Genomic DNA, 72,089 nt, shown 5'->3' with positions numbered 1-72,089 from the left:
TATCCCAGTTGCTGTCACTCTGGGGCCTCGGGTTCCGGACATAGACATGTCCAAACAACTTGTAGATACAATCTAATCAATAATTATAGAGCTCAAATCTAAGATCATGCCACTCGTGCACTAGTGACAAGCATTAAACACAACAAGGTTGCAGCAACAATAACTTCACAAACTTATATAGATAGACTATCATAATGTAACAATTCATCGGATCCCAACAAACACAACACCGATTACATCAGATGGATCTCAATCATGTAAGGCAACTCATGAGATCATTGTATTGAAGTACATGGGAGAGAGAGTACCAACTAGCTACTGCTAGAACCCGTAGTCCATGGGGGAACTACTCACAGAGCATGATGGAGGCGGTGCCGTCGATGGAGAATGCTTCCGGGGGTCAATCCCCGTCCCTCGGAAAAATAGGAGGTTTGGCTTTTGTTTCGTCAAATTCCGAGAATATTGCCCGAACAGCTTTTCTGGAACCAAAAACAGCAGAAAACAGGAACTGGCACTTCGGCATCTTGTTAATAGGTTAGTCCCAGAAAATGCATAAAAACATTATAAAGTGTGAGCAAAACATGTAGGTATTGTCATAAAACTAGCATGGAACATCAGAAATTATAGATACGTTGGAGACGTATCAGGTCTCTTATGAACCATTCATATGCTTGCAAGCTAATTAGACGACATTCCACCGAGAGGGCCCAGAGTATATCTATCCGTCATCGGGATGGAAAAATCCCACTCTTGATCCATATGCCTCAACTCATACTTTCCGAATACTTAATCCCACCTTTATAACCACCCATTTACGCAGTGGCGTTTGATGTAATCAAAGTACCCTTCCGGCATAAGTGATTTACATGATCTCATGGTCGAAGGACTAGGTAATTATGTATCTAAAGCTTATAGCAAATGAACTTAATGATGTGATCTTATGCTACGCTTAGATGGGTGTGTCCATTACATCATTCATCAATGACATAACCTTGTTATTAATAACATCCAATGTTCATGATCATGAAACTATGATCATCTATTAATCAACAAGCTAGTTATACAAGAGGCTTACTAGGGACTCCTTGTTGTTCACATAACACACATGTATCAATGTTTCGGTTAATACAATTATAGCATGGTATGTAAACATTATCATAAACACAAAGATATATTATAATAATCATTTTATTATTGCCTCTTGGGCATATCTCCAACAGTCTTCCACTTGCACTAGAGTCAATAATCTAGTTTACATTTGTAAAGATCTAACACCTTGGCCTTCCAGTGCTTTATCATGTTTTGCTCACGGGAGAGGTTTAAATCAACGGATCTGACACTCTCAGAAACGTATGTATTTTGCAATTCATTTGCGTCTCAACGCATTACTCATTTTCCAAATGAGTCGGCATTAATCATATATGTTCAGTCTTCTGGTGGAACCTTAATTCCGCGGTCTGAAATATGTCACTAATATTGTCATACACAATATAGCTTCAAAGTTCTGACACTATCGGAACTGCACCAATTTTTCAGAGAACTTTTCAACTTAACATCCTTAGTCATTGTCAAAACAATGACATACTCTGCCTTCATTTGTAGAATCCGTCATAATATTTAGAACTCAACTAAATCTAGCGTAGACAACTTCTAGCTCATTGTGCTACCTTTTAAACAACACTTAGTCTAATTTGAGATTGAAACTTTATTTTTATATGTGACAAAACTAATATCGGTGCAACACCTTACAGCGATTTTGTTTGTCATCTCTCCATACAAAACTATATATATATATCCTTGGTTCTTCTAAAGTACAGAAGGATATTCTTACTGTCATCCAATGATCATCACATGAATCATTCTGGTACATGCTCATAACACTTTAGAGCACATGACATCTGATTGTGTACATATCATTCGTGATCTATAATCACTCATGTGTTTTTACTCATTGAGTGTCAGATACACTCAAGTCTTGTTAAACCTTCACATGAAAGAACACATTCTTAATATTTATATATTGAACTACTTCAATATCCATTCTATGCACTTTGACTTAAACTTATTATATGTTTCAATCTATCTTCATAGATCTTGACACTAAATATGTTTCAGTCCATATCCTTTCGTTGAAGTTAATTCTCAATGAAACCTTTTAATCAAGTATATAATTACATCATTTATAACCAACTACATGTCATCTACATAAAGTATTATAGATATGTCTCAGCGCTCCCACTTAATTTCTTGCAAATGCAAGCATCTTCATCGTTTCTGTTGAAATCAAAAACTCTTTGACTATTTCATCCGGTGAAGATTCCAACTCCGTGATACTTACTTCATCCAATTGAAGTTCGTATACCTATCTAGTATTCCACGGACTAGCAAAACAATTGGTTGTATCTTGTATACACCTTTAATACGCACTTCTGTTAAGTAATGTATTTTGCCATCCTACTAGCATATCTCATAAAAGAAATATGTAGTGATTACTAGAATAATCCACATAGACTATAAGCATTGCTACGGAAGATCTAATCTTATCGTAGTCAACTCTTTGAACTTTGTCGTAAACAACTTTTCGACAAGTCGAGCTTCTTCAAGGATATTTCATCCAAGTCCATCAGTTTTTATAGATACATTTACTTTCAAAAAGTATTCATCTATCTTGGATTTCATGGCGTATAGCCATTTTAACGGAGCCAGGGCCCATCATAACTTCTTTGTTTGTAGTTGGTTTATCATTGTTCAAAATCAATCCTTTGTCCACAAATCATTTATTTGATCACAAAATAAACCACATTTACAAGTTTCAATATGTACTTGGATCTCCATGGCTAAAACACTTTGTAGTCATGGGAGCCATGATCGTCGTGGCCGCTTCCGGAACCATTTTCGATGCTGCGCTACTCTGATCATTATGCTCAGGTTCATAAACCTTATCAAGTTCTATTGTCCTCCCACTCAAATACTTCGCTAGAAAACAATTTCTTGGAAATAAGCAAGTAACATTAACAAACACTTTTGTCTTTTACTTCATAGTGGAAAGAATTCCCAATTATGGGATAACAACAAAGACATTCATCCGGTTTTGGTTGTAAACTCATTTACTTATACCAAAATTTTAAGAAAGGGCTATTAGGGTTTATACCCATGCCATTACTTGTATGGTGTCATTTCAACGGATCATGATGATGCTCTATTTAGTTTAAAAGCGGTAGTCTCTAAAGCATAATCCACAAAATATAATGGCGTCATTTTATTTTATCTCATCATTAATCCAACAAGGTTTGGATACATCTCTCGGATACTCCATCATCACTATGATACTCCATGAAACGTGAGTTGTAGAACAATTTCATAACTCTCTTAGATGTTCGCTAAAACTCGTAATTAAAATATTTCCACTATGATCTAGTCATAGATATTTGAATTTTCTATTACGATGATTTCCACTTCATGCTGAAATTTATTTGAATCCATTCAAATGTTTCAAACTTCTTCCTTATCGAATATATCCACATATATATACTCAATTCATTGTTGGAAGTTTTCATGAAGTAAAAGAATCTTCCGCACACAACTATGCCCAGTGAACCACATATATCATCATGTATGTTTCCACTAAGTTAGTTGCCTGTTCAACTCTTGGCCTATGAACGGTATTTCAGTCATTCTCTTTAGAAAAGATTTGCAAGCGCCAAACGATTCAAAAATCAAATGACTCCAAAAATCCATTTGCATGGAGTTCCTTCATGCGTTCCTCTCTAACATGACCTAAATGGCGGTTCCACAAATAAGTGGAATTCAAATCATTTGCCTTATGGCATTTTAGCGTCAGTGTTATGTATGTGTGTTTTACCATTAAGATTTATAATAACTTATCCATCGTACATGGAGTAATGTCATAATTTGAACAACTCGTTGTTTTCATTTGACCAGAGCAAAATAGCAATTTATTAAGTTCTTTATTATAAATTCTAAGGGCTAGGTAGAATGCCAACGACAAACACAATAACACTTTATTATGTTCCAGACGTGCATTATTACCATATTCCTTATTAGTCACTTAGGCCATCGTATTCTTGTATTGCGTTGTATTGTATGACATCTCATACCAACCAATATGGTACAAATACCCAAGATTTTTATTATGTGACCAAACAAAGAATACATCCATAACATGTATATCATCTATATACACCTGAGCTAGACTTTCTAGTATTTTTCTTTCTTTCTGCCAAAATATCTTTTGTAGTTTCCCTTTTAGCTTTTCTCATTCTCAGAAAACACTTCACCTTCAATAACTTCTAGGTTTCTTGGTCAAATACCAATAACCTTGAGGTTCTTACTTTGAAGTTGATCATCATATGACAAGTGTTCCAGATTTCACTATTAGTAACTTTGTAATAAATATGATGAAAAATTTCACTCATAATTTTATCCATCATATCATGACGACTTCCCGAGACCATGTCTGTACATAGGCTCGTAAAGTTTAACCTCAGTATTCGCATGTGAAAATCTGGCTTGCACCCGTTGTATGCACACGTAGAATCTATAACACCCGATCATCACGTGATGCTTCGAAACGACGAGTCTTAGCAACGGTGCATACTAAGGACGATCAATTCATGGATATGCGAATATCGTTAGTGCCCCAATAGTTGGAGGATTGGGACGCCTGGCGTCTTCAACCTTCGTACATTCCCATAAAACTTATGAGTTTATGTAGTCTCACCAAATTATATTCTATCACCTTGCAATAAGGTCTTAGATATCACATATATCTTATACCTTGCTTATTTATGAAAAAAATTCAGCTCCTTACTTTTCAAACAAATTTGAACTTCAAGTTTCACGGAGACAAGATGACTTTAGGTACTAATTGAAACCATAGCTCTTTGAATCAACAATGTGAGGTTTACTAAAAGTTTGCAATATGACTTAATCATTTCTTGATTCTTTAACAATACGGTACCAGTCCGTAAAGTTTCTTGTCAGACTTAACAGTATTTCTATCTCAATTACAAGACTAGCGCATGGTAGAAAACGGACGCCAATACTACAAAATTAATTCAAAATACTACTCAGACTATGTTCATGATAATTAGTTCATGTTTTAATCTAATTACTAATGAACTCCCACTTAATACAACATCCCTCATAGTTCTTAAGTGGTACACGATCCAAATCCACTACACCAAAACCGATCATCACGTGAGATGATGTAGCTTCAATGGTGAACATCAACATGTTGATCATATCATCCATATGATTCGTGTTCAACCTTTCAGTTTCCTGTGTTCCGAGGCCATGTTTGTACATGCTAGGCTCGTCAAGCAAACCCAAGTATTCCGCGTGTGCAAATATGGCTTACACCCGTTGTATGTGAACGTAGAGTCTATCACATCCGATCATCACGAGATGCTTCGAAACGACGAACTGTAGCAATGGTGCATACGAGGGGAGAACACTTTATTATCTTGATATTAATGTGAGGGATCATCTTATAATGCTACCGTCGCGATCTAAGCAAGATAAGATGCACAAAGGATTAACATCACATGCAATTCATAATGTGATATGATATGGCCCTTTAGTCTTTGCGCCTTTGATCTTCATCTCCAAAGCACGGACATGATCTCCATCATTAACGGGCATGATCTCCATCATCATCGGCGTAGCATCAAGGTCCATGGCGCCGTCTTCATGGTTGTTCACCGTGTGTAGCAACTATTACAACTACTTTGAAATAATACTACAACATGAAATATAAAGACAACCATAAGGCTCCTGTCGGTTGCCACAATACAATAATGATCATCTCATACATATTCATCATCACATCATGGCCATATCACATCACCAAACCCTGCAAAAACAAGTTAGACGCCTCTAATATGGTTTGCATATTTTACGTGGTTTAGGGTTTTCGAGTAAGATCCAATCTACCTACGAACATGAACCACAATGGTGATACTAATGTTGTCAATAGAAAGAGTAAATTGAATCTTCACTATGGTGGGAGAGACAGACACCCGCAAAGCCACTTATGCAATACAAGTTGCATGTCGAGCGTGGAGCAAATCTCATGAACGCGGTCATGTAAAGTTAGCCCGAGCCGCTTCATCCCACCATGCCGCAAGATGCAAAGTACACGAACTAAAGACAACAAAGCATCAACGCCCACAAAACAATTGTGTTCTACTCGTGCAACCAATATATGCATAAACCTGGCTCTGATACCACTGATGGGATTCGTAGCATAGAAAACAAAAAATTTCCTACCGCAAGAACGAAAACCAAGCCAAGATGCAATCTAGAAGATGGTAGCAACGAGGGGATCACGAGACTAACCCTTGAAGATTTCCAAAGCCTACGAGATTAGATCTCGTTGTTGCAGAAGATGATCACTTGTTGGTTGCAAAAGCGCGTAGAAGATCTTGATGGTGCCACAATCGGGCAGCACCTCCGTACTCGGTCACACGTACGGTGTTGATGAAGACGACGTCCTTCTCCCCGTTCCAGCGGGCAGCGGAAGTAGTAGATCCTCCTCGGAATCCCGGCAGCACGACGGCATGGTGGCGGTGGTGGTGGAGAACTCCGGCAGGGCTTCGCCTATGCGCTGCGGGAGTATTATGTGGAGGAGGAGAGGCTAGGGTTTGGGGAGAGGGGGTGTTGGGCGCCGGCCAACTAGGGGGTGCGGCCAACTAGGGCTTGGTCTGGTCGGCTCCCTCCCCTTGCTCCTCATTATATAGGTGGAAATCCCCAAGAGTTGGTATCTAAGTCTTCGAATAAGACCCGAAACCAAAACCTGCCAAAGGGACGAAACCTACCCAAGGTGGGACTCCTACTCAAGGTGGGACTCCTACTCAAGGTGGGACTCCCACCCTTCCTTGGGGGGGTGTGGCCGGCCACCTTGGTGGAGTCCACCTGGGACTCCTCCCCCTTAGGGTTGGCCGGCCATGCAAGGTGGAGTCCCTCCGGGACTCCACTTTCCATGGTGATTTCTTCCGGACTTTTCTAGAACCTTCTAGAACCTTCCATAAATGCACCGGATCATTTCCAAACTTGGAAAGTGACTTCCTATATATGGATCTTATTCTCCGGACCATTCCGGACCTCCTCGTGATGTCCTGGATCCCATCCGAGACTCCGAACAAAACTTCGAACTCCATTCCATATTCCATATCTACTTAAACGACATCAAACCTTAAGTGTGTCACCCTACGGTTCGCGAACTATGCAGACATGGTTGAGACCTCTCTCCGACCAATAACCAATAGCGGGATCTGGAGATCCATAATGGCTCCCACATATTCAACGATGACTTAATGATCGACTGAACCATTTACATATGATACCGATTCCCTTTGTCACGCGATATTTTACTTGTCCGAGGTTTGATCATCGATATCTCTATACCTCGTTCAACCTCGTCTCCTGACAAGTACTCTTTACTCGTACCGTGGTATGTGGTCTCTTATGAACCATTCATATGCTTGCAAGCTAATTAGACGACATTCCACCGAGAGGGCCCAGAGTATATCTATCTGTCATCGGGATGGACAAATCCCACTCTTGATCCATATGCCTCAACTCATACTTTCCGAATACTTAATCCCACCTCTATAACCACCCACTTACGCAATGGCATTTGATGTAATCAAAGTACCCTTCCGGCATAAGTGATTTACATGATCTTATGGTCGAAGGACTAGGTAATTATGTATCGAAAGCTTATAGCAAATGAACTTAATGACGTGATCTTATGCTATGCTTAGATGGGTGTGTCCATTACATCATTCATCAATGACATAACCTTGTTATTAATAACATCCAATGTTCATGATCATGAAACTATGATCATCTATTAATCAACAAGCTAGTTATACAAGAGGCTTACTAGGGACTCCTTGTTGTTCACATAACACACATGTATCAATGTTTCGGTTAATACAATTATAGAATGGTATGTAAACATTATCATAAACACAAAGATATATTATAATAATCATTTTATTATTGCCTCTTGGGCATATCTCCAACAGTCTCCCACTTGCATTAGAGTCAATAATCTAGTTTACATTTTAAAAGATATAACACCTTGGCCTTCCGGTGCTTTATCATGTTTTGCTCACGGGAGAGGTTTTAGTCAACGGATCTGACACGCTCAGAAACGTATGTATTTTGCAATTCATTTGTGTCTCAACGCATTACTCATTTTCCAAATGAGTCGGCATTAATCATATATGTCCAGTCTTCTGGTGGAATCTTAATTCCGCGGTCTGAAATATGTCACTAATATTGTCATACACAATATAGCTTCAAAGTTCTGACACTATCGGAACTACACCAATTTTTCAAAGAACTTTTCAACTTAACATCCTCAGTCATTGTCAAAACAATGACATACTCTGCCTTTGTTTGTAGAATCCGTCACAATATTTAGAACTCATCTAAATCTAGCATAGACAACTTCTAGCTCATTGTGCTACCTTTTAAACAACACTTAGTCTAATTTGAGATTGAAATTTTATTTTTATATGTGACAAAACTAATACCGGTGCAACACCTTATAGTGATTTTGTTTGTCATTTCTCCATACAAAACTATATATATATATATGTATCCTTGGTTCTTCTAAAGTACACAAAGATATTCTTACTGTCGTCCAATGATCATCACATGAATCATTTTGGTACATTCTCATAAAACTTTAGAGCACATGACATCTGATTGTGTACATATTATTCGTGATCTATAATCACTCATGTGTTTTTATTCATTGAGTGTCAGATACATTCAAGTCTTGTTAAACCTTCACATGACAAGAACATTTTCTTAATATTTCTATATTGAACTACTTCAATATCCATTCTATATACTTTGAGTTAAACTTATTATGTGTTTCAATCTATCTTCATAGATCTTGACACTAAATATGTTTCAATCCATATCCTTTCATTGAAATTAATTCTCAATTAAACCTTTTTAATCAAGTATATAATTACGTCATTTATAACCAACTATATGTCATCTACATAAAGTATTATAAATATGTCTCAGCGCTCCCACTTAATTTCTTGCAAATGCAAGCATCTTCATCGTTTCTGATGAAATCAAAAACTCTTTGACTATTTCATCCGGTAAAGATTCCAACTCCGTGATGCTTACTTCATCCAATTGAAGTTCGTATACCTATCTAGTATTCCACGGACTAGCAAAATAATTGGTTTTATCTTGTATACACCTTTAATACACACTTCTGTTAAGTAATGTATTTTGCCATCCTACTAGCATATCTCATAAAAGAAATATGTAGTGATTACTAGAATAATCCACATAGACTATAAGCATTGCTACGGAAGATCTAATCTTATCGTAGTCAACTCTTTGAACTTTGTCGTAAACAACTTTTCGATAAGTCAAGCTTCTTTAAGGATATTTCATCCAAGTCCATCAATTTTTATAGATCCATTTACTTTCTAAAAGTATTCATCTATCTTGGATTTCATGGTGTATAGCCATTTTAACGGAATCAGAGCCTGATACGTCGCAAACGTATCTATAATTTTTGATGTTCAATGCTTGTTTTACACCAATTAGTATATGTTTTAAGGGACTAACCTATTAATAGTTGCAAAAGTGCACAAGTTCTTGGTTTCAACTTTGTTGTGCAGGAAATAGGCAAATATGGAAGGAAATAGCTCATTATGGTGAAATATGGAATTTCCCGGAATCTGTCCCTGCTGAACACTTTTCAAAGATCGCCTCAAAACTCCATCAAAACGACGTCCAATGGAAAAGTAGTACACTACAAAGTTGTAGAGAATTTCAAACCGAACAATTTGGACATCTTATTCGTCCATAACGGACAACGGATGCATCCAAGAAAGCAGAATTACTGCGGAGGTTCGTGCAGTCTCGGGACTCCGAAAGTTGGTGACGTATTTGACACAAACTCTTTTCATACCTGGATATTTCGGCCCAGCCACGAGTTGTGAGGCTCATGAAGGACAGAGGGGAGTCCTAGGAAGGTTTTAGAGGTGCCCAAGAGCCCTTGGATCAAAGGAGCATCCATCCCATGGCCTAGATTGCATCTGCAACACTATATTTTGATGGGAAACCCTATTTTTGGAGGCACCCAAACATTGTCACGAAAATCCTCCTCCTTGGCAGCAGCCAAGGAGGGGGAAACACTCATCTACACCAGCACCAACTCAAGGAAGAAGAAGGCTAAGGGGCGGCGCTCCCCCATGATGCCGGCGGCGGGGAAGGAGTCCCCCGCGCCGTCGCCGGCGCCGCCCACGCCTCTGCCTCCCGGCGCTCCTCGCTGAGCCCTCCAACGTCTTCACCGCCATCTCCATCACCAACTCCTCATTTTATTCAGCGGTCCATCCTCTCACAAACCTATGTACCACCCTATGTAAACATGGTGTTTAATGCTATAAGTTATAATCCTATGATCTATGTCATGTTGCCATAGTTTATTTGTTCTTTGATTGATTGGTTGTTTCTCTTTGGTTCATTAGAGTTGTATGTTGATATGTTACCGTCCTTTGTGCCCATTATATTTGTGCGCATGGATCAAGCACCATAGGGTTGGTAGTACTTGTATACTAGAAGGGGGAAGTTCTGCCGGAGTGACAGAAACCTAAGGACGTGAACCAGATAGTTGCATGTATGGGAGTAAGAGGACCATTTACTTAAGGCTATGGTTGGGGAAACCTTAATGCTTGCTAGTATTTACGGATGTTTGCTAGCAAGCCAATCATATAGTACTTGTAATCCCGGAGGGAGAGCATGTATATTTAGCCTCTTTTACATAGAAAGCTGCATCGAAGACATTGAACCCAAGATCTTCACTAATTGATCTTGGACAAAGCCACCACTATTACCACCGCCTTTCCACACTCATGGTACTGTTAGTTTAGTTTGTTTTATTGCTGCAGCACTAACATTTATTCCGTGTATTTTATTGTTCTGCAAAGTCACCTCTCATACCCGTTATCGCTCTAGTTTTATTTCCTAGATATTGCAAACGCTTAGTGTGCGTAGAGTTGTATTAGTGGTTGATAGAACTTGAGAGAATGTTTACCCTAACTTTAGCTCCTCGTTGGGTTCGACACTCCTACTTATCGAAAAGGCTACACGCGATCCCCTATACTTGTGGGTTATCAAGACCTTTTCTGGCGCCGTTGCCGGGGAGCCATAGCGTAGGTGAATATTTTCGTGTACACTTATTTGCTTTATCTCTAAGTAGTTTTACTTCATGTACCTAGTTGTTCTCTATCTCTTGTACGGATAGGGAATGCGAATTACGAAAAAAAATAGTTGTACTTCTTATATAAAAAAATAAAAAATGTTTTCAGAAAAGAAAAGTGATTGGAAAGATGAGTAATGGTGAAGTGGGGGTCGACCTTGAACACTTGTGTTCATGCCTGCGAAACCAAAACAATTCTTTCCATGGAAGCTTTTCATTAAAAACTTGTAAATAGTGTAAATAGTGTATATAGTGTACATATCCCGCTGTAAATAGAATGTATAGATAACCCCTAGTTTGTTATGCAAGTTTGTCACTATGCTGCCTAGAAAACAGATTTCCTGTGCTCCACTCTAGAAATTTTTAAAAATCACCAGAACGTGATCTTGATCTGAAATTTCTTGAGTGCATAGTAGTGCTTGCTATCTAACTTTCTTTAGTTCTGACTTTTCTGATTTGAGGTACGTAGACAGATCTAATAATTCAATCTTTACGGACTGATTCTGTTGAGACAGATTTCCTGTGCTGTGCTGCAAAAATTTGTGAAAAATCTCAGTATGGCATTTTGATCTGAAATTTTTTGTGCATAGACCTGAGGTTATGATATGTCTTTCATTAATCATGAGTTTTTCGATTTGAGCTACGTAACTATCTCATTGAGTGGCATCTTTACAGAGTGTTCAGTTTTGACAGATTTCTGTTCTCTTTGTTTAAATATTGTACTTAGGATTCAAAAGTTTCCTTCGTTTTCGACGTACGATTGAAATAATAAGAAATCTCAGTATTACAGTGGCTAAATATTTGATATATTTTATAGAAATTAGGTATACTTGAACACTTGTGGATTTTATTTAATGAGTACTAACCTACTAATGAGTTTTGTGAAGCTTTATGTGGATGCAGTTTTTAAGTTCCAATCAATATGGTGATATGAGATGAGCAAGAGGATACAAGAGCTCAAGCTTGGGGATGTGTAGATGTATCCCAAGAGAATATTCAAGAAGATGCAAATATCTAAGCTTGGGGATGCCCAAGGCATCCCCCTATTCATCAACCAACATGAGGTTGTCTCCTTCAAACTCAATATTACCCATCCACATGTAAGCATTGTATATAGTTGCTTTTATTATCTTTGGTTTTATCCTATTTAGTTTTATTAGGTTCTTTATTTGGTTCTTGTTTCTTTGTCAGTTTCACTTATAATTGGAAAATAACAAAAAAGAAAAAGGGGGGTTTGAGAGCTCCATCAAATAATCATGCCCATCTTAAATGACTATAAAGAAAGAGCTTTATGGGAGACAACCCAATATGTTTATAGTTCTGTTATTTACTGCTTTGTTGAGTCTTGGAAGTCATTACTACTGTAATGACCTCTCCTTATCTGTTTGTTTTGTTTTTGTGCCAAGAATTACCTCGAATGGTAAGAAAGTGGTATTTGGGAGATTTGCAATTTTGTTTACTGTTTCTGGTTCATCACGAGAAAAATCGCCAAACATCACCAGAACGTAAGTTTGAGCTGCCAATTTACGAGCATCTTCCCCAGGTATTTATCTAACTTTCATTAGTTCAGAGTTTTTCGAGTTACGCAGCGTAACTATTTTTCAAAAATTAATTTTTACGAACTGTTCTATTTTGACAAATTCTTGCACTGTTTTGCATTTGCATCTTTTTGCCCACCTTTTTGAGTTCTCTTGATCAAAGAACCTTATTGAAGTTGTGCTACAGTAGCTAATGCTTATTAAAATGTTTTTCATATGTCATATTGAACTTTGTAGATTTGATTAATATTATCATTGCACTAACGCTGCTAATGAGATTTGTGATGAGTTTTGTATGAAGGAAGTTTTCAAGTGTAGGAAAGAAGAATGATGAGATGAGATGAAGAATGGACAAAAGCTCAAGCTTGGGGATGCCCATGTCACCCCAAGATATATTCAAGAAGTACAAGCGTCAAAGCTTGAGGATGCCCAAGGCATCCCCTTCTTCATCAATAAAAATATCAGGTCCTGTTTCTGTTCACTATATTTTTATTGCTTCATATACTATGTGTTATTCTTGGAGCGTGTTTATTTTCTGTTGTGTATTTTATTTTCAATAAAGTGGGCACCATCATACCATGTTTGTTTGGGAGAGAGACACGCTCCGTTTTAATTGTATGAACGCTCTAGTTTTCACTCTTATTGTTCAACGAGCGTTTTATTTTTGCTAGTACTGCGTTTAGCTCTGGTTTTTCACTCCTAATTTGTTCAGAGCTTGTTAGTATGCTTCAATTATATATGATTAGCTCTCTGATCTTTAATGAATATTATAAATGAGAGTTGTTTCAAATAAGTTGATTGGTGTTGGATACGAGTAAAAATGTTTCATATTAATAGTGATGCAAATGGAAGATCTCCTCTGATGTTTCAATTGGGTTGAATTGATCATTTAGTTTAGACTTTTAATATCACCATATGCTTTAATTAATAAGTTTTGTCGCTATGCATGATTATGACCATTATTGCTCTCTTAGTTGGTCGCTATCTTTCTTTTTGCTAGCCTTCATTCTCAGACCTTGAGTATGATCTCTACTCGTGCATCCAACCACCAAAAACCAAAATATGCCAAAAGTGTCCACCATACCTACCTATATGTGGTATTTCACCACCACTCCAAGTAAATTTACATGTGCTACCTTTAAAACCTTCAAAATAATTCCTTGTTTTTGCAATACATAGCTCATGGGAAAGTAGCCTGAAAAAATATTGTGGTGAGGAATATGTCACTTATGTATCTTAGTTCTTATAAGCTGCTTGTTGTGTGGCAACCATGCTGACATGGGGACACCATCATCATATTTTTGATAAATATCATGTGAGTTACTATGCATGTCCATCTTGTCTGAAGTAAGGAGATAACCATGATAAAAGGTTAGAGTATGCATATTGTTAGAGAAGAACATTGGGCCGCTAACCAAAGCCATGTTTACATGGTGGAAGTTTCAGCATGGACATTAAAACCTCAAAAATCTCTTATGAGAAATTTATGTTGCCAAAAGCTTTAAGCTTAAAGAGGAGTCCATTTGTCTGTTGTCCATGTTGTCCCGGTATGGATGTCTAAGTTGAGAATAATCAAAAGCGAGAAATCCAATGCGGACTTTCTCCCTAGACCTTTGTACAGGTGGCATGGAGGTACCCCTTTGTGAAACTTGGTTGAAACATATGTAATGCGATGATAATCCATGGAAATCCGAGCTAATTAGGACAAGGTGCGGGCACTATTAGTATTCGATGCATGAGGCTTGCAACTTATAGGAAGTTTTATACATAACCTATATTACTTATTGCTACCGTTGACACAATTGCCTCTCTTAAAATTTTATATCTCTATGTTTTCAAAATAAAAAAGCTCTAGCAAATGTTTAATCTCTGCTTCCCTCTGCGAAGGGCCATTCTTTTACTTTTATGTTGAGTCTTCATCTTCTAAGTTATATGAACCGTCTTATGAGAGCATAGTTGTCATTCTTAGTTCTATGTGCATGGTCCCAAAATTATTATTGATTGAATCATGAATGTGTTATTAATTGTTCTTAAATTATTTGTATCTAGTCATCCTTTGAACTTTGAAGGTGCATGTCACCTCAAAAATTATTCTTTTTATCACTCCCTACTCGAGGACGAGCATGAGTTAAGCTAGGGGATGTTGATACGTCGCAAACGTATCTATAATTTTTGATGTTCCATGCTTGTTTTACACCAATTACTATATGTTTTAAGGGACTAACCTATTAATAGTTGCAAAAGTGCACAAGTTCTTGGTGTCAACTTTGTTGTGCAGGAAATAGGCAAATATGGAAGGAAATAGCTCATTATGGTGAAATCTGGAATTTCCCGGAATCTGTCCCTGCTGAACACTTTTCAAAGATCGCTTCGAAACTCCATCAAAACGACGTTGTCAACACCCGGATTTTTAAGTCCAGATGCCTGTTATGCCATACATCGCAATCCCAGGAATATTGTTGTTGCGAGACATAACAGTTGAATATCATAAGTCATCATTCATTACATACCATAGTCGTCTTACAAATGGATCACATGATCCAATATTACAATAATAGTTGAACTATTGTTTCAACACACATCACAGATACATAGCGGAAGCGTAGATAGAAGGGGACTCTATAGTCCACAGGCCAACGCTTGACGTCAGGAGTAGTCCTAGTTGTCGTAGACGTCCTGCTGTCCATCCTCTTCATACTGCTGCTCCTCTTCATAGTCTGGCCATTTGAATAGCCAGGGACAAAGCCATGAGTACTTTAAAGTACTCGCATACTAATACTAATGTAAGTACTAGCAATTCTAGTAAGGGGGATGCTAAGCTCTAGTTTCTTTTGCATAAAGCCAATTTTAGTTCACAAGTATTTGAAATAAAGACTCTTCATGTGCTAACTAACTCAAGTGGGAACATTAGTGTCATTCCCACAACTCTGTTGTGATTTGAATCAAAATCACCATTTCAAGTTCAAATCACAAGTCACCCTTCACATGTCACATTTTTGAAAATGGTCTGATGACGGAACAGTATGGCCTTTCCAACCGTCCATAACCGTGGACGCGGCTATTCGAATAGTTCTACACTCTGCAGAGGTCGTACACTTGTGCCACAACATTTGCAATAATCCTTCAGGGTTAACTGGCCCTGATTTATCACACTCCGTGTGCGGACTACCAACTATAACCTTTCACTTACATACCCTAGTATAGACATCTCTCCCCATGAGCTTGGCCTCCCAGTGAAGACAAACTGCCAGCCTGGGAACTGCACAGGGCTTGGGCCGGACATTCACCTCATATTCACGTCATATCACATCATTTCGTATTTCTTTGGAGGCAGCCCTTGGCATAACCCCGATGACGCTTGTTTTAGAGGGAACCCATACTAAGATACATAAACTTCCAGTTAAGCCCTACCCATATCAGGTATTGTGGGGGTACTTGTAAAATTGGAATGGTATCGCATCCGAACCCAACCATCAGTTTTTGTAAAGTTCACCATGTCTTTCACAAGTCACATTCACCTTCAAAATCTTTCAATAGAATGACTCATCATTCCAAGGTTTTCAAAGTCATTTCAGAATTACAAGTTCCCATCTAGAGTAGTCAATTTTAATTTAGCACTAGCATCTAAGTATGAGGGGTGCTAAGTAATTTGCTTTGCTTCTAGGCTAACATTGATACTCTTGTACTAATCCAATACTCACCCAATGAATCATGAATCAAAAAGTACTTTGATAAAACAAAGGTAAGTAAAGCTTGTAAAGTAAAACTGGGAAATAGGATCAGGAACATAAAAAAATGGGTAATGCCTTGCTCATGGTGAGCTTGGCACTTTGCAAGAGTATTATCTTGCAACAATAGAACTTGCAATGGTGTTAGCTTGCAAGAGTATAGCTTGCCTTGGTGGTTGAGGTGATCAAAGTGCTCTTCTTCTTCTGGGTAGAATCCTTCCTCTTCCTGGTATTCTCCGGTACTAGCGTCTATACACGAATACGAGGATACAATCACCCAGCAATTCATTGGCTATCCTAAACATCACATGTATTCACACAAACTATTCTATTCACATAATTAATACAATTAGGGTGCATTGGTGGTGTGGCTTGAGGAAAAATAATTTCCTCTCATTACATATGTAAATGATAGTTTCCATATGGTTCTCGAGGAATAATTTCCTCTCATTGAATCTTCTTTAAGATTTAATTTCTCAAACAATCACACATGAATTCATGTTGACCTAAGTCAACCATTCATCATCATCATTTGATAAAATGATTTAAATGAGGTAGAGATACCTCATACTATTTAACCAAGCCTATTATGATTTAAAATCTCCAAGTATTTCATGTGAGAGTAATTGACCGGGGGTTCATCCTCATATGAAGGTACTTGGGACAAGATTTAAATGAGGTGAAACACCTCATATAATTTACACAAATTAAACTAGCATCACACATTACTATTAAGTGGGTAGATGTGTTGTTTTCTTATTTAAGAAAAATAATTTCCTCTCATACTAATCAAGGTGTTACTTTTAATTACTTAGAGAAATAATTTGCTTTTATTATATTATTAAGATTTAATTTCTCTCATGAATAATATATGACCTAGGTTGACTAAGTCCACCTTTTCATACTCATCATTTAAGAAAATGATTTAAATGAGGTGAAGCACCTCATACAATTTAATCCTAATATGGTAAAGATTTAATATCATCAACAATTCATATGAGACCTAAATGACCAGAGTCTCTACCTCATTTTAAATTGTTCATGACAAGATTTAAGTGAGAGAAAAACTCCCATGTGATTTATTAACAGTTTTAGACAATATCTTTGACTAGAAATAGCCATATAGTCCTTTAATTAAGCTAGGCCATGATCATTCAAAGTGACCACACCATTTTCTTGCAGAAACAATTAGTGTAAGTCAAATGTGAGCCATGAGAGTTGTAATTACTTAAATACCTATTTTGGTTGATTTTTACTAATTATTTGAATATGAAAAAGTCTCTGCCTTCTTCTTTTTATCATTCTATTTCTACAACAGATCTTGGGGTGGGACCAGTGGCATGTTGTAGATATTTTTACTAGCTTTCTAACACTATGCAATTTGTTAAATTTGGCCAAGCCAAACAGATTCTATGAATTTTCAAAGTTGGGTTCAGTATTGAATTTGTTTGAATTGAATTAAATCAAATTTGACTAAACGGGCTGGCGGGAAAGAAATTGGGCCGAATCAGTTTGAAACGCAGCAAAGAAGAGTTGGGCCGGCCCAGCTAACGTTGCGGGCCAGCTGACAGCAGGCCCCACCTATCAGCGAGCCAGGCTTACCGAATCGGTACGCGTGAGTGGTGGCCGTTAGATTAGAAGCTCGATCTACGGCTGAGGTTCGTCGTCTCCTTCGAGGGGAGGAGCTTGCTGGAGCGGCGGAGGTAGGGGGTCGGCGGCGAGCAGGGACTCCGGCGAGCGGTGGCGTTGACGCGAGGCGAGGTTGTCGTCGACGGTGAGTGCGCTGGTACCAGTGGCGTCGCCGATGGTGCTCCAATTCGTCGACGATGATCTCAGGTCCGCTGCGGGCTCCGGCGATCGATTGGACGGCTCCGGTGAGTAATCGGGTGAGAGGAGTGGATGAGGAGGCTCAGAGATGGGAGGAGAAGGTGGTGGCGTGCTTGGTTTGGCTCGGGGAGCTCCCTATTTATAGATGCCAGGGGTGTTGTGAGGCACGGGCGAGGTCAACGGCGAGGTCGTCGGTCCACAGCGGCGAAGGAGCGAGGAAGGTGCGCAGGAGGTAGGCGACGTCATGGCTGTACGGTGAGCATTAATGACGCGGTACGGCGAGGTGTACTATGGTCGGGCAAGGGCGCGTACTGGTGCGGATGCGGCGGGATTGTGTCGTCGTCTCCGGCGGCGGCGGGCAAGGGCAGTGGTCGCGCGCGTGTCTGGCGCGTCTGAGGTGGCGTGCTGAGGCTCGACGAGCAGCGAGAGGGCCAGGGCAGGCGCGAGGTGGCCGTGCTGCGCGTGTCCAGGGCGTGTCCGCGCGTGTACTGCTGTGACGCCAGCGGCATGGTCTGGCCGTCCTGGGCGCGCGTCGTGCGGCGGCTGTCGACGTCTTCCTCGACAAGTGGCGATGCTAGGTGGTGTAGGGAGGTTTGGTGGCGTTGTTTGACAAGGTGGCCAGGGTGATCGACGGTGGAGAGGAGGGGAGGTGCGGCATGGCCGGCATGGTCATGCACATGCATGCTAGCCCTCCTCTCTTAGGGTTACTGTGGGGCATTGAGTGAGAGAGGGGACAAGGGGACAGGGTAGAGTGGTTTAGGGCATTAGGGTTGAGTGTAGGACACTATTTCAAATAGTGTTGTTTGTCCCCTTTTTGTATTTCATCAATTTTTGCCCAAATTTGATTGAGTTCAAATGGCTACCAATTTTGAAAATGGGGTGTTTAGTTGAGTTGCAAATGATCAGAGAGAATGAGAGGTGGTGGTGGAATTTTCAAATTCAAAGATTGGCAAAAATGCTAAGTGTGAGATTGTTCCAAATATTAAAAAGTCCTAACTTTGCATGAGCATAGATTTTTATCCAAAGTGAATTTGGCATGGTAGTCTTTACAAAAGTTGTTCATCTTGATGTCCTCTTGGATGACATGCAAAAAGTTAAGAAAGTTTAGTTTGAAAATATTGAATTGCAGGGGCTCAAAGTGGTGACCAGAATATAATTGGCAGATTTGACCATCATCATATGTGAGCACAATTTGAGTTGGATTTTGATTTGAATTGTGTTTCTTTGGTTCCAATAGTTGTAATAAGTGTTTAGTAACATACTCCAATTAATGGTGAAGACCAAAATGGTCTAGGGTCAAGATTTATAAAAATGGCATAAACCATATGTGAGGGTTTGTGAATTTCTAACTTTTATTCTTTTACTTTTCTTTGCTTCTCTTTGACAAGGGTGAGGTTTATTTGGTGTTATTTTGAGTTGGGTAAAAGGTTCAAGCCATTTTGGGGCAATGGGGATGCCTAGGGTAAGATTTGATATTTTGGCTAAGTGCCACATATACCTCTATGCATATGTTTGATTTTATTTTGTTTCTCACTTGAATTGGTTGGTAAGTACTTTGTTAAGTGTATTGATGTATTTCAAAACATCTACCACGGTTAACACTCAAGGTTGGAGCATTTGCAAAAAGTAGTCATAGGCTTGCAAATGCCTTTTTCTTATTTAAGATCACCTCTTTTTATTTTGGGTTTTCAAAGATTTGTGACAAGAGAGATGAGGTTTAGGGTTTAGTGGGGTTCACAATGGTTCACCACCATTTAGCAAAAATAATAAAGGTAGGGTTCAAGATCTACATATTAGGGCTACATGCCCACATATGTCTTTTCCTTTTATTTTGGTTTCTCAAAATAGATCCAAATGATTTTTTAGAAGGTTAGGGTTTAGGTTTTTTTCTTATTTGATTTATTTCTCTTTTATTTTATTTGGTTGGTGATCTTCACTTGATCACTTTAGGGTTTTAGGGTTTATCACATAAGCAACATAACACACATCATGGCAAAACACAAATATTATGTATGAGCACTAGACATAGCACCCTATGTAAGAAAAGTTTTTTGTTGGTTCTCATTTTTGGAAAAAGGAAATTCAATTTCTCTTTGTTTTGAAATTTGGGGTGTTACAAACCCTTCCCCCTCAAACAAATCTCGTCCCGAGATTTTAAGAAAAGTTAGGTTCCTAAGAGAGATTGGGCGATATGATTTAACCGGAAAACATACTCTGCATGTTCTGGGGTGCTTCCTGGGCTTCTGCGGCATTCATGTGGTAGAGGCGGCCGTTGCGGTTGTTCTGGTTCCTTTGGGCTGCTAAGCGGCGCTGTTGCTGAGCAGGTGCAGCGGTATTGGCGGCAATCTTGGCAAGCTTCTTGGGGCACTCATTGGAGTAGTGACCCACAACTCCACATTCATAGCAGTTGATGGTGGACTTGTCCTTGGGGTTGACGGGAACAGTGTTGCTTCCAGTCATTGGGGCCGTATTGGGGTTGTTGTTGTTGCCGCGGTTGCCGTTGTTATTGTTGCTGTTGGTGTTGTTGTTGTTGTTGTTGCGGTTGTTGTTGTTTGGGCGGTATGTCTGAGCAGGGGGCTTGTTGTATCTTGGGGCAAATCCTCCAGATGAGTTGCCGCGGTACTTCTGAGCATTGTTGGGTCCATTCTGGGGCATCATACGGCGCTTGCGGTTCTCGTTGGCTTGGTGCAATTTTCCTTCCATCTGGATGGCTGAGTCCACCAGGGCTTCTAGGTCAGCGAACGGAATGTTCACTAACACAGTTTGCATCTCGTCATGCAGTCCGTTCAGAAATCTCTCCTTCCTCTTCTCATTGGTGTCGGTTTCATCCGGGGCGTACCTTGACAGAGTAAGAAACCTGTCGCGGTATTCCACCACCGACATTCTGCCTTGCTTGAGTTCACGGAACTCGTCTCTCATCTTCTTGATCAGTCCTTGGGGCACGTGATACTTGCTAAACTTCAGCTTGAATTCTTCCCAGTTCATCATCTGTCATGCATTCATTGCGCGGGCGCTTGTCCACCAGGCTCGTGCAGGTCCTGACAGGTAGTGGGTGGCGAACAGTACTTTTTCTGTGGCTTCAACTCCCACAACTTCAAGGTTGTTCTCCATTGTCTGGAGCCAGTCATCCGCGTCGAGGGGCTCTTCGGTCTTGCTGAAAATAGGTGGGTTGGTGTTTTGAAAGTTCTTCAGTTTTGACCCAGGGTGGTCGTGGTTTCCATGGCCGTTGTTGTTCTGAGCGATCTGCTGCAGTGCGGCAATGTTGGCTTGGCGTTCAGCTCTCTCGGCTTCGCGGTCTGCCATCATCATCTCTAGCATCTGCATCATGGCGTCTTGGTTGTCGCTGCGGGTTGGTGGGGCCATCTGACATCGAGGTAGATGATAAGGTAAGAGGGAAATTTCTATGGTTTGTTTGAGTTAAAGTTCAAAAATTCAAAACTTGAAAACTTGAGTAGTGTTGAGGGGGTGAAAACCAGCAACACTTTTTCATTCATACCAAACATCACATATTACAAAGCTAACACACCGTTGGTTTTAAGAACCATTCATCGCTCTACGATACAAGGGGATCCTGATACAAACTCACACCTACTCATGTGACTTAGTGATACTACTCTTCATGGTGGTTTCTTCATCTTCAGGGGTAATGTGCTTGACGGGCGTTGTCCAACTCCTTACGGGTCTGGTGCAGCAGGAAGTCGAGGCATACCACATAGTAGTTCATCTCCGGGTGCGGTGGCATGGTTAGTGGTCTTCCCATGGGGTCATGTCGTGGGTAGTAAACAAAGCGAGTGCTCTTGATCTTGTGCTCATTTTGTCCACACAGACGGGCAATTGCTTCTTGCATGGCTTTGGCGATTCCATCCTTCCAAGTGTTTCCCGTTACAGAAAACCAGATGGTTTCCCATATTGGGGCTCCAAGCTTTCCTCTCAGATCTGCAGTAACTTCCCACCGAGGTGGTCCTCCCGACGGCTGGTTGAGGGGTATTCCGAAGAACTTGGTGTACGGGCGTCCTAAATATTCCACTAGTTGCTTCAAATCCTTCTCGAACATCAGGTTTCCTCCATGGCCAATCTGATAGGACTCACATTGATACTCCATCTGTGAGCAATTAGGATGAGTAGGTTAATGAAGTGATCAAGTGTGCAAAATTTTATGTACAATTACAAGGAAAAGTAGAGCATGGATTTATTATTTTGCAAAGATCTCAAGGGTAAGAGTAAGAATAAGTTTTCATAAATATTCACTTCATTGGTTTTGAAACTAAGTTTTTCAGACGTCCATTCTAACTAGGGTCTCCTAAGGTCAAACAATGGCTCTGATACCAACTTGTCAACACCCGGATTTTTAAGTCCAGATGCCTGTTATGCCATACATCGCAATCCCAGGAATATTGTTGTTGCGAGACATAACAGTTGAATATCATAAGTCATCATTCATTACATACCATAGTCGTCTTACAAATGGATCATATGATCCAATATTACAATAATAGTTGAACTATTGTTTCAACACACATCACAGATACATAGCGGAAGCGTAGATAGAAGGGGACTCTATAGTCCACAGGCCAACGCTTGACGTCAGGAGTAGTCCTAGTTGTCGTAGACGTCCTGCTGTCCATCCTCTTCATACTACTGCTCCTCTTCATAGTCTGGCCATTTGAATAGCCAGGGACAAAGCCGTGAGTACTTTAAAGTACTCGCATACTAATACTAATGTAAGTACTAGCAATTCTAGTAAGGGGGATGCTAAGCTCTAGTTTCTTTTGCATAAAGCCAATTTTAGTTCACAAGTATTTGAAATAAAGATTCTTCATGTGCTAACTAACTCAAGTGGGAACATTAGTGTCATTCCCACAACTCTGTTGTGATTCGAATCAAAATCACCATTTCAAGTTCAAATCACAAGTCACCCTTCACATGTCACATTTTTGAAAATGGTCTGATGACGGAACAGTATGGCCTTTCCAACCGTCCATAACCGTGGACGCGGCTATTTGAATAGTTCTACACTCTGCAGAGGTCGTACACTTGTGCCACAACATTTGCAATAATCCGTCAGGGTTAACTGGCCCTGATTTATCACACTCCGTGTGCGGACTACCAACCATAACCTTTCACTTACATACCCTAGTATAGACATCTCTCTCCATGAGCTTGGCCTCCCAGTGAAGACAAACTGTCAGCCTGGGAACTGCACAGGGCTTGGGCTGGACATTCACCTCATATTCACGTCATATCACATCATTTCGTATTTCTTTGGAGGCAGCCCTTGGCATAACCCCGATGACGCTTGTTTTAGAGGGAACCCATACTAAGATACATAAACTTCCAGTTAAGCCCTACCCATATCAGGTATTGTGGGGGTACTTGTAAAATTGGAATGGTATCGCATCCGAACCCAACCATCAGTTTTTGTAAAGTTCACCATGTCTTTCACAAGTCACATTCACCTTCAAAATCTTTCAATAGAATGACTCATCATTCCAAGGTTTTCAAAGTCATTTCAGAATTACAAGTTCCCATCTAGAGTAGTCAATTTTAATTTAGCACTAGCATCTAAGTATGAGGGGTGCTAAGTAATTTGCTTTGCTTCTAGGCTAACATTGATACTCTTGTACTAATCCAATACTCACCCAATGAATCATGAATCAAAAAGTACTTTGATAAAACAAAGGTAAGTAAAGCTTGTAAAGTAAAACTGGGAAATAGGATCAGGAACATAAAGAAAAATGGGTAATGCCTTGCTCATGGTGAGCTTGGCACTTTGCAAGAGTATTATCTTGCAACAATAGAACTTGCAATGGTGTTAGCTTGCAAGAGTATAGCTTGCCTTGGTGGTTGAGGTGATCAAAGTGCTCTTCTTCTTCTGGGTAGAATCCTTCCTCTTCCTGGTATTCTCCGGTACTAGCGTCTATACACGAATACGAGGATACAATCACCCAGCAATTCATTGGCTATCCTAAACATCACATGTATTCACACAAACTATTCTATTCACACAATTAATACAATTAGGGTGCATTGGTGGTGTGGCTTGAGGAAAAATAATTTCCTCTCATTACATATGTAAATGATAGTTTCCATATGGTTCTCGAGGAATAATTTCCTCTCATTGAATCTTCTTTAAGATTTAATTTCTCAAACAATCACACATGAATTCATGTTGACCTAAGTCAACCATTCATCATCATCATTTGAGAAAATGATTTAAATGAGGTAGAAATACCTCATACTATTTAACCAAGCCTATTATGATTTAAAATCTCCAAGTATTTCATGTGAGAGTAATTGACCGGGGGTTCATCCTCATATGAAGGTACTTGGGACAAGATTTAAATGAGGTGAAACACCTCATATAATTTACACAAATTAAACTAGCATCACACATTACTATTAAGTGGGTAGATGTGTTGTTTTCTTATTTAAGAAAAATAATTTCCTCGCATACTAATCAAGGTGTTACTTTTAATTACTTAGAGAAATAATTTCCTTTTATTATCTTATTAAGATTTAATTTCTCTCATGAATAATATATGACCTAGGTTGACTAAGTCAACCTCTTCATACTCATCATTTAAGAAAATGATTTAAATGAGGTGAAGCACCTCATACAATTTAATCCTAATATGGTAAAGATTTAATATCATCAACAATTCATATGAGACCTAAATGACCAGAGTCTCTACCTCATTTTAAATTGTTCATGACAAGATTTAAGTGAGAGAAAAACTCCCATGTGATTTATTAACAGTTTTAGACAATATCTTTGACTAGAAATAGCCATATAGTCCTTTAATTAAGCTAGGCCATGATCATTCAAAGTGACCACACCATTTTCTTGCAGAAACAATTAGTGTAAGTCAAATGTGAGCCATGAGAGTTGTAATTACTTAAATACCTATTTTGGTTGATTTTTACTAATTATTTGAATATGAAAAAGTCTCTGCCTTCTTCTTTTTATCATTCTATTTCTACAACAGATCTTGGGGTGGGACCAGTGGCATGTTGTAGATATTTTTACTAGCTTTCTAACACTATGCAATTTGTTAAATTTGGCCAAGCCAAACAGATTCTATGAATTTTCAAAGTTGGGTTCAGTATTGAATTTGTTTGAATTGAATTAAATCAAATTTGACTAAACGGGCTGGCGGGAAAGAAATTGGGCCGAATCAGTTTGAAACGCAGCAAAGAAGAGTTGGGCCGGCCTAGCTAACGTTGCGGGCCAGCTGACAGCAGGCCCCACCTATCAGCGAGCCAGGCTTACCGAATCGGTACGCGTGAGTGGTGGCCGTTAGATTAGAAGCTCGATCTACGGCTGAGGTTCGTCGTCTCCGTCGAGGGGAGGAGCTTGCTGGAGCGGCGGAGGTAGGGGGTCGGCGGCGAGCAGGGACTCCGGCGAGCGGTGGCGTTGACGCGAGGCGAGGTTGTCGTCGACAGCGAGTGCGCTGGTACCAGTGGCGTCGCCGATGGTGCTCCAATTCGTCGACGATGATCTCAGGTCCGCTGCGGGCTCCGGCGATCGATTGGACAGCTCCGGTGAGTAATCGGGTGAGAGGAGTGGACGAGGAGGCTCAGAGATGGGAGGAGAAGGTGGTGGCGTGCTTGGTTTGGCTCGGGGAGCTCCCTATTTATAGATGCTAGGGGTGTTGTGAGGCGCGGGCGAGGTCAACGGCGAGGTCGTCGGTCCACAGCGGCGAAGGAGCGAGGAAGGTGCGCATGAGGTAGGCGACGTCATGGCTGTACGGTGAGCATTAATGATGCGGTACGGCGAGGTGTACTATGGTCGGGCAAGGGCGCGTACTGGTGCGGATGCGGCGGGATTGTGTCATCGTCTCCGGCGGCGGCGGGAAAGGGCAGTGGTCGCGCGCGTGTCTGGCGCGTCTGAGGTGGCGTGCTGAGGCTCGACGAGCAGCGAGAGGGTCCAGGGCGGGCGCGAGGTGGCCGTGCTGCGCGTGTCCAGGGCGTGTCCGCGCGTGTACTGCTGTGACGCCAGCGGCATGGTCTGGCCGTCCTGGGCGCGCGTCGTGCGGCAGCTGTCGACGTCTTCCTCGACAAGTGGCGATGCTAGGTGGTGTAGGGAGGTTTGGTGGCGTTGTTTGACAAGGTGGCCAGGGTGATCGACGGTGGAGAGGAGGGGAGGTGCGGCATGGCCGGCATGGTCATGCACATGCATGCTAGCCCTCCTCTCTTAGGGTTACTGTGGGGCATTGAGTGAGAGAGGGGACAAGGGGACAGGGTAGAGTGGTTTAGGGCATTAGGGTTGAGTGTAGGACACTATTTCAAATAGTGTTGTTTGTCCCCTTTTTGTATTTCATCAATTTTTGCCCAAATTTGATTGAGTTCAAATGGCTACCAATTTTGAAAATGGGGTGTTTAGTTGAGTTGCAAATGATCAGAGAGAATGAGAGGTGGTGGTGGAATTTTCAAATTCAAAGATTGGCAAAAATGCTAAGTGTGAGATTGTTCCAAATATTAAAAAGTCCTAACTTTGCATGAGCATAGATTTTTATCCAAAGTGAATTTGGCATGGTAGTCTTTACAAAAGTTGTTCATCTTGTTGTCCTCTTGGATGACATGCAAAAAGTTGAGAAAGTTTAGTTTGAAAATATTGAATTGCAGGGGCTCAAAGTGGTGACCAGAATATAATTGGCAGATTTGACCATCATCATATGTGAGCACAATTTGAGTTGGATTTTGATTTGAATTGTGTTTCTTTGGTTCCAATAGTTGTAATAAGTGTTTAGTAACATACTCCAATTAATGGTGAAGACCAAAATGGTCTAGGGTCAAGATTTATAAAAATGGCATAAACCATATGTGAGGGTTTGTGAATTTCTAACTTTTATTCTTTTACTTTTCTTTGCTTCTCTTTGACAATGGTGAGGTTTATTTGGTGTTATTTTGAGTTGGGTAAAAGGTTCAAGCCATTTTGGGGCAATGGGGATGCCTAGGGTAAGATTTGATATTTTGGCTAAGTGCCACATATACCTCTATGCATATGTTTGATTTTATTTTGTTTCTCACTTGAATTGGTTGGTAAGTACTTTGTTAAGTGTATTGATGTATTTCAAAACATCTACCAAGGTTAACACTCAAGGTTGGAGCATTTGCAAAAAGTAGCCATAGGCTTGCAAATGCCTTTTTCTTATTTAAGATCACCTCTTTTTATTTTGGTTTTTCAAAGATTTGTGACAAGAGAGATGAGGTTTAGGGTTTAGTGGGGTTCACAATGGTTCACCACCATTTAGCAAAAATAATAAAGGTAGGGTTCAAGATCTACATATTAGGGCTACATGCCCACATATGTCTTTTCCTTTTATTTTGGTTTCTCAAAATAGATCCAAATGATTTTTGAGAAGGTTAGGGTTTAGGTTTTTTTCTTATTTGATTTCTTTCTCTTTTATTTTATTTGGTTGGTGATCTTCACTTGATCACTTTAGGGTTTTAGGGTTTATCACATAAGCAACATAACACACATCATGGCAAAACACAAATATTATGTATGAGCACTAGACATAGCACCCTATGTAAGAAAAGTTTTTTGTTGGTTCTCATTTTTGGAAAAAGGAAATTCAATTTCTCTTTGTTTTGAAATTTGGGGTGTTACAGACGTCCAATGGAAAAGTCGTAAACTACAAAGTTGTAGATAATTTCAAACCGAACAATTTGGACATCTTATTCGTCCATAACAGACAACGGATACATCCGGGAAAGGAGAATTACTGCGGAGGTTCGTGCAGTCTCGGGACTCCGAAAGTTGGTGACGTATTTGACACAAACTCTTTCCATACCTGGATATTTCGGCCCAGCCACGAGTTGTGTGGCTCATGAAGGACAGAGGGGAGTCCTAGGAAGGTTCTAGAGGTACCCAAGAGCCCTTGGATCAAAGGGGCATCCATCCCATGGCCTAGATTGCATCTCCAACACTATATATTGATGGGAAACCCTATTTTTGGAGGCCCCCAAGCATTGTCACGAAAATCCTCCAGCAGCCAAGGAGGGGGAAACACTCATCTACACCAGCACCAACTCAAGGAAGAAGAAGGCTAAGGGGTGGCGCTCCCCCATGATGCCGGCGGCGGGGAAGGAGTCCCCCGCGCCGCCGCCGGCGCCGCCCACGCCTCCGCCTCCCGGCGCTCCTCGCTGAGCCCTCCAACGTCTTCACCGCCATCTCCATCACCAACTCCTCATTGTATTCAGTGGTCCATCCTCTCACAAACCTCTGTACCGCCTTATGTAAACATGGTGTTTGATGCTATAAGTTATAATCCTATGATCTATGTCATGTTGCCATAGTTTATTTGTTCTTTGATTGATTGGTTGTTTCTCTTTGGTTCATTAGAGTTGTATGTTGATATGTTACCGTCCTTGGTGCCCATTATATTTGTGCGCGCACGGATCAAGCACCATAGGGTTGGTAGTACTTGTATACTACAAGAGGGAAGTTCTGCTGGAGTGACAGAAACCTAAGGACGCGAACCGGATAGTTGCATGTATGGGAGTAAGAGGACCATTTACTTAAGGCTATGGTTGGGGAAACCTTAATGCTTGCTAGTATTTATGGATGTTTGCTAGCAAGCCAATCATATAGTACTTGTAATCCCGGAGGGAGAGCATGTATATTTAGCCTCTCCTACATAGAAAATTGCATCGAAGACATTGAACCCAAGATCTTCACTAATTGATATTGGACAAAGCCACCACTATTACCACCGCCTTTCCACACTCATGGTACTGTTAGTTTAGTTTGTTTTATTGCTGCAGCACTAACATTTATTCCGTGTATTTTATTGTTCTGCAAAGTCACCTCTCATACCCGTTATCGCTCTAGTTTTATTTCCAAGATATTGCAAACGCTTAGTGTGCGTAGAGTTGTATCAGTGGTTCATAGAACTTGAGAGAATGTTTACCCTACCTTTAGCTCCTCGTTGGGTTCGACACTCTTACTTATCGAAAAGGTTACACGCGATCCCCTATACTTGTGGGTTATCAGGGCCCATCATAACTTCTTTGTTTGTAGTTGGTTTATCATTGTTCAAAATCAATCCTTTGTCCACAAATAATTTATTTGATCACAAAGTAAACCATACTTACAAGGTTTAATATGTACTTGGATCTCCATGGCTAAAACACTTTGTAGTCATGGGAGCCATGATCGTCGTGGCCGCTTCCGGAACCATTTCCGATGCTGCGCTACTCTGATCATTATGCTCAGGTTCATAAACCTTATCAAGTTCTATTGTCCTCCCACTCAAATACTTCGGTAGAAAACAATTTCTTGGAAATAAGCAAGTAGCATTAACAAACACTTTTGTCTTTTACTTCATAGTGGAAAGAATTCCCAATTATGGGATAACAACAGAGACATTGATCCGGTTCTGGTTGTAAACTCATTTACTTATACCAAAATTTTAAGAAAGGACTATTAGGGTTTATACCCATGCCATAACTTGTATGGTATCATTTCAACGGATCATGATGATGCTCTATTTAGTGTAAAAGCGGTAGTCTCTAAAGCATAATCCACAAAATATAATGGCGTCATATTATTTTATCTCATCATTAATCCAACAAGGTTTGGATACATCTCTCGGATACTCCATCATCACTATGATACTCCAAGAAACGTGAGTTGTAGAACAATTTCATAACTCTCTTAGATGTTCGCTAAAACTCGTAATTCAAATATTTCCACTATGATCCAATCATAGATATTTGACTTTTCTATTACGATGATTTCCACTTCATGCTGAAATTTTTTGAATCCATTCAAATGTTTCAAACTTCTTCCTTATCGAATATATCCACATATATATACTCAATTCATTGTTGGAAGTTTTCATGAAGTAAAAGAATCTTCCGCACACAACTATGCCCAGTGAACCACATATATCATCATGTATGTTTCCACTAAGTTAGTTGCCCGTTCAACTCTTGGCCTATGAACGGTATTTCAGTCATTCTCTTTAGAAAAGATTTGCAAGCTCCAAACGATTCAAAAATCAAATGACTCCAAAAATCCATTTGCATGGAGTTCCTTCATGCGTTCCTCTCTAACATGACCTAAATGGCGGTTCCACAAATAAGTGGAATTCAAATCATTTGCCTTATGGCATTTTAGCGTCAGTGTTATATATGTGTGTTTTACCATTAAGATTTATAATAACTTATCCATCGTACATGGAGTAATGTCATAATTTGAACAACTCATTGTTTTCATTTGACCAGAGCAAAATAACTATTTATTAAGTTCTTTATTATAAATTCTAAGGGCTAGGTAGAATGCCAACGACAAACACAATAACACTTTATTATGTTCCAGACGTGCATTATTACCATATTCCTTATCAGTCACTTAGGCCATTGTATTCTTGTATTGCGTTGTATTGTATGACATCTCATACCAACCAATCTGGTACAAATACCCAAGAATTTTATTATGTGACCAAACAAAGAATACATCCATAACATGTATATCATCTATATACACCTGAGCTAGACTTTCTAGTCTTTTTCTTTCTTTTTCTGCCAAAATATCTTTTGTAGTTTCTCTTTTAGCATTCCTCATTCTCAGAAAACATTAATCCATAGGGGTTGTCATTAATTACCAAAACCACACATAGGGGCAATATACCCTTACACCGGGTTAAAAAACAGGTATCCCTCCGCTTCATTCTTACCCCTCCCCGGAAAAAAACAAATAGGCTCGCGCAATTATCAGCTTAGGGACAGCAAGCGGATAGTAGATCTGGCTCCATCCCTTGAATCCGCTGTAACTGATAGAATCTTGTACGAGAGACCCGCAAGTAAATAAGGAAACCCGCTTAAAACGCTTTTTAAGTAAGCATGTTATTTATCTTTATGGGGAGACACCTCTAGTGAACTATGGACCCCGGTCCTTTCTTTTACACTGATTGTCGTCGTGGTGAAAAGACAGATGCCATAGGATGGCTTAAGTTGGGACCAGATGTACGCTTGAGGATCCGGATGAGGGGAAGGATTAGAGGGAGAAAGAGATTGAACTCAGGCTTGTATTGATCTCAAGAACTTGGCCAAAGGCCAAAGGTTGAAGAAGTACGGATTACAAGGTGAAAACCTACTGCCCAAGGATCGATCCCCCCGCACAGGGGTGCCCTTCCTCTCCTTATATAGGGGAGAGGAGGCTTACAAGAGAAGGAACTCTAGGGGTATCTTTGCTGACCTAAGCTACTTTATAAAGCTTCTTTGGCTTCAGTGACGACGCTTATGTCTTTAATCAGAGGACTGATGACCTCCGGTATCTTTTAGCGTCAGCTTCTCCTTTGGCGTCAGGGCTTCGATTAAAGCTGAAGTGCTTCGCTCATCTTGTCCTTTGGTCCTTGAGGGAATCGTTGACTGGAGTGCCGACATGCTACAGTTGAGCCTATGCAGGATCTCCGATATCTTTACCTTTGAGCTCAGGCTTCTTTGCATTTATACCTCGATCTCTTATGTTTCTCATACTCCGGCATACCCCTCTTGGTATACCGGTTTGTGCTAACTTAGCACAGCTCAAACTTAACTTTCAGGATCCGGATTAATCTTTAATCTGGTATACAAATAGTTTATCATGGCATATTTGCCATAGTCTTGGCCTACCGGGGGCCATCCCCCCGACACTGATAAAATCATCTTGTTATGTTTACTTACTGCAAGCATTGTTCTCTTTAATTCCACTGCAAACAAATATCTCTTTCTGCACTATACATTTAATCCTTTGTGTTCAGCAAAACCGGTGAGATTTACAACCTCACTGTAAGTTGGGGCAAAGTATTTTGGTTGTGTTGTGTGCAGGTTCCACATTGTTGCTGACGTCGGTAGTGCGCCCTGCCACAAGTCAGCTAGCAACACCTTTAGAAGTCACGTCTTTCTCCTACTGGTCGATTAAACCTTGGTTTCTTACTGAGGGAAAACTTGCTACTCTGCTCACCATACCTTCCTCTTGGAGTTCCCCAACGGTGTGCTCTCTGCACTCATCAATGCCCTATGAACCTATGGACATCAAGAGTCTCCAAGGGAGGTATCACTATCAAAAAATGACCTCCAATGAAGTGATGCAATAGATGCAAGCTTTCAAGGTTGCTGAAAGGAACGCTCAAGATGCTATTAACCGTGCCATTGGTATGGGAAAAGTTGCAAACGTTGCTTTGAATTCCAATGTGGTTGAAGATGCGGAAGACCAAGAAGTGGTTGAAACACCAAGAACCATGAGCTGTCCCGAAGACATGAAGTTTCACTTCCATGACCACATGGCATTTTCGACAAGAACCTTTTGGAAATATCCATCCAAAACAAAAGAACAAAACAATCAAAGAAATAACTCAAGTGGTTACAAGGGATCGGGTCCAAGAACAAGAGCATGATACAATTGGAATGACAAGTTTCACTTCATTGCTAAATGCCCTTATGGTGGAAAGCTCATTCAAAAGAACAAGGCTATGGAGACCAAGGTCACCTACAACAAGCCTTTTCACAACAATAAGAAGAACCCCACCAACAAGAAGCAATCAAGAATTGTGCTATTGACTCAAGAGGAGAATTCTTCTTGGGATGATGATGATGAACCAACTACTAGTGGGATGGCCGCTATTGCTACCCTCTACTCCCTCTACATCACTCTTTGGATCCCCCAGTGAGAATCCTCCCATTAAGATTGAACATTGCTTCATGGAAAAATCCTTCGAGGTATCACCTTCTATCTCATCCATGCCTAATTATAAGAATACTGATGTGGATGATTATGATAGTCTCAAGGTGAAACGGTAAATTGTTGAATTTGATATTTACATCTCTAACTTGCAAGGTGAGAACAAGAAGAATCTTGGGGTTCTCTTGTTTCGGTTAGGTGAGATAGAAGAGCTCCTTGAAGAGAAATGTAGAGCTGAGAGAAGACTCTCTTGAAATTGCTTCCCTAAAAGATTCTCTTGAAGAAGAACAAGAGACTGTAGCTTCTCTTGTGGAGAAACTTAAAACGCTTGACAAGTCTGAAAATGAAATAATTATTAAATTCACTAAAGAAAGAGAACATGATAAAGCTAAATAAAAAAATTCTTAAAAGGGAAAAAGGAAAATTTGGTGTTAGTCATGATAAACTTGTTAAGTATCAAGATGTATCGATCAATTCTAGAGGCCTCTTAGTTTTATTGATGGAAACATGGGTTGCCTCCATTGCTAGATACATGGGCCACGTGTTAGTTAGATTAGACACGCCGTGCACACAACTGTCTGCTTCTCTTGCTGGGCTTCTTTTCTTCTGGTGCCCATCTAAAATATTTAGGGGTCTCCCAACCAATTTACGGGCATATGCATATGGTTAGCGGAAATTTACCCGGTGTCCTGTGACACCGACTGGATATACATAGGTCCGCGACGGGGGGGGGGGTGATGTGGAGGTGGAGGAGCGCTGACCATGGAGGGCAACACCAGATGGAGTGAGAGAGTGTGGTTTTGGGCGGTGAGGGAGCGTAATGGGGAGTTATACCGAAATGCCCCGTCTCCCGCACTTGCCAACACGTGCATAGGCGAGAGCCTGAATGGAAACAACCTTGTTCTGGCGTTTTCATTGGGCAAAGTTTTGGTTTGCTACAAAACTCGTGACACGCAGAAAACTGGTGCGGTCGAGGCAACACGTGTTTTTTTGGCTCACCAAAACCAGGGAAGGACTAGGCGAGCAACCAAAAAATCCCTTAATATCTCTTGATATTGCTATATTTCCTTTGTAAAAAATGCACAGAGGCCCAACGCCTTTCCCAATCAAACAAAATATTGCTATATGTTGGAGTACCAGCAGGGATCTGTTGTTCAATGATAACTACCCCGATGATGCAACGCGATTGGCTTCCATATGTGTGTCACATATCAAAATCCAGGTCTGGGAAGACAAGATTCAAGTGGTACGGTCCGTCCCTATTATTGAACCATTGCACCTGTAGCAAATTGTGAGGTTAAAGGTTCGGCCTGCACCTACACTACTAGGGCAACGGGTAACCCCATGTTCGCCCCTGTTAGTAGTTGTTGATGGTTTGATCATTGTGTTAGTTATTTCGCTGCTAGCTGCACAATTGTATGCCTTGAGAACAAAATCTTCGATGGGCATCTAAAAAAAGAATCCTGGATGGCAAAGATTTCACTTGAAAACATAAAATCTTCAATATCACAAGTTGCAGGCAAACATCAAAACTAAAACACCGGAGAAGCACAAAAAGGCAATGCATCTACAGATTTACTCGAGGCAGGGGATAGCGGGGGTAGCGAAGCGCTCTTGGAAGGGAAGCGGTGTGCCATCTGACAATCTTTTCACGCTTCCCGGCTACGCCTCGCAACATTCCGCGTCACCTTGCCCTGCTCCAGCTGCAGGGGGTTGGTGAAGATCGACGGGGAGAGAAAATGTGGTGGAGCAGCTAGAAGGGGGAGGGGCGAACAACTGTTGGGAGTGCTCTGCTCCGGCAAATTTTGGGGGCTCCGGTCTACGCGCCTCTCACGCGTTGCGGGCTTGTGGCGTTCCGATGCCTTGCCCTGATCTACGGTGGCGTTGTGGTATGCATACAAGATGAGAGGAGGTTCTTCCAGGATGCGGTTCGATCCTAGGGTCAAAAGGGTTATGACCCTCTTGGACCTAACTTTTTCCGGGTCGGTCCATTACCCTATTGGTGCCAAAATGCGGTTGTGTTCTAGGGGTTCAAAGGGTTAAACCGAACCAGATGCATCTATATGGGAAGGTGTCACCAACAAAAGCGCATGGCTGGAGACTGGTCAACACATTGACACATCGAACAAATACATTGTTGTACCGTCATCCAATGATCGTAGATGCTCACCGACGTGTATTTAGGGATTGTGAATAGGATTTTTTTTATGTACAATGACTAAAGTGAGCTAGGTCAACAAGCAGGCGGAGCAACCATGTATTTTATTCATGTGAGATTGCTAGGAGCAGGATGAAAGGAGTGAGGAAAGCGTATGGTCTTGTTCCTTCGGTTGCCACGCATAGAGAAGGATCGCTAGATCGAGATCGCATGACAGCGGGAGTGACCTCGCTGTAAGCTCCGATCAAGGTCGGCTACCAAATAGAAATTTCGTATCAAAATCAAGGTTTGGGAAGATGTCACCAACAACTAGATTGCTTCTTCCCAGACTCTCCTTCACCATACGCTACACTCACCCCCTCCAGCGTACCACGAGATTGCTTCTTCCCAGACTCTCCTTCACCATGGGAAGGTTGTAACTCAATCCTATAACTTCTTTCCAACATATTCCAAATCCAATAAAATTCCATTTTTTCTCAATTCGCGTGAGCGGTGACAAATGACCTAATCTCCTCCTAACCCATAATGTAATTCCATATCTCGCTACGCCCAGCTGTATCCACAACATCATCCGTTTTTCTTAACATAAATAAAATAATCAAAAAACACAATGCCTTTCTTTCACCTGAAAAAAATACGAGTATAATAAACAGAATATTCTTTTCTGACGTGAACAGGATATTATTTTGTCCACTAGTACAGGCGAAAAAAAAAGATTATAAATGATGAGTGCCCGTGTCAGGCCAAAACTCAAAACCATTTTCAGCTGCAGAATTTGGCCCGACCATCTCCAACTCTGTCTTCTCCCTGCGTCGCAACTCGCAGCCGTCGAAAAACTCCACAGCAAAAGCACGCACCCTTTTTTTCATTTTTTCTCCCTTGGCTGCCCTTCTCCTATTCCCCTATCCGCCTCCGCCGTCGCCTGCCCGACCCGCCGCCGACCGCCGCCGCTGGCTCGGGCGCATCCTCGCCGCCCCGCCGCGGAGAGCCGACGGAGGCCGCCGCCGGCCGGCCCCGCCGCAGCCCGCAGGCATTCGCCGCCCAGCGCCGCCCTGCGCCCGTCGAAGGTTGGTTTCCTTCTCTCTCCTCGTTTCGTTTCTCTCGGGGGTAGGTAGGTAGGATTGTTCCCGTCGCTCCTTCTGATCCTTCCTCTTCCGGCGCCTCGGCAATTTCATCTAGGGTTCTGTGGGGGCGAAGACGGCGCGTGCGTGATCGGCGGCGGGCCGTGCATTTGATGGGCTCGATCTGTGCGGCTCCCTGCTGACCTCCTGCGGCGATGGAGGAGGCCGACCGCGCCTGGGAGGAGGCCCTTATGCGCCTGGAAGCGGAGGATGGTGCTGCCGCGGCCCGTCAAGTGGGCGGCTCTTCCAGGGAGGAATACCAAGAGAAACACACCGGATGCACCCGTGCTGTCAAATTGGAACACTCTGTTGAGGCTATTGGTCAGATTGGTCAGGAGGCGCTTGTGGAATCAGGGGGAGCTGCTGAATCTGCCGATTTGAACATGTGCCATGCTGCCAATGGTGGGCTGTCGAATCAGGCCCTAAACGGTGAACCATTCTACTCCAGTGATGTGCATTGCTCCGTGATATTTACGGCAGATGATAATCATGACCTGCAACGGCAAGGTGAATGCGTACCGAAAACTGAAACAGAGGTTTCGGTTCCTTCTGGTTCTGGGCGCCCAGATGTTCCTTTAGACGGTAATGCAGATCATGCTGGTGAAGTATCTGGTGATCCAGTGGCATGCCGTGTCACCGATGGTGGGTTGTGGAACAATGCCCCTTCTGGTGGAGGATCTCGGTCCGAGAGTTCTGGATGCATCTATGACATGCTGGACAAGGCACCAGAACCGAGTCAGTGCCAGGAGGCTGGTTTCGCGGGTCAGGCTGGTTATAATGACAGTTTTTCAGATTCAGTCAAGTTTGATATCCAGCAGCTGCCACGTGACATGGGTTCCATGCTTTTCAAGGAAGATGTCAAGTGTGAGCTGGGAAAGGATGTTTTGCTGCCAAAAATTGAAGCTGAGGTCTCTAGTCCTGCGCACCAAGGTTCAGCTCCTTCAACTTCTGGGAGTAACCTTGCTGTTCCTTTAGATGGCAAGGCTGGTGAGGTCGGTGAAATATCTGATCACAAAACAGGCATGAAGAAAGTGGCTTGCTTCTCATCGGGAGGTGGTACGCTGTCACGTGATAGCGGATTTCCGAAGGAGGAGGCTCTTGGAGACGAGATTCAGTTTTCCAGGATGGATGGATGTCGTAAGAATAGGGGCTTGGGCCATCAGGATTCTTCTGCTGCCGAATTGAGTTGTCCAAATCGTTTGGCACTAGAGCTCAATGCATGTAAATCTGTCGTTCGCAAACCTTGTTCTGTTGTCTTTGTCCAAAATGGTAATGTTGGAGAATTGGAGAATCAAAAGTCAGAATCATCAAGTGTCGCCAGGCGTAGGAATCCAAGAAGATCTGCCTCAGCAAGGAATCCTATTCTTGAGAAACATGACCAAATATACAAAGGAAGCAATAGTGCATTCAAATCTAAGAAGGCAGAGAGTCCATGCTCATTAGTTGAAAGCACCGTGATTAAGTTCCCAAACAAAACCACTAAGTTAAGAAGTGGCATCAACAGACCACTGAAATCTACTGCCTGGGGCAGTCTACAGAAGCTAACAGGAGGTTTTGGTCAGAACTGCGAACCTTCTACGTCTAGTTCTCACCTGATCTCCCTTGAAAACGAAAGATCACATAAAAGATCTGTGAAGAAAGAGCAGCCAAGTATTCGGAGGACTCGGAGTTCAAGAGGTTCAAAAAATAAGTTCTCTCCCTTGTCTGCTATTGGATTTGCATCGGATGAATCGAATGGCCAACCTACCTTTTCAGTTACAACTGGTACTTATGCCTCCTCAGAAGGTTACACAGGAAACTTGCCAAGATTGGATCATCATGCATTGGTCAATGGTTCTGATGATGCTCATGAAACTGCACAATGTATGTCTATCCAGACTGGCTTGCAGCAGTTAAACAGGTGCTTGGAGAGTGTTACTCAAGAAACATGCCCTGCATACATCTGTGGAGACTTTGCTAAATCAACTTCCGAACCTTCTCTGAATATTGCTGGTGTTGGATTTTCACCTGACTCTGTTTTGGATGTAGCTTCTGCTACATGTGAAAACAATACTTCTGCAAACCATGATGCTAAACTGCGTGCAAACCCATCATATCCCGCTGCATTGACCGAAAATGGTCTTCATGCATCTTCTTTGTCTACTTCTGACTCTGGAAAAAATCATGCTTCGTCATCAACAGATTTGGAGCAGTGGGTCCATACTGCGAGGGGGGATGAGAACACAAGAAATGAAGACATTAAGCCATCTCACACCATATTAGGTTATATTGGTGAAGGAAAAGTGCAAGTCTTAGAGAAGTCCAATGCAGCGAGAAAAAGTAAAAAAGTGGGAAAGCAAGAACTGCAGAAGAAAGATGGAATGAAGGGAAAGAACATAAAAGACAGAGGTTCCACCAAAATTAATTCAAAACTCAGGGCCTTCTCTGATGATTCATATTCACTTGTTTCATCAGCTCCCCCAAATTCCGGTTCTTGTTTCGAGGTCGTAACTTCTGCTTCACAGGGTATCAGTGTGCTTGAACATGACAGTATGCATAATAAACAGAGTAGGTCTCCTCTTATTTGAATTATGTCATTTAATCTTTTTTAACTATCATGTATCAAGCAACTTCAATAGATTGACATTTTAATTTCTATAGGTAACCGTAGTCCAGCTACTGAATTTTCAGTCGAGAACTCTGCCATTATATCTGCTGGAATACCTAGAAATTATGCTTGCATAGCAGATGGGGCATCCGTGCTTCAACAACCACGTGCTGCATGGGTATGTTGTGATGATTGCCAAAAGTGGCGCTGCATACCAACTGACTTGGCAGATATCATTGGAAAAACAAATTCCAGATGGTATAGTTTTCCTTCCTTTTACCTTTCGATCAGTTTTGACGGTTGCACCAGTCTGCTAATGTAATTGAGAAACCATGTACTAGAGTCTATCATTTTACTTCTGCTAGGAATCTATTTTGTTAGGTCTTCTTTTCTGCTTGGATAGATTTTTGTTTTCTGGATGCTAATCCCGAATCACCTACTTGAAATGAAATGGACAATTTTGCTAAAACGGAAGAGTTTAACTGCAAAAATATTGTCATGACACTACATTCTTTCTTATATGCCGTGTAAAGTTGACATTTTGATAATCTATCTTCATGTAATTCTATAGAACTTATATTTTGTATCATCTTAGACTCTTAGTATCTTGGCAGTAGATGCTAGTCCAGCTACTCAGCAAATGCTCCTTGATTGTTCCCTGTGCAAACAGCTGTGGAGCCACAACTTATTTCCTATGTGACTTGGGTTCTCTAATACATCTACACATACCAGTGTTTGGTTTGTTCCTCTGATAATTTTCTTTTAACTGTGAAGGACTTGCAAGGGCAACCAAGACACGGCATTTGCTGATTGTTCGATACCACAAGAGAAGACAAACGCTGAGATCAATGCTGAGCTGGATCTTTCAGACGCTTCTGCTGATGAAGCTGACAATGGTGGATCGAACTCAAAAGGTTCTGAATTTCTGCATGTCTTGTTCATTTTCTTTGGTACACTTTGTGCGCATATGGTGCACTGTGCATCTATAATATCTACTTTTTATGATGCTCTTTTGCATCTTTTCTGCTGTGTAGCTTCTAAAGCACCATCCTGGACACATGCTAGGGTAAACTCATTTCTACATCGTAACCGGAGGAATCAATCTGTTGATGAGGTATGTGCTGAACTGCTGATTCACGAATTTCTTTCTGTATTGATAATATTCACCTACTTTTCTTGTTACAGTGTTTTTTAAAGTAATATTCATCTACTTTTCTTTCTACAGTGGTTTTTAACTTCTTAAGCTGGCATAGATTCTCGTAGTCATTCTATTGGATTCAGTACCTCACAATTTATCGATCTTAATGGAGACAGAGTGTGGCGTGCACTTGTTAAATTCAATTTTCATCCGCTTCCACATATTACCACTTCTCACTTCCACTTGTCAGATTGGCTGGGAAGTTGCTGGCAAAGTGAATACAAATGATAACATTTGTACCAGTCACTCTAAATTAGAGATGTGGAATGGCTATGTTACATAAAATTAACTACACAAAAGTGTGGTTAGAAGATATAGTTTTTACCTCTACTTGTAGGATGAATGAATAGTGGAAGTTGGAAATGATAAATTTACCAGAAAGAATATTTTGTACCCTAATTCCGTTATCCCTTTTGCTGTACTATATATTCATAATAATTGTTTAATATGCTCCATAGTTCATCCTCTTCCCAACAAATACATTTTCTCTCATGTTGCAGTTCTTCTAATTTGTTGTTAATTAATTATACTGTTTGAACCATCGCACAAATATATTGATTGTTCTTGATTTACGGGTTTGGACCATCGTGCAAATCCATCCTGTTTCGTTTTCATCTTATATTCTTTTCCATTCAATAATATCAGAGCATGGTATGCAACTGCAAGCCTCCTCAAGATGGCCGAATGGGCTGTAGAGATGGCTGTTTGAACAGAATGCTCAATATTGAATGCGAGAAACGTACATGTCCATGCGAGGAGCAATGTTCTAATCAGCAGGTCATTTTTATGCCTTTTCTTTGTTTAATGTATGCTTTCTGTACTAGTACATTGGTTTTGATCTTATTAAATATGGGAACAGTTTCAAAGGCGCAGCTATGCAAAAATTAGCTGGTTTCATTCAGGCAAGAAAGGCTATGGATTGCAGTTGCAAGAAGAAGTATCCGAAGGACGGTTCCTTATTGAATATGTTGGAGAGGTACCAGTTCAGACAGCTTACCTCCTCTATTTTAGTATTTTCCCCTCCTTTCTTCTCTTGGTGCTGATCGTCCTATGGGATGGGTTGTGTGCATGACTGCATGCGTGGTGTTGCTATATTCCTGTTGGTGGTAGTGGTACTCTCCAACATGAGTGCATGTCTAGTGTTGCTGATACCATGGCTGCGCTGATCCCACTTGACCTTTTTTTTGGTATATGTGTTGCTAATACCCTGTTTTTATAGACTTATTTGTGTTAGCTTTATGCTATTTGTAATGTTTAGGTTCATGTTGAGGTATACAACTTTGATCTACTTCTGAATTAAGCAGCAATAAAAAATCTGTTCGTTTTTCTACCGCATATTTGATTCTAGCAAAGGGAAAACGATTCAACATTACGTCATTCTTTCAGGTCCTTGATGTAAAGGCTTATGAATCCCGTCAAAGCTATTATGCTTCTAAGGGCCAGAAGCATTTCTACTTCATGACACTAAATGGAGGCGAGGTATGCCTTTTTTGACTTCCTGTCATTACAGTTTGCCCACCAACTCTCTTTTCTTATTTTCTATTGTATCAGATGTTAACCCTCCATTTCCAGCCTTTAACAGTTCTCTTATTCTAGATTCCCCTTTATATCCTTCTCCCTGTATTTAATAGATGATATCACACATAAGTACCCAATCCTACGTTCCACCCACTTTTCTCAAGTCATTCATCATGATTCCATAATACAAATAAATCCTTGTTTGAATCCTTGCAGGTAATAGATGCCTGCACTAAGGGAAACTTGGGCCGGTTCATCAATCATAGCTGCAGTCCTAATTGTCGCACAGAAAAGGTGAAACTCCAGTTTATTTGCTTTTCATGTTTGTATTGTTGCCCCTCTTTCTTGCCCTGTCGGTTCAAATATCCTGATATTCTCTGACATTACTTAGTATCTGCTACTTGCAGAAATTCAAAATAGTGATGGTACTTGAAATAGTATTCTATTGACAGCGTGAGTTTACTAAATTATTTCACCTTGTTTCTGTGAAAATAGTGGATGGTCAACGGAGAAGTTTGCATTGGAATTTTTGCTATGAGGAACATCAAAAAGGTAATGCTATCAGTTAGAACCTTTTTTTTAATTTAAGGAAATGGTGATTTACTCTTTTAATAACTTAAGTACTCCCTCCGTCCATAAAAGGATGCCGGTGATTTGTCTTTAGTGTCTAGATACACCTGAATTTAGACTAACTTGCGACATCCTTTTATGGACAGAGGTAGTAGTGCAAATCAAAGGTCCTCCTATTGCATTATTAGACTTTTTTGCCCTGTATTCACCTCTATCTATATGCTGCATGTCATGGATATTTGTTGTCTCACAGGGTGAAGAATTAACGTTTGATTACAACTATGTCCGTGTATCTGGTGCTGCTCCTCAAAAATGTTTTTGCGGCACTGCCAAATGCCGGGGTTACATTGGCGGAGACATATCAGGGTCTGGTATCATTGCCCAAGATGATGCAGAAGCACAGCATTTTGAACCCATGATTACATACAAGGATGCTCAGGAAATGCTAGGAGATGCATATTACTCTCATGGCGCAAATCCAAACATTGCTGAGCATGAAACCTCCATCCAACAAGAAGACTCAAATAATGGCCCACCTGCAACCCCAGATTTGGATCCTCACCAACAAACTTCGCCTATCTTATCTGACACTAGTGAGCCCGATAATTCCATAGAAGCATGGAGCCCACAGGATGCCGAAGATGTCACTCGTACACCTGTGCATGTTTCCCGAACTATAGAGAGTTCTTTGCAGCAGTTTCCAGTACATGCCATTCAGCCATTAGATTTTTTGGTGAAGACTCCCAACACGGTTGAAGAACTTTTGGCTCCAAATGTGGTGAATAGATCAACACCTAGCTCTGATTTGGGGAGCAGCGTAGTACCTGGTTCCCATGCTAAGAAGAAAAACAGTCTGAAACAGCATAGAAATGTGAAACCACCATGTCCTATTAATATTGAGCATACTCTGGGAGGTAAAACCTTGTTGTGAAAATGTATCTTCCCACTTGACATGATGTTTTCATGATGTCTTATGTCTCACCGGTATCTGCAGTGGAAGGGAGACTAAACAGCCTGCTGGATCAAGATGGAGGTATCAGCAGGAGAAAAGTATGCACATTTATCCATTTTATTGTGTGAGGAGTACTGAATTCGACTGAATATTGGCTTGTTATGGCGACTTCTAATTAGTATGCTATAAATTGAAAACAACACATCCCTCTGTTTCACTGTATCTGTGCTCAGCCCACCATGCACACAGAACAATAAAATTGTAAACTAAGTTCAGAATAGATCATTGTTTCCCCTGATCAAAGGAAGAGAACACATCCAATCTACATGTTACTGCACTGCACATTTACTCTACCAACTTCAGTGCATGCATAGATTAATCTTAACTGCTGCTTCATGCAGATGAAATCATCAATGCTTCATTCATTCTTCTGTGCTACAGCACTTCAGTATGGAGTGAAATTTGTTCAGTATTTAAAGTAGTTTCATTGGTGTAGATGTGCAGTAGACCAAATGCCCCTTTTGCATGGAACAAGGCTTCTTTAGCAGGGAGATGATTGGGAACAACTATTGTTAGGGGTATAGACTATAGAGGGAAAATGATACCAGAATACATGGTTTTCATGCATGGACAGCTATTTCCTCTATCAAGAGGCATCAAAAAAAAAAAAGCTATTTCCTCTATCTTAATGTATATACATGCAGCACTCCTGTATGGTATTGTTCGATTGAAGTTTGTAGGCGTAGGAGATTAGATAACCTGGTGGCCTAACATTTCCGGAGAACAAATGCTGAAGAACATAGTGTATGACAGACATTTTAGGCTATAGTGGTACCACCATGTCTTCAGTACAAAAGCTGGGGTACATACTGTATAAAACAATACTTATGATTGTTTGAACTTCCAAGATTTGTTGAACCTTCTTATTTTAAATGCTTCTTCGTTGCCTGTGGTGATGTGGATGGCAAGGCATAGCTTGAACTTGAAAGGCTCTACCTTCTGTAGTGCAAAAAAGGTTTCTGTTATACCCCCTTGTCACATGTTCTAACTAGTGATCCAAACAATGTGTTTTTCTAAACAGGATTCAATAAATGAATATTTGAGGCTTCTGTTTATGACCGCAGCGGACGGTGATGCTGGAGGCACATCTAAAAGGTTTGGTTAGCAATTGCCAGTTGGCGTGCCTAGCAAGTTTTTTTTTTAATATTCTGTCTAAATGTGCTACTGTTTTATCTCTTTCAGTATAAGGGATCTTGCATTGATTCTTGATGCACTTCTACAAACAAAGTCAGGAGCCGTCCTCTTGGGTATCATCAACATGAATGGTATATTTTGCCTCCTTTCTGCAATTTTCTCTATTCAAGATAATCTTTTATAACATCAAACTGATTCTTTTCTGTTCTCTGACAGGATTGCAAATGCTTCATAATATATTGAAGCAGAATAGAGACCACTTCCTTCGAAGACCTATAATTCGAAAGCTTCTGAAGGTTTGACACTGGTTTGATTTTATCAATTACTATAATCACCCTGCTGTATGGTTTTAACAATAATTACCGTTGTAAGGTTTCCAGTTGATATATTCATATGAAACTGTGATCATTGTGATGTCTCATTACCTGTATTTGTTGCTGTGCATTTCTTTTGAGAATCACATTTTTGTCACAGCATTATAGAAATAGAGCTTTATGAATCCATCACCTTGTATTTATGAATAGTGGCATCTTCCTGCAGGTATTAGAGTTTCTAGCTTTGAGGGGAATCCTGACAGCTGAAAAAATAAATGTGGGTCCTCGATTTAATGGAATGGAAAGGTTAGATTGCTAAAACTTGCAACTTTTTATTTTACTTTATTAAATAATATAATTAAAGAATTTTATATCTGGTTGGACCCTTGTCTATTTCTGCTCATGTTATATGTTTTTCTATGCTTTGTGTAAAGACTTCTTTTTCTAGAATCTACTACTGCATAGTTTTATCCCAGAAGATAGTAATTGAGTTATTTCTTCTGTATGTTAGATAATCGAACTTTCTGGTTTCCTGAAACATCTTGTTGTATGGCCTTGTAATTGCTCTCGTCCCAAGTCCTGTTACACCTATTTCCTAATCCCGCCTTGCGTGAACCATATGCAAGTAAAGCTTCTATGAGTGGGTTCTTGATTTACAGCTATCTGTAGTTACAGGTTTTTGGCAGTGTTACCCTTGACCCTGTAGTCTTTTACTAAGCCTTAGCCGGTGGATAATGTGCCAGGGAAAAATCTTAATTGCCCTAATAGCTATATTTTGCACTTTTTGAAGCTTCATTTACACAAAATTTAATTACCTTCTTCTGAACTTTCTGTTGTTGCAGCTTCAGGGACTCGATGTTGAAGTTGACCCGGCATAGTGACAGACATGTAATGTACTAGCTACCATGCATGTCTTTCAACTTCTACTTTGGATATGCATGTTGTCTGTATTTGTTAGAATGGATAGCTGATTCCTGGACTAATGCATGAAAGATAGCCAATCTTCTTGTAATTTTATATATAGAATGGATAAATGAGATAATCTGGGAAAGAAATTCCACTTTAAAAGAATAGCATAGATTGTTGACATCAATGAAGTCTTTGAAAAAAATAAATCTTATGAACAAGTGAGTTACAACCATATAGAATGGATAAATGAGATAATCTGGGAGGGAAATTCCACTTAAAAAGAATAGCATAGATTAGTTGACTTCAATTAAGTCTTTTTTTTTAAATAAATCTTTGAAACAAGTGTGTAAGGTTTACCAGTCCCAGTCTTAAATTCTGCAACTTTTCAATATAATAAAACTCAAGCTTTGCCCTTTCTTGAAAAAAAATATTGGTTTTAAATCTTTGCTGCTGGCTAAAAGTGGCTATTTGCCTGCTCTCTTGCCCAGCCGTTAAGGTTCTCAAATAAGAAACGTCAAATTTGTTGTTTTGCATGCATAGGCAGTTCATGAATAGCTATGGCTTTATCCAACTTTCCCAATATGTAAAGGTGACCTGCTTAATATTTATGCTAATTTTTAACAGATTCATTCTATTGCTCGAAAATTCTGTGATGAATGGATCCTTCCCCATATGGGTGGACCTGCAAACTGTTCTACACATTCATATTCCTCTAGAAGAAAGCGCAAGAGCCGTTGGGATTATCAACCAGAAAGCCACTATAGAATGGACTGGTTACAAATTGCGAAAGTTTATTCTGGACATGGAGAATTGGACCTTCAGACTAGTTTGATTAGAAATAGGTTGCATGGGAATTGGACCATCAGTCATAATGATGTTCATGTTATGGGAAGCTCAACAGCTGGTGCAGATGATGATGTGCCTCCAGGGTTTGAGCCTCAACAGGAACGTCAGCCTGCACAAGCTTCTTTGGACCGTGGAGTTGCTCCAGGATTTTGCCAGCAGAGGTGTTTGCCTAACTTGAGTATTTCATATGGAATTCCAATCGCAATAGTCCAGCACTTGGGAACTCCAGAAGTTGAAGGAATCCAGTGTGACAAGAAATGGAAAGTTGCACCTGGTGTGCCTTTTAATCCTTTTCCACCATTGCCGACCTATCCTCGGTGGAGTCCTTGGCCTCCTTCCACTTCATCAACTCAGACGTCTCCTCAGTGGAGTCCTTGGCCTCCTTCCACTTCGTCAACTCAGATGTCTCATCATGATGGAGCATCCACCATGAAACACAACAGTTCGGGATTCGAAGGAAGAGGTGCGGACAGAGGCGGAAGAGTACATAGGAATTGTCGGAATGGGGAAAGAAGTAGATCTCCGTATGATAACCGAGGAAGGAGATTCCCAAGCAATCATCATAGATTAGAAAGATGACAGCCCCAGGGCCTCAGATTAGTTCAGGGTTTAGGGACAGAGAATGACCCAGTTCCTGGCTTTGACCTCACTTAGTTGTATACATGGTATCAGAAGTGTAACAGAAACTGTGTTAGCTTTTCATTCTATTTAACAGAAGTTCTGTACTACCATTTAATTAGTTGAAGGTATGCTACAAATAGGTCATTGCCATTGCAGTTTTGTTATACTTCTTAGATTCCCCAATATGTAACATCATAGGAATAATTGATTTGATTCAAATGTTCCAGGCTAAAATGGCTAATTTTTGTCCATTGTCAATCTTCTCCACCTCCCTGTAACGTTCATTATTTTCCGTTATGTTCTCCTGTTTGCTGCAGCTTTTGTTAGCAGCAACGTCTACTTTGATATATTCTGGCTGCTTTAAGCTGATTCTGTATCTGCTTCTTCCATGCTGACAAGATTCCTTGTCAGTTGTATGTTGAGTCTATATCCACTTCAGTACAGTGGGTTGATCCCATTGGTCCAACTAGTTTTTGCTAGTTTAGTATTGTTCTGACCCAATTTTATGCATGACTATTTTTTTTACAGCAGATCATGAAATAAGCACACCACAGTTAATCAACCGCAACTGAGCTAACTCTACTATGATACTATCTACACATCTCACACGGTCTCTTATATAATTGGTGTATAATTCGTGTTTCGAAGTTTTTGTTGTGTTAATATGCACCAAGATTTTTTGGGTAGTGTTTGCTCTCGACATGGAGAAATGTTTGTGAATCTGTTCCGTCAGTTGTAACACTGGGCGGTGCTAGTCTCTCAACTGACCGATGCACTGGATGTCAAGTCAAAGGAACAATGAGGATATCGCCAGGTCTGACTGGGCATTCCGGCATTGGTATATCACGTCCACTGTGTGCATTGCGGGAGTAATTAGCAAGGTTCCTGCAGAGACTCCCAACGATAGCTGAACTTTAATGTTACTTGTAAAGTACCTCTGCGCTGCAGTTGATACACGTTCAGTGAACGTTATCGCTTAATATAGATCAGTTTGTTTAGATTAGCATTATAGTAGCAGTTGCTTTTAGTGAACATGCAGTAGAACTGAATACTTAATTAATTTCCATGGAGTATAGAACAACTTTGTTTAGATCCGCCCAGTTCCATTGTATGAATGAAGCCAAAGTACAGTTCAGTGCCTACTAAAGGACACCCCAGAAATGTTAGATGAGGGAACAACATTGCCACCACTGATGGCAACAATGCTGCAGAGGAAAAGATTCTGCAATAACACCAAAAAAGAGAACATGAATACTAGCAGTTACTTAACATGCAGTTTTCAAATATAGTCGATCAAAACCAGCAACACCTATTTACTTCCGCCGAGTTTACGAAATCCATTTTGCGACCTGGTTTCCAACACTTGATACTCCAGGTTTAGCACAGAAAACCTAGTATGATAAAACATCTGTTACAAGTCACAGGACCTAGCTGCTGCGGAGATGAAAAAAATGTTGTTGCGCTCAGCTTCTAGTGAAGAGCAAAGCTGCGATAGAAAGTAATGCATAGTAACAAGTTAACAACTAAGTTGCAGTAAGAATTTGCATGATTTAGAAATCATGTCACATCAAAATTAGTTCTGATTTCCTTTTTTTTTCATTTAATTTACACAAGCTAGAAAATAAGCCACACCAGAGTGAAAATGCACACCTAATTTAGATTAGTAACCAGACACAGTACAGTTTAGTGCTCAGTTCTTCACTGCTATACTACGATATACTAACAACGGAACAGGAGAACTGCTTCATAACAATTAACAACAAGAAAATAATTCAATTTGCATAATCAGGAACTCAATTTTTTTTTGGAATGCTAGGTAAAGGATAAGAAAGTTCTGTAATCTAACATTATTCGTTGTATGCTCAAATACAGATCTACTGCGAAAGCAACCTAGAAATTTCAGTCAGTCAAAATTCAGGTAGGAGAATGATCAGACAGCTCAATCAAAACAAAAATTAAAATACAGTGGGGGATCCTGAGGGATCATGTTATACCGTGCGGGTTTCATAAAGGACAGTAACATTTCTTTACCGTCTATGTTCACGCAGTAACAGAAGAGATAATCCACAATATAATATTGCTGTAGAAGAGATACTTGCAAAAATAAATGGAAACGAAGAGGTGAAAATCCAAGCAATTTAAACATAGATATTTACTCTCATTCACCCCATATCAAGAGCTAACAAGTGAAATAACGATTAGTACTAGATGCAGCAGATAGATTAAATATCTAGGTTCATTTATACAACTAGGCATTACCCACTGGAAGGTTGCTTGGTGCTACATGTTCTACATGGCTAACCAACATTGTTCAAAGCCAGATGTAAAAAAATACATCGTTCAAAGTTACAAAAAAGGCATGCTACAAATAAGAAAATAAATCTGAGGCGGATGCATGACTTATCTAAGCCACTGCCCATATCTAACAACTGAATTTTGTGAAGGCAGTAGTTACATGATTGGACCTGAACAGACTTTCAGTGACCATCTGACAGGCAGTCCGCAAAACAGGGAATATAATGTTGAACGCGGCATAATGTTTTAGCAATGTCCATATCATGCACTTCCCGGTTATCCATATCATATGAGATGGTCTTCTTCCCGTTAGTAAGGAAAATCAAATTACGATCTGGATGAATTGCAAACATCTCATAGAACTCGTCATATTTGCAACTATGCCTTCCAAACAGCTCCAAAATGTTAACACTATGCTTCAAGGTCCACTTTGCTCTATCATAATCCTCAAGAACCCAAACAGAGAGTCGGAAAACATTAGGATCATCTATACACCAAGCATACAAATGTCCCTGAGACTGTCCAATGGAAAAACACTGCATTCTCGTTGGCACGTTGCCTGGAATATCAATTTCCTTCCAAACCTTCCCCTCTGTGTCCACTGTGACTATTGAACCTTTAACGGTACTCAAATGCATAGTGCCCTTCATGAAGACAGATTCCGAAAAACCGGAGACGGTAAAGGGTTGGTTGCTCTGCAGCACTGTCCACCTTCCAGTGTCTGATGAATAGATGGTCACTTGTGCCGAGTAAAAAAGGTGCAAGAATACCACGAAACGGGAGGGGCTGGCTGGGTCGAAACCCAGATACTGTTCATCTTCGTTTGTCTCTGTCCATTCTACAGGACAAGGAGGCAACTCAGTCCACTTCTCAGTCGCAGGATTGCACACAAGAAGATTATACTCATCTCCACCGGAATGAACTGATTTCCAGCATCTACAGAGGATAAGGCCACCGCAGCAATGTTCGGGGTTGACAAGTTCATAGCTCTTGCGCAAGAAAGGGAGAGAGGGGTCGACCATAGGCGGGCCTCTCCCAGACAAATTGCGGAAGTTTACACCCAGCCTGCCGTGTGGGCGGTGGTGGAAGAAGCCTGTCAGGGTCTGAGGACACCTCTTGCGGACTTGGTGGTCGGAGCACAGGGCAAGCCATGGTTTGGACACACATTTGAAGCGGCAGAGCGACCTATAGGGCACCCGAGACAGGATGTCGACGAGGGGCCCCTCGGGGAGGCTCCCCAATGGCTGCTGCTCCTGCTCGTCCTCCTGCTTCTGCTTCTTCCTCATCTACAAATGGGGGGGACAGCACACAGCTCAATCCAGTTTCCCGGTTGCCTCTGGTAGATCGAAGATCCAATAAAGAAAGGGCAGCGGAGCAAACCTCAGACGATGTCTCGGTGGTGGGGAACGGCGGTGGCGAGCCGGATTGAGCCATGGGAGCGTCCTTATCGCGGATCAGTGCCTCGAGGCCGTCCACTCGACGGCTGGCGGCGCAGGTCACCGGCTCGCCGGCACGGTTTTGGGAAGTGGAAGAGAGTGACCGAGCGTGTCACTGGATGACTGGAGTACCTTTGGTTTTCTTTCGAGAAAGAGTAGCTTCTCTTCAAAGGTTATTTGCCCCTAATAAAAAAAGGTTATTTGGATAATTTTGAAGTACACTCTCAACTTCAATATAAAAAAAACACAATAATCAGGCCAGTCAGTTCCAAAAACTCATAAGCGAATCATCATTTTTTTTTTCCTTTTACGACAAAGGTTTAAGGAAGTTTTTCTCACGAGACCAGAACCGCTCACTTACTAGCGTTTGATGGCATTTCTTACATTCAGGATACACATCAACACATGACAATGCAGGTACATCAAGTAAAGAAGTCATTACATGCAACCTGATAGTCAATGTACAACAGCAGAAACGGAGAGATATGACAAAAAAAAGACACGTTTAAGTTTGGTTTTGGTGCAAACGACTCGGCCTTATATCATTTAACAACGGAAATACAATTTTTCTCATCGAGGCTATGCGGATCACTTCTGTTAGAGTGAATGCAATGACTGGCCCTCTCTCATTTCGAACTTTTGGTTCAATTGACTAGTGCAAAGTCTTTCACGGTATCAGAGCCAAAATGTTCCAAGTTCAGGATCCTCGCGCGCAGTATTAATTTTTTTTAAAAAAGGTTCTGCGGTATGCACCAAACCCACGCTGCTACGGACTAAGCGCGTGTTTGGTTCATGGATAAATATGTATGGGATGGGATGGGATGGATTTTGGGGGATGGGTGGCCCAAATTAGATGATCTCATTTTCTGTTTGGTTTCACGCATCTAAGGTGGATGGGATGGAATAAGTTTAATTAATGATTGATAAGAAAAGATAAGTATGCAATTAATAGAGCGGTTAACCCGTAATTAACAGGTTCCTCGCGATGGAGGCCAAACCTAGCGAGGCCGCCGCCCGCTCGGGCCTAGCAAGGTTGCCACCGTCGAGATTGGGTGCGGCACGGATTTGATTGAGCCCACAGCTCGCTGCGCCGTGACCGTGGGAAGGTAGCCAACCTGAGCGATGGCCAGCTCGCAGCTGCATAGTTGGAGCGGCGGCACATCACACCATGGTCCAATCGGAGCAGCAGCCGGCCTTGGACGGGGTGGTGGCACGACGACGAGCGAAAGGGAGAGATAATTAGGCTGCCATCCACAAAATTAGAAAAGGTGGACTGAGAGGTTCGACCGATTTTGAGGGGTCCACCATTTTTAGGGAATATTCCCTTAGGTGGATGGACCATCCCTCCTACTTTACAACCAAACACATGCAAAACAAGAACCATCCCATCCCTCTTTTGGTCTAGAACCAAACACACGCTAAAATAGCCTAGATGGGAAAGGGAAGTTAAATATAAATATAATGCTAACCTCTTTTCATTAATTCGAGTTTTTGGGATAACTAGTGCAACAATTTTATAACTTCAGCAACAACAGATTAGGTGAGGCAACGAATATGTTGGATTGATCACAAGGCCGTCCCCAACCACCTTCTCCTCCAGGACCTTAATGCGTATGCCAATGGCTGTGAACTATGAGGTCATCATCCATCTTTCTCGAAATAGGCTTTCGCTCCACTATATTATTATAGCAACCAACCGATACAACAAGCACGCTGGAGCCGTAGCACAACCAAAGCCCAAAAGAACAAAAGAGAAAGAAAAAAGAAAACAATGCCAACGACAAGAACAAAGACGACTCGCCACCGCTGCGCCCTCCGGAGAATTCCACCACACTCCAAGCACACGGAAGCGTCGCATATCAGGCAACACCTTCAACAAGGAAAGAGACGACAACGCCGCTCTGCCCGGACTAGTCCTAGGGTTTCCCTCGATACGCGGAAGGGATTGGGGAAGAGGGACAACCGACGCCCTTCAGGAAGGTAGGGTGACACCCGCGAGTGTCACCGCGTCGGTGTCGGGCATGCCGACCAGGGTTTCTCCCGCCCACCAAACCCACAAATCCAGACGATTCAACGTGCTCCGCCTAACTTGCCACCCACCAGCACACGCCACCGCGGTTTTGAAGTCATCCTCCATCTTCTTTAGGAGAGTATCGGCATTGCACAGTTTTCTATGCAATTAGAGGTTTTCAAAAGTGTTGCTACTATATACTAGAATAGTTAAGCATTTTAAGCCTAGAATTGTACATGCTGTTTATTTTCATATATGTGTAAGTTTCGGGGGCCGCTTCGGAGGCGACAACTGAAGATGCTCTAAGCACTCGTCATTACATCGGTTCCATTGAACACCATTCAAGGATTTTTCTCTCTCTGAGTAGAACTTCGGTATTTAAACGTCCATGCGGGCCATGCCTATTGAGCAAGTTTTCTTTTTTAACTGAACCCAAATCGCTCATTTACGAGCGTCTGACGGCATTTCTTACACTCAGACCGCATTTCAAATTTTCAATGCACTAGTGTGGAAAAATACGGCACACTGTGCTAGCACTTCAAATAAAAAAAAACATTAGTGCAGTGGGATAGTAAACGTAAGGAACATCCGGAGTACGGTAGATGTGTCAAAATGTCACTGTTATTTTCCGCACAGCTCACCAGAATTTATCGAGGCAAAATACTTGGGGACAACCATTGAGTACCCAATGAAACAAAGGTACACATCCAAGTCCACATAACTTCTTTAGAAAATTTAGCAGTTTCGAAAGCCATGCTCAGATTGTCACATCTCAGGATCAACTTTGATCAAACATAGAGCAACGAGATCATTGCCCAGTTCTATTGCATAAATGAAGCCAAAGTACAGTTCAGTGCATACAGCTCCTAAAGGACCGCATACTAAACTCATGAATATGGGTATCGTTGTACTTGTACCATATGGCTAACGCCCTCGATCAATATCATATCATAGTTAAATGGTAGTAAGATATCTGCATTAATTTTATTTCATTCTAAAATCGTGTGCTAAGAACTAGTAACATCAAACTACCTAGAAATAATAACATATGATTAATTGGTAAGGTTGCACACATTCAATGAGACTATGAGGCAGATGTAGTCATATAGACACAAAGAGAACAAATTAAATGGTAGCCTAAGTCAAATTTAAAACATGGGGTCTTCAACCATAGTCGATCAAAACCATCAACTAAACAAAATAGTGTTGGGAATTATCGTTCTCTTTAGGCTCATACAAACTTATTTACTTCCGAAAGGTTTACAAAATCCATTTTGTGACCTGATTTCCAACAATTGATGCTCCATGTTCAGTATAGAAAACCTAATATGATAAAACATCTGTTATAACTTATAAGTAACAGGACCACGGTAGCTTTTCTGCTGTAGAGATGAAAGAAATGTTGTTGCGCTCAGCTTCTGGTGAAGAGCATGGATTGCGATAGAAAGTAATGCACAGTAAGAAGTTAACAACTAAGTTGCAGTAAGAATTCGCATGATTTACAAATCATGCCCACATCAGATTTACCTCTGATTTTTTTTTAACTTTACACAAGCTGGAAAAAAAAGCCACACCACAGTAAAAATGCCTTATGTTAGTAGCCAGACACAGTACAGTTCAGTGCTCAGTTCATCCGCTGCTATACTAACATCGGAAAGGGGAAACCCGCTTCATAACAATTCACAACAAGAAAATATTTCAATTTGCACAATCAGGAACTCAATACAAAATTTAGAATCCTACGTAATGGACAAGAAAGTTCTGTAATCTATCATTACCTGTAGGGTGCTCAAATACAGATATACTCCCAAAGCAACCTAGAAATTTCAGTCAGTCAACATCCAGGTAGGAGAATGACCAGACAGCTCTATCAAAACAAGAATTACAATAGACTGGGGGATCATGTTATTCTCTTTCATCTGGAAAGTACGCTTTCCCCTAACCAAAATACACTGGGGGATCATGTTAAGCTCAATGTTGTTTGACATAATCAGTGGAATACCATGCAGGTTTCATAAGGGATGCTGACATTAACCGTCTTTGTTCATGCAGTAAAAGAAGAGATAATCCACAATACAATATTGATGTAGAAGAGATAAGCATTTCAAATTTTCACCACGTGGATAAAAACAGGGGGAAATCAATATTTAACTAGCACGCCGTACACACAAGATACATATACTTGCAAGAAATAAATGGAAATAAAGAAGTGAAAATTCAAGAATTTAAACATAGATAAGTACTCTCACATTCATCAAGAGCTAACAAGTGACCACAACGATTAGTACTAGATGCATCAGATAGATTAAATATCTAGGTTCATTTACAACTAGGCATTACCCACTGGAAGGTTACTTGGTGCTACATATTCTCCATGGCTAACCAACACTGTTCAAACTTCAAAGCCAGATGTGAAAAAATACATCGCTCAAAGCCACAAAAGGCATGCTACAGATAAGAAAAGAAAATTGAAGCACATGCATGACTTATCTAAGCCACTGACCATATCCAACAACTGAACTTTATGAAGGCAATATATCCATGATAGGTATGTGAACCTGCACAGACTTTCAGTGACCAACTGATGGCCATTCCGCAAAACAGGGAATATAAGGTTGAACACCCCATAATTTTTTACAAATGCCGATAACATGCACTTCCCGGTTATCCATATCATATGAGATAGTCTTCTTCTTCCCGTCAGTAAGGAAAATCAAATTACGATCTGGATGAATTGCAAACATCTTATAGGACTCATCAGCTTTGCGATCATGCCTTCCAAATAGCTCCAAAATGTTAACAGTATGCTTCAAGGTCCAATTTTCACTACCATATTCCTGAAGTGCCCAAACAGAGAGTTGGCAAGTATTAGGATTATCCACATACCAAGCATACAGGCATCCCTGAGACTGCCCAATGGAATGATCCACACAGCTCTGTGGCACATTGCCTGGAATGTCAATTTCCCCCCAAACCTCCCCCTTTGTGTCCACTGTGAGTATTGAAGGTTGAGAAGTCAGCAAATGCATAGTGCCATTCAAGAAGACACATTCCAAATAACCCATGGTACGAGGTCCGTAAATCCAGCCGCTCTGCACAACAGTCCACCGTCCAGTGTCTGAAGAGTAGATCGCCACTTTGTTCCAAAGGTTCAAGAATACCACGAAACGGGAGGGAACGGCAGGGTCGAACCCCAAATACTGTTCAGTTTCGGTGAACAGGTCAAAGAGGAAGCGCAGGTCAAATTCTGTAGGACAAGGAGGTAACTGAGTCCACTTCCCAGTCGCAGGATTGCACACAACAAAAATATACCCATTATTACCGGTATGGCCTGACTTCCCGCATCTACATAGGACAAGGCCACCACAGCAATGTTCGAGGTTGACAACTTCATAGTTGTTGCGCAAGAAAGGTAGAGAGGGGTCGACCATAGGCGGGCCTCTCCCAGACAAATTGTTGAACTGTACACCATCCTTGCCGCATGAGTAGCGTTGGAAGAAGCCGGACAGGGTCTGAGGACACCTCTTGCGGACTTGGGGGTCGGAGCAGAGGGCAAGTCACTGCTTGGACACACATTTGAAGCGGCAGAGCGATCTGTAGGGCACCCGAGACAGGATGTCGACGAGGGGCCCCTCGGGGAGGCTCCCCAATGGCTGCTGCTCCTGCTCGTCCTCCTGCTTCTGCTTCTTCCTCATCTACAAATGGGGGAGACAGCTCAATCCAGTTTCCCGGTTGCCTCTGGTAGATCGAAGATCCAAGAAAGAAAGGGCAGCGGAGCAAACCTCAGACGATGTCTCGGTGGTGGGGAACGGCGGTGGCGAGCCGGATTGAGCCATGGGAGCGTCCTTATCGCGGATCAGTGCCTCGAGGCCGTCCACTCGACGGCTGGCGGCGCAGGTCACCGGCTCGCCGGCACGGTTTTGGGAAGTGGAAGAGAGTGACCGAGCGAGTCACTGGATGACTGGAGTACCTTTGGTTTTCTTTCGAGAAAGAGTAGTTTCTACAAAGGTTATTTGCCCCTAATAAAAAAAGGTTATCTGCATAGTTTTTTATGGTATCAGAGCTAAAATGTTCCAGGTTTAGAACCCTCTCGCGCAGTATTAAAAACAAAAAAAAAAGATTTCACGGTCTGCACCGAACCCACGTTACGGACTAAAATAGCCTAGAAGAAAAAAAGAAGTTGAATATAAATATAATGACTAAGTCTCTTTTCTTAGTTCGAGTTTTTAGGATAATTAACCAGTGCAACAATCTTATAACTTCAGCAGCAGTAGATGAGGTGAGGCGACAAATATGTTGGATTGATCACAAGGCCGTTCCCAACCACCTTCTACCCGAGGACCTTAATGCGTATGCCCAATGGCTGTGAATTTTGAAGTCATCCTCCATCTTCTTTAGAGCAAGTACAATAAAATCCTGTTAGCTAGCTATAAAAGATAAAATATTATTTTTTTACTTAGTTAGAGGAGTGAGAAGAGGAGAGAGGATGTAAGTAGGCTCTTATGCAAGAGCCATCTCTTGCACGTAGTCTTAGGCACTTTGTGAAAGTGAAGGGTGAGTCATATTTTGAAAAAGTAGTACATTTTTAGAGTCAACTATTGTATATGGTGACTATAAATTGATTATAGATAACATGACAAACCACAATAAGCAGCTGCTACACTATTATTCTTACTCTTAGGAGAGTATCATCATTGCACAGTTTTCTATGCAATTAGAGGTTTTCAAACGTGTTGCTACTAATGTACTAGAATAGTTAAACATTTTAAGCCTAGAATTGTACATGCTGTTTATTTCATATACGTGTAAGATTTTATTTTCTTTATTACTTTCATGTTTTGTTTTATTTTCAAAATAAGGCATTCAATACATGTGATCCACGACAAGCCTTAGGGCTTATGTCACCAGAATTTTGTAAATGAACCGACCATCTGAACCGATCATCTTGAGCAGCTCTCCATGTCATGCATATCTTCTACTCCACCTCGGGCTTTGGTCCCGAGGTTTTCAACATTGTTTCCTCCTTTACACGTTGACAATGTCTACCAACATCGCTATCGTTCACGACCGGTGATACTACTGATCCTGTCAGTCATCAAATGCACCAGGTGGTCCTTCTAGCTATGCGGGCTAGAGGTTTCTTCTCCGGTGTCTCATCACCGTTGATTCCAGTCATCGTCTCGAAACCACCATGCTGAGCACCCCTCACACAACTATGTGATATCAGCTTCGTTGAGTAATTTTTGAACCATTCTAGAAAATCATTAATTATTTGTGTTTTTTATTCAAATCAATTTTTTAGTCTAGACTTTAGGTGTACTCACTTCGTGATGGTAGCATGGATTCTATTCAACTCATTTGAGTGAAAAACTAGCAATATGATTTATTTTGCTTGAGGGTGAGATGTATGTAATCTATTTTGCCGCTGGTAAGACTCGATACTTTGCATTAAAAATGGCCACAAGAATCCAACGCAGAGCCTGCAATGGCCTACTTTTCTATATACTTTTTCATCAAATGTCTCAATAATTAGTTCTTGACCGAAACATCTTGAACAACCCTCCGCCCCTATGTCTTCTATGCTGCCTTTGACAACCCACTCATTTGCCGGATCCGAAATTGTTATCTTCCCTACGTGTTGACCATATCCACTAGCACTGCATTGCCCTCACCCATGGCCGGTCTTTCCACTGAGGTGATTCCCATAGCCCTATGGGCTAGAATTCCTTCTCTGGTGTTGTCGCTGATTTCAGCCTACTTCTCAAAACTAGAATGTGTTCGAGTACCGTTCCTATTTTGTGTGTGTGTGTGTGTGTGTGTTTCTTAGAAGTTTCTAGAACATCATTAGTTATTTGTGTGTTCCTGGTCGAGTAAAAATGTTACTCTAGACTCTGAATGCAACCATTTCACGATTGTAAGCAGGCTCTCTTCAACCCATTTGGGTGGAAAACTAGCTATATGGGGATGAACCCCGCTACCCAGAGGGGTAGCTGCGCACGCATGGTCCATCTGTCGCGTATCTAATGTCGTCTGTTTGGTTTCCTTGGGATGGAACTCACACCCACTTTCTTCTAACCCAAAGGCTCAATCCTCTTATTCTGAACCACTCAGTCCGTCTCATCTCTCCATCTCCTCCTCTCCACTAGCTGTTACTAGGGGTGGACACAAAGCTCAAGGGTCGAGGCTCGGCTCGAGCTCGACAAGGCTCGGCTCGGGCTCTGTTGGGGGAATGACCCCCGGTATGCCAAAGGCATGCCAAACCGGATGGTTTGAGCCATCAAGATACCGGTTTAATGTTTATACCGGAGCACAAAGATAAGTGTTCGGCTAAGTAAAGCTCAGCCGGTATCCCCAAGAGGGGTATACCGGAACCGGATAAAGAAGACACCGGGCTACCGGTAAGAAGAGCATGTCGGCAGGACTGGTCAAAGATTCTCTTCAGAGCTAGAGGACAAAGATGAGCTAAGCAAAGTAGCTTTAAACGAAGCCCTGGCGCCAAAGAGGAAGATGACGCTGAAAGAAGCCGGAGGACGTCAGCCTCCCTGATTAAAGAAGACCCCGACGTCATCTATGATTAAAGTTACTTTGTAAAGTAGTTTGTTCAGTCAAAGATGCCATTAGGGTTTCTTGCTCTGTAAGCCACCCTCTCCCCTATATAAGGAGAGGGGGCACACCCGTATCCGGGATGGTCGATCTCTAGATGAACCTTGTATCCAAAAACCTGTATCCTGTTGAGATCAATGAAGAGAGTGATCTAGAGCAGAGTTCTTCCTTGTTTGTTTCTTCTTGTATCACTGCCTTTGGCTGAGTTCTTGAGGAAAGCATCCGGAAGTTCATCCCATCTAGTCACAAACCCTCCCCCGAATCCTCTTGCGCCCATTCGGCCCCAACTTAAGCCATCCATGGCACCACGACGACAGTTGGCGCCCACCTTGGGGCGAGAAGTGGCGCTTGCTGGAGTTCACATTCGGGCGGGCATCGTCGACGTCGCCGGCCAGCGCACGGTGTCCGCGCTGGTGCAGCGCATCTACGCCATGGACTTCATCAACGACAACGCAGGCTGCTTCGCCAACGGTGGCATCTTCCCCAAGAACGGCCGCATCATCGAGTTCGGCAGCCACCGCATCTACTTCGGCACTGTCCCTGTGCGCCAGCGCCCCTCACCGGTGCTGGTGGCGCCAGATCCGCCAAGGTGGCAACATGCTGGCCGCGCCCCCGGCAGCGTGGAGGTGATGATGGCAGGCGTGGTCGGCGCCGGCAATGAAGCTGTGGAAGAAGGCGCTGGGCGTGCGGCATCAACCCGTGCGGCCAAGCCACCGCTGGAGCGCGACGCAGGCGCTGCGGGAGCATCGTCAGCGCTACCGGAGACACCGCTCCAAGCGGCGATGAGCGTCCTCGCCACGCCCATCGCGCAGAACATCGACCCGGCGGCGGCTCAGGCGGAGCTAAAGGCGCAGCGCCAGAAGCTGCTCGAGAACGGCAAGGACGTCGTCAGGGCGCAGCGCGAGCTGAACCTAACCATACGTGAGTATAACGCTGCCCATGGCTTTGCTTCTGTTAGCGCTCATGCTGCTAGGATACCGGAAAACCGGCTTAAGGCTCGCAATCTAGATCAGGATTTGCGTAAGGAAATTCTTGCCGGCAAAAGTGTCTCTGCATCTGTGAGCATCGTAGAGAAACCTAAATACAGTAGCCCGGATAAAACTATAAAAGCTGCTAAGGCTGCGGTAGAGCTGTGTGAATCGCTTTCCGGGGACGCTCTGGCAAAACAACAAGAGCGTGTCCGGGAGCTGCTTGAAACCATTGAGCAGCAAAACGCTGAGCAGCTTGCTAAGCTGAACAAGGCTGTGGCTTCAAAATCCGCGCGTTCAACAAAGAATGCCGGTAGCAAGTCCCATGGGCAGGCCTCATCCCCCCATCCGGACAGAAGAAGAGAAAAATAGATGAATGCGCAGCAGATGACTGTGTATGATCCGGTTCTTGGCGGAAAACAATAAGCCGGGCAACACGATGCCGGTAGAAAAAGCCAAGGGGCAGACAGAGGCTACGCCAAAGGAGGCTATGCCGGAAACAATCATGCCTGTAGACACGAAACCGGGCAAAATTATCGAGCTGCAAGGGCAGCGTATGACGAGGAGGAGATGGATCCCCCAAGGTACCGGCAAGCAAGGGCCGCGGTACCGGAGCATGATGACGAGGTTGATTCAACAAGACCCGCAGCATACCGGAACCCATTGGGAGAACGCCTGGGAGAAAGATATACCTAGCAGAACGGGATGCGAGGCACCATCTGGATAGAGTATACTTGTCGGAAATGATCGAGGCACAAGGTCCTCCGGGCCCAAAGTGTTTTGGTCCAAGGATCATGAAAGAGGGACCACCGGTTCACAACTTCCAGTTGCCCCGTGATACAAAAACGTATGATGGCACCACTAAGCCGGAAGACTGGCTCGCGGATTACGTGACCGCGGTATACGTCGCTGGTGGCGGAGGAACTGTAGCTGGAGGAGGAAACCGACGTTGGGCCGTGAGAATCATACCATCATTCTTGGTGGGACTGGCTCGAATTTGGCTAAACAACTTGCCGGCAGGGAGCATAAACGGTTGGTTGGACTTTGAGGAAGCTTTTGTGAGTAACTTCAGCAGCACATACCGGAGGCCAAACAGGCCGCAGCAGCTCGCCCTGTGCGTACATCACCCAAATGAAACAGACCGGGATTATCTGGCCCGGTGGAACACCACAAGGAACTCCTGTGAAGGGGTGATAGAGGCGCAAGCCATTGCTTGGTTTAGCAGTGGGTGCAAAAGAGGTTCGCCGTTGTGGCAAAAGCTGCAGCGGAACATGCCGACAACGCTGACGGAAATGATATGTGTGGCGGATAACTATGCATTGGGAGACCCGATGCAACCGGCAGTTCAAGCTGAGCCGGAACAATCAAACCCGCCTCAGCAGCGCCAAGAACAACACCAGGATAACCGGAACAACAAAAGAAGGGAAGATTTCCCGGATCGAAGGTACGGTCCGCAGCAAGTTGCTGCTGTACAAGAGAACTCTGAGGCCAGCGGCAGTCAGAGGCAAAGAACCGGATCGCAGCCATGGGCGGGTCCTAAGAAACAGTGGGTCGAAAAGAAACCCTGCGGCCAGAAAAAGAACTGGCAAGAACCTGTGAAGTACACCATGGAAGCCGCCATGGATCAACCATGCCGGTGGCACACACCAAATCCGGCTCACCCGTCAAATCATCTGACAAAGGATTGTACTTGGACCAAGTACTTGATGCTTAAGGGAGCAGTAAAAGATGCGCAAGCACAAGGGTGCTCCACCATGCAACCACCATCTCAAGATATGCTACGACAGCATCAACTACCACCACCACCGCCGCTTACCGGGGCAAATGCTCTATCGGTACAGCCTCAGCCAAACCGGCAACAGCAGCACCAGCAAGTTAACCAGGTGGGAGAAGGCAATGGCCAACTGCCTCCACCGGCACCTTTGGGCCGGAATGTTTACCATGATCCAGATATGTGCTGCGTTGTGTTCGTCACTGAGCCAACCGACAGACAGAGCCTACATCGCCGTTCTATGGAAGTGAACGCGGTGATGCCGGTGGTACCAAAATACATGCTGTGGTCAGATCAAGAGATCTTTTGGTCGTTCAAGGATCACCCCAAGATAATGCCTAACCCGGGTGGCTATGCTCTTGTCTTGGACCCAATCATGCAAGGGCCAAATGCTCGAGTCAAATTCAGCAAGGTGCTGATAGACAATGGGAGCAGCATAAACATCATGTACCGGCACACCATGAATATGCTGGGCATAACAGAAAACATGCTTCAGCCAACTCGTACAACTTTCCATGGAATCGTTCCGGGCCTGTCCTGCGCGCCGGTTGGAAAAGTCTGGGTGGATGTGTCGTTTGGAGGACGTGATAATTGCCGGGTTGAAAACCTTGAGTTCGAGGTGGTGGACTTAGATAGTCCTTACCACGCGTTGCTGGGGAGATCGGCATTGGCTGCTTTCATGGCTTCAACTCACACGGCCTATCTCAAGATGAAGATGCTGGCACCTCGTGGACCCTTAACTGTGGTGGGAAACTACAAAGTCTCACTGGAAACCGCTTCAGCCGGATCAAATCTGGTAGAATCGCTGGTGATTACAGAGGAAAAAAGGAGAATGCAAACTGCTGTTGCGCTGACTCAGTCCTCACAGCTGAGCTTAGCGGAAATGAGTGCTAACTTGTGCGCACCGGCATTCAAGCCGACAAAAGAAACAAAGGACATTGTGCTGGACCCGGCTTACCCTGAGCGCACCGTTCGTATCGGTGCCGGCATGAATGAGGCATAGGAAAGCGCGCTCGTCAGCTTTCTCCGTGAGAATCGGAATATTTTTGCCTGGTCTACTGATGACTTGGTAGGTGTTCCGAGGGAGCTGGCTGAGCACTCTTTAAATGTCCGGAAGGATGCGAAGCCGGTGAGGTAGCCGCTGCGCCGGTTTGCTGAAGACAAGAGAAAGATCATTGGAGAAGAGGTGACAAAGTTGCTGGTTGCCGGCTTCATCGTGGAAGTACTGCACAGGGAGTGGCTAGCCAATCCGGTGCTGGTCGAAAAGAAGAAAGAAGAGAACCTGGAAGCAAAAGCTCCAAAGGTGTGGCGCATGTGCATCGATTACACCAACTTGAACAAAGCTTGCCCGAAAGACCCTTTCCCTTTACCCCGGATCGATCAGGTGATTGATTCCACTGCTGGTTGTGAACTGTTGTCTTTCCTGGATGCTTATTCCGGTTTCCACCAAATACCCTGAAAAAGGAAGATCAAATAAAAACTGCGTTCATCACCCCGCAAGGGGCTTACTGCTATGTCACTATGCCTTTTGGTTTGCGCAACGCTGGTGCAACGTACCAGCGCTGTATGCAAAAATGCTTGTTCGATCAAATCGGAAAGAATGTGCAAGTCTATGTGGACGATGTCGTGGTAAAAACCAAAGTAAAAGAAACCTTAATTGATGACCTCCGGCAAACATTTGATAACTTGAGAAGATTCCGGATGAAACTCAATCCGGCAAAATGCACTTTTGGTGTCCCTGCCGGCAAACTGCTAGGCTTTCTCGTGTCAAGCCGGGGCATTGAGGTCAATCCGGTAAAAATCCGGGCAATCGAAAGAATGACGATACCGCGCGATCTCAAGGACGTGCAAAGTTTACCGGAAGCTTGGCATCACTAAGCCGGTTCATAAGCAGGTTGGGAGAAAAAGCTCTACCACTCTATGCTCTCATGAAAAAATCAGATACGTTCGTCTGGACCCCTCAGGCAGACGCGGCGTTTAAAGAGCTAAAGACAATGCTGGCCACAGCGCCTATATTGGCTTCACCTCTAGAAAGGGAGCCTATGCTATTATACATAGCTGCAACAAACCGGGTTGTGAGTGTAGTGGTTGTAGTTGAAAGAGAAGAGGAAGGAAAAACCGTCCAGAGGTCGGTATACTACCTGAGCGAGGTGCTCTCCCTCTCAAAACAAAACTACCCTCACTTCCAGAAAATGACTTATGGCGTGTTCATGGCCGCCACAAAGCTTAAGCATTACTTTGAGGAGCACCCCATGAAAGTGGTGAGCGAGGCACCCATTTCCGATATCATGTGCAACAAAGATGCAAGCGGAAGGATTGCAAAGTGGGCAATCCAGATATCACCATATGTACCGGTGTACGAAAGAAGGGATGCCATAAAATCACAAGCTTTGGCTGATTTCCTTGTTGATTGGGCGGAAATGCAATACAAGCCGCCGGATCAAAAAATAGAATACTGGAAGATGCACTTTGACGGATCCAAACTCAAAGAGGGTCTAGGTGCCGGTGTGGTGCTTACCTCACCTAAGGGAGATCATCTCCGGTATGTTTTGCAAGTACATTTCAGGGCATCAAACAATCTCGCCGAGTACGAGGCTCTGATTCACGGACTTAAGGTCGCAAAAGAAATCGGTGCGCACCGGATTATTTGCTATGGAGATTCAGATCTTGTGGTGCAAAAATGTTCCGGAGATTGGGACGCAAAAGATGCCAACATGGCCTCGTACCGATTTCACGTGCAAAAGATTGCCGGCTTCTTTGAGGGCTGTGAATTTCACCATGTGCCACGAGCGGAAAATCAGGCCGCGGATGCTTTGTCCAAGCTGGGCTCATCTAGGCAAGAAATTCCTCCCGGAATAGCCTTGGCACACTTAAGAGTACCATCGATCAAACTAAGCCCGGACTCGGAATCAATTTTCGTACCGGAATCACATGTGGTACCCATGGATATCGATGAAGGGAACCCGGGGACTGTTCCGGCAAGCTCGGGGACTGTTCCGGCAAACTCGGGGACTGTCCCGACAAGCTCGGGGACTGTTCCGGTAAGTTCGGGGACTGCTGCGTCCATACCGGAAGAAACAATGCTGGTGGACAACATGGAGATAGACGTACCGGTATTTCTGGTTCGAGAGGCACCATCGTGGGTTAAACCTATTAAGGAATTCCTGATCAACGACACCTTGCCGGATGACGAAAATGAATCCAAAAGGATCCAGAGGAGGTCCAAAGCATACACCATCATCAATGGTGAGGTGTACAAGAGAAGTGTTACCGGTGTCCTTCAAAGATGTGTGGAACCGGGAGAGGGAAAAGAAATGCTCGAGGAGATTCGCCAAGGAGAATGTGGGCACCATGCTTCATCAAGGGCGCTGGTTGCAAAGGTATTCCGGCATGGGTTCTATTGGCCCACTGCTTTGGAAAATGCTGAGGATTTGGTAAGAAAGTGCAACGGGTGCCAGAGGTACGCCAAGCAAAATCATACCCCAGCATCCGGTTTAAAAACCATACCGCTAACTTGGCCATTTGCTGTTTGGTGCCTTGACATGGTTGGCCCATTCAAAACTGCAAGGGGCAATATGACCCACATCTTGGTTATGGTAGACAAATTCACCAAGTGGCTAGAAGTGAAGCCTATCGCAAAGTGTGATGCGCGCACAGCGGTGAAGTTCTTAAAAGATGTTATCTTGCGGTATGGCTACCCGCATAGCATTATCACTGACAATGGAACCAACTTTGCTCAAGGTGAGTTCAAAAGATTTTGTGAGGATAACAATATCCGGTTGGATTTGTGCTCGGTGGCACACCCACAAGGCAATGGCCAGGTGGAAAGAACAAATACTTTGGTGCTTTCCGGTATCAAACCGAGACTCATCGAGGCAGTGGAAAAGTCACCGGGGTGTTGGATCGATGAGCTACCCTCAGTGCTATGGAGCATAAGAACAACTCCAAACCGGTCCACCGGATACACTCCATTCTTTATGGTTTACGGAGCAGAAGCGGTCATACCAACCGACATTCTCCATGACTCACCAAGAGTGCAGCTCTATACCGAGCAAGAGGTAAAAGAGGCCAGAGAAAACGATGTGGACTTGCTAGAAGAAGCAAGAGAATTGGCATTGGCAAGAACAACCATTTACCAGCAAAACCTCAGACGCTATCATAGCCGGAAGGTTAACCCGAGAGTATTTCGGGAAGGAGATCTTGTGCTACGCCTAGTGCAGCGCACTGAAGGCCGGCATAAGCTTTCACCCACATGGGAGGTTAAAGAAGCCCTATAATTATTATTTTATTATTATTTTCAAATGCCCCAACGATTGTCTTTGGGCTGGAGTAATTTAGACTAGTAACTCTAAGTTAATACCTTCATAGTAGGTAGTAACTTATATATGGTGTCATGAATTGTGTCATTTATTATGTTATAGACTCATCTTGCTTTGGGGTGTGATGTTATGGTAAAATAGCTAGTAGTTACCACCTCATTTTTTTTCATTTATTGGCATGCCATGTCACCAAACATCTTGAGATGTGTGATGTTACTAGCTAAGGCTGGCCATAGTGCTAGTATCATAGGTAGTATCATGCATACTAGGCCCACAAAAATGATGATGTGATATGTAATTAAGGAGGAGAGATAAGATTAGAGTAACATAGGTGAATACTATATCATAGCGCACGTTACGAGAAAAGTACATGTCAAATAGATCATGTACTCCCTCTCTCACAGTTTATAAGGCACGCGCGTACCCCTAGGTCGTAAATTTGATCAAGTTAACATTAGTTATATGTTATAAAAATTATATCATTAGAAAGTTCAGATGTTCTATTTTCTAATGATATAATTTTTATATTATATAATTTAAATTATATAGGTTAAATTGGTGACCTAGGGGTACGCGCGTGCCTAATAAACTGTGAAGGAGGGAGTACATAGATTTACAATGGAATTCTACAAAACAATAAATTTAGAAGTTTATGATACTACTCTATGATACCACCCACTATAGAGATAGTATCATAGACAAGTATCATATGCATGATACTAGTACTCCCTCCGTCCACAAATAAGTGGACACGCGCGGTTTTCAAGAGACTTTAAACTTTTTGTAAAAAAAATCCCTCATTCCTTCAGTAAATCTTCGCATTAACCAAGAAAATGCTTTGATTTAGGCGCTAATAAATGTTGTGCATGCTAGTAACCAATAAAACAACATTGAGAAACCAAAAATGATTAATGAGAGCTGAGATCAAGGCATGCACTAAGGACATAAACGTAAAAAAACATACCAAGAAGTCTAGATGTACACTTATTTGTGAATTTTTGAGAAGGCTAGATGTCCACTTATTTGTGGACGGAGGAAGTATATTTTTTTTTGAAGATGATGAAGTATATGATACTATGCACTATGACCAGCCTAAGTTACTTCCACTATGAGTTGTCTTAGCGGTCTTCCCCGTCTCCCATGTTCTCTATCTGTCACCGACAACCGCTTGGTCGTCGTGTCCAACTTGTTGCCTACCCTGCGTGGCGACATGTCCCTCAACCATGCCCAACCAGCGTTTTCATCGCCCATGACCAGTGATATTGCCATACTGCCTCCTCATCCTGCAGAAACCACCTCTATGCTCGTTTGCCACTGCATCAAGTGAATCCCTCTAGCCTGTCGCGCAACTGGACACAGATGATTCCGGCATGTTGAGCTTGAACACCCCTCTCCGTCTCATTGGCACATATTGACTGACTTTGGGAAGCCCGAAATCAGTTGACTTTGAGTCAGTATGTGGGAATGAGACCCATGTCAATGAGGAGCTCTCTCATTTCCCCCCACCAGCTCTCGCCTTGCTACAGTTACAGGTCGTTCCCCGTTCTTATCCGGGCCGATCCGAAGCCCCTCCACCGGAGTAGCCGGCCGGAGACGGTGGAGGTGGTGCGCCGGCGTGTATAGGTGTAGTCTAGGTCCTCTCCTTTTCCAGTTTTTAGGATTACCCTTGTGGATCTTGGCGTGATGCCAGTAGTTAGGAGATGGGGGCTCGATCTGATCGGCCAGATCGAGCTCAGGCTAGGGTTCCTCTTTTCTGGCTGGATCTTCCAGTGGCCGGAGGTGCTGGCAAGGAAGAGGAGCACCATCTTCGTCAATAAAGCCGGCGGACCTGCTGGTGCTGTGCTGGGAAGGGGAAGCTTCACTCTTTCTCTGCCTCTGTCCTGCCGTGGTGGCGAGGGGAGGTATGGGGGTGAGGTTCTTCTCGTTCTCCGTCGGTTCCTTCTTCGGTGGCGACGGCGATTCGTCATCGATTTGAGCATCCAAGCTAGGGGCAGCGCTGCCTCTGCTATCTTCGGCCGATATGGCGGCCAACAATCGACAACCTCCTGGAAGGAGGCTCTTCTTCATCCTCGCGGCTGGAGCTCGGCATCTTGTCGCCATCAAGTGGTTCGTCCCCGGTGGTGTCCAGGTGTCCGGCGGCGACGGATCTACGCCGGAAAGGGGTGTTCGGGCGTCTGCGCCCAGTTCCTCGGCGGCGACGCCATGAGGACGCCGGCGTCTGGTGGCAGAGGCTTCCAAGGACCTGATTGCTTTTCTATTTTTAGTCCTAGGGTGGTTTTTGCATTTTGGCAGGCCTTATCTTCAAATATAGGTTTTTTCAGTGCAAGTGATGTAATGGGGCCAGCCTGCATACTTGTTTTTTTTTTGAACATAAGAGGGGTCCGGAAAGACCCCGATGCTGCATTAGAAAGACGTCGGTGGAATACATCTTACAAGCAAGACCCCCGAAAAGTAAAACATTACAACCAGGGTCATAGAAGTTACAGAAAACACCCTGTATCTGAAAAAGGAAAAGCAATCAAGGACAGGGCTACGAGCTGCTCCGTCTCCACCGCGACATCGACGCAACCAAGCATGATCATCTGCTTCACCACCGGGTACTACGCCACTTGGGGTGTGATACGTCTCCGACGTATCGATAATTTCTTATGTTCCATGCCACATTATTGATGTTATCTACATGTTTTATGCACACTTTATGTCATATTCGTGCATTTTCTGGAACTAACCTATTAACAAGATGCCAAAGTGCCGATTCTTTGTTTTCTGCTGTTTTTGGTTTCAGAAATCCTAGTAAGGAAATATTCTCGGAATTGGACGAAATCAAAGCCCAGGGGCCTATTTTCTCACGAAGCTTCCAGAAGTCCGAAGGAGAGACGAAGAGGGGCCACGGAGGGGCCACACCCTAGGGCGGCGCGGCCCCCCCCTTGGCCGTGCGGCCCTGTGGTGTGGGGCCCCCGTGCCGCCTCTTGACCTGCCCTTCCGCCTACAAATAGCCTCCGTGACGAAACCCCCAGTACCGAGAGCCACGATACGGAAAACCTTCCAGAGACGCCGCCAACGCCGATCCCATCTCGGGGGATCCAGGAGATCGCCTCCGGCACCCTGCCGGAGAGGGGAATCATCTCCCGGAGGATTCTACGCCGCCATGGTCGCCTCCGGTGTGATGTGTGAGTAGTCTACCCCTGGACTATGGGTCCATAGCAGTAGCTAGATGGTTGTCTTCTCCCCATTGTGCTATCATTGTCGGATCTTGTGAGCTGCCTAACATGATCAAGATCATCTATCTGTAATTCTATATGTTGCGTTTGTTGGGATCCGATGAATAGAGAATACTTGTTATGTTGATTATCAAAGTTATATCTATGTGTTGTTTATGATCTTGCATGCTCTCCGTTACTAGTAGATACTCTGGCCAAGTTTTTGCTATTAACTCCAAGAGGGAGTACTTATGCTCGATAGTGGGTTCATGCCTGCATTGACACACAGGACGATGTGAGAAAGTTCTAAGGTTGTGTTGTGCTGTTGCCACTAGGGATAAAACATTAGTGCTATGTTCAAGGATGTAGTCACTAGTTACATTACGCACCATACTTAATGCAATTGTCTGTTGTTAGCAACTTAATACTGGAAGGGGTTCGGATGATAACCTGAAGGTGGACTTTTTAGGCATAGATGCAGTTGGATGACGGTCTATGTACTTTGTCGTAATGCCCAATTAAATCTCACTATACTCATCATGATATGTATGTGCATTGTCATGCTCTCTTTATTTGTCAATTGCCCAACTGTAATTTGTTCACCCAACATGCTGTTCGTCTTATGGGAGAGACACCTCTAGTGAACTGTGGACCCCGGTCCAATTCTCTTTACTGAAATACAATCTACTGCAATACTTGTTCTACTGTTTTCTGCAAACAATCATCTTCCACACAATACGGTTAACTCTTTGTTACAGCAAGCCGGTGAGATTGACAACCTCACTGTTTCGTTGGGGCAAAGTACTTTGGTTGTGTTGTGCAGGTTCCACGTTGGCGCCGGAATCACTGGTGTTGCGCCGCACTACATCTCGCCGCCATCAACCTTCAACGTGCTTCTTGACTCCTACTGGTCCGATTAAACCTTGGTTTCTTACTGAGGGAAACTTGCCGCTGTGCGCATCACACCTTCCTCTTGGGGTTCCCAACGGACGTGCCAACCACACGCATCAAGCAAATTTCTGGCGCCGTTGCCGGGGATCTGAAGAAAAGCTACACCACAGAGATCTCTAACTCCCACGTCAACTTTGCGCCAGCAACAAATTTCTGGCGCCGTTGCCGGGGAGATCAAGACACGCTGCAAGGGGAGTCTCCACTTCTCAATCTCTTTACTTTGTTTTTGTCTTGCTTAGTTTTATTTACTACTTTGTTTGCTGCACTAAATCAAAATACAAAAAAATTAGTTGCTAGTTTTACTTTATTTGCTATCTTGTTTGCTATATCTAAAACACAAAAAAATTAGTTTACTTGGATTTACTTTATCTAGTTTGCTTTATTGTCTTGCACTCTATATTAAAATACAAAAAAAAAAAAATTAGTTACTTTTGTTACCATGTCTAGCTCTGAACCTGTTACTTCTTCGCCTGAAGAATTAGTCTTCACTTTTAAACAAGGGGATGAGGAGAGTTTTAAGGATGCTTGGTCTAGAATTTTTACTTCTTATCGTAAAACTGAACCTCAAATGACCCTAAGTCTGCTCCTCAGTAATTTTTATTTTGGTCTTATGGTTCGCTATAGATATGCTTTGGATACTTTAGTGGGAGGAGATTTCCTTCATTGCAATGGGGATCAAGCTTTTAATGCCATAAAAAAGTTGGTTGCATCACATGATTCAGCTAATAACTTTGATTCAGTCCTCACTAGCATTTATAGTAGATTAAATAATCTCGAGATAAGTACATCTCGCTTGAATGATAATTATTGCCACGTTCGTAATCGTCTTGAACAAGTCTTAGTGAACTCTAAACTCTCAATGTGGGATCCTGCTGTTAAAATTGTCATCGGTGATCGAACTCTCCACGCCTACTGTGATATTATGTATGAATTTTGCCTTATGCCTGAAAGTATTTATAAATATTTGAAACTTTGGGGAGTCGAGGAAGGAGGAGAAGAAATAACTCTCATTGATAACTCTACTATAATTCCTAAAGGAATAGCCGCAGGTGTGCATACAACCATTCTTGGAAGAACAATATCCATTGATTATCTTGTTGTTGAAACAGGAAAACTCACACTCGGAAGATCCCTGCTGAAACTATTGGGAGCAGTTATTGATGTTGGAGAAGGCACTCTGAAATTCACCTCTATACCGGGGGAAACTCATACATTTCCTAAACCAAAGGGAAAGAAAAACAATAAGAAAGGTAAGGGTAAAGCCCAAGGTAATGTTGACACTTCGTTTCTTGATAATACTTGATACACACTTTCTGCGCCTAGCTGAAAGGCGTTAAAGAAAAGCGCTTATGGGAGACAACCCATGTTCTTACCTACAGTACTTTGTTTTTATTTTGTGTCTTGGAAGTTGTTTACTACTGTAGCAACCTCTCCTTATCTTAGTTTTGTGTTTTGTTGTGCCAAGTTAAGCCGTTGATAGAAAAGTAAGTACTAGATTTGGATTACTGCACAGT

The 72,089-nt window shown here is 42.4% G+C and overlaps 2 protein-coding genes and 1 pseudogene across 2 annotated transcripts; 1 reads left to right on the top strand and 2 right to left on the bottom strand.

Moving 5' to 3' along the window:
- The first annotated feature begins 36,374 nt into the window (after positions 1 to 36,374).
- Positions 36,375 to 47,272, top strand: LOC127347958 (uncharacterized). Its single transcript, XM_051374089.2, has 17 exons — positions 36,375 to 38,859; positions 38,953 to 39,157; positions 39,674 to 39,813; positions 39,934 to 40,013; positions 40,743 to 40,874; positions 40,957 to 41,073; positions 41,484 to 41,576; positions 41,832 to 41,909; positions 42,111 to 42,167; positions 42,439 to 43,099; positions 43,180 to 43,235; positions 44,219 to 44,292; positions 44,380 to 44,462; positions 44,548 to 44,627; positions 44,872 to 44,951; positions 45,488 to 45,533; positions 46,179 to 47,272. Exons 1-17 carry the CDS (start codon positions 36,468 to 36,470, stop codon positions 46,977 to 46,979), a joined length of 5,175 nt encoding a protein of 1,724 aa, XP_051230049.1. The 5' UTR covers positions 36,375 to 36,467; the 3' UTR covers positions 46,980 to 47,272.
- Positions 47,273 to 49,208: 1,936 nt separating this feature from the next.
- On the bottom strand, positions 49,209 to 50,899 carry LOC127347945 (putative F-box protein At1g19160). Its single transcript, XM_051374076.1, has 2 exons — positions 50,697 to 50,899; positions 49,209 to 50,602 (listed from the first exon to the last, which is right to left on the bottom strand). The coding sequence occupies exons 1-2, from the start codon at positions 50,748 to 50,750 to the stop codon at positions 49,499 to 49,501; spliced, it is 1,158 nt and encodes a 385-aa protein (XP_051230036.1). The 5' UTR covers positions 50,751 to 50,899; the 3' UTR covers positions 49,209 to 49,498.
- A 4,080-nt stretch (positions 50,900 to 54,979) lies between these two features.
- LOC139830103 (F-box protein At5g07610-like) lies at positions 54,980 to 56,717 on the bottom strand (annotated as a pseudogene).
- Positions 56,718 to 72,089: the final 15,372 nt, after the last annotated feature.

Source organism: Lolium perenne, chromosome 1 (genome assembly GCF_019359855.2).
Source record: "Lolium perenne isolate Kyuss_39 chromosome 1, Kyuss_2.0, whole genome shotgun sequence".
NCBI lineage: Eukaryota > Viridiplantae > Streptophyta > Magnoliopsida > Poales > Poaceae > Lolium > Lolium perenne.
Note: the sequence above shows the minus strand (reverse complement) of the source record. Positions and strands in the feature narration are given on the sequence as shown.

Bases quoted from the DNA above. Each gene is read 5' to 3' on its own strand.
- LOC127347958 (XM_051374089.2), top strand. From the start codon at position 36,468: ATGGAGGAGGCCGACCGCGCCTGGGAGGAGGCCCTTATGCGCCTGGAA. The intron at 44,293-44,379 runs GTTTGGTTAGCA...TATCTCTTTCAG, and splicing joins GCTGGAGGCACATCTAAAAG to TATAAGGGATCTTGCATTGA. The intron at 45,534-46,178 runs GTAATGTACTAG...AATTTTTAACAG, and splicing joins CCCGGCATAGTGACAGACAT to ATTCATTCTATTGCTCGAAA.
- LOC127347945 (XM_051374076.1), bottom strand. From the start codon at position 50,750: ATGGCTCAATCCGGCTCGCCACCGCCGTTCCCCACCACCGAGACATCG. The intron at 50,603-50,696 runs GTTTGCTCCGCT...CCCCATTTGTAG, and splicing joins CCACCGAGACATCGTCTGAG to ATGAGGAAGAAGCAGAAGCA.